The sequence below is a fragment of the Tetrao urogallus genome (genome assembly GCF_951394365.1).
Source record: "Tetrao urogallus genome assembly, chromosome: 2".
NCBI lineage: Eukaryota > Metazoa > Chordata > Aves > Galliformes > Phasianidae > Tetrao > Tetrao urogallus.
In genome coordinates this window covers 24290015-24362103 of record NC_136814.1, presented here as the reverse complement: position 1 = coordinate 24362103, position 72089 = coordinate 24290015, and positions in this window count along the sequence as shown.

The following is a 72089-nucleotide window of genomic DNA, read 5'->3' as shown; positions in this document are numbered from 1 at the left end:
AGGAAAAGATCTACTTGGATGAACTGGGCCTCCTTGTACAGACTTGCCATCTAAGCCTGTAAAATGATAGTTGAGGACCTTACAAGATGTAGTTCAAAACTTCAGACAGCTAAAAGAGATGTCATGTGAAGGTCCCTCTGCCCAAGTTTGATCAGCAAACGTATGGACCACACACCTTTGCTCTGGTCACAATTTAAGGGGTAGCCCTTAAACTTTAACAGTTAAACATGCTTTTTATTTATTTATTTATTTTCATTTTAATACACCAGCCCATCCTCACTACTCTTCCGACTTTGTTGTACTATTAATTGTTATGCTGAATAACTAGAGTGATAAGGATAGGGACATCAGATAGAGCCAGGTATTATACAGTTGTCCCAATATAGTCATTTGTGGCAAGTTTGACATTTGAGTGTCTGTGATTAGATACTGCCCTTGCTTTAGGAAGCCTTGCGCTTTACAGAAGTTGAAATGTGCCGCCAATTTGAAAAGTTTGTCAAGCTTTAGCATGTGTTCTGGTCTGACCTGAGCTGGATGCTAACTTTCATATATTATTGGTATGAGCACTGTGATCTCTTCTGTCTTCAAAAGAAGCAATAGCCTTTATTCACAGAGGATAGACTATGGAAATTATGACTCTCACTTCAGGTTTTTCTTCTTGTATTTATAAATGCTCTTTGAAATAAATCTGCAAATGCAGGATATAATTCAGATCAGCTGAAGCAATATATTCAGTGGGTCATGCACAGAAAATTGTAGGTGTTCTTCATGTGTTATCCAGATTTTTTTTAAATGTTCTTGGCAAAAGCATGATGTTTCTGTGTGGACAGCAGTACTGATGTCCTGTTGACTCCCTCACCCTGCCACTAACCAACTGGAATGAAGTTATTTTTATAACTGGCAGACTTTCTGTAAGCAAAATTGTTCAGATTTAGCAGCTGAATGGAAATGCCTGGCATGCTTCTTGTGGTCATCCTTGATTGCTGACGTTACAGGGTAAGGCAAAAGTGCCACAGAATTATGGTATGTTTGCATCTTTGCCAAGCAATTGATAATTAGCCTAGCTAAGATACACAGGCTCAGGCTACCTAGTCTCCATGCCTCTCCTGGGGTTGCTGTGCTTCTGTAAAATCTTGCTCCACTAGAAAATGCCTAAGTTCTTACCTTAAATAAATGTACATGATAGGAAAGACATTGATTTCCAAGAAGACAAAGCATGGAGATCCAGTCTTTTTCATTACTTGGGGTTTAGATCTGGGGCTTTGCAAATGTGAAATCTGCCTGATCTGACAACGTGTCAGTGTTTCCTTGATTTTACTTTTTTTTTTTTTTTTTTTTTACTTTTTTCTTTTCCTATGAGAGGAATTTAACTTGAGTTGTTTGAGGGGGAAAATTTTAACTGCTTGGAACAGACTCTGTAGTATGATAGCTTTCTGATCGATAGCTGTTGAGATATGATTGACAGTCAAACTCTGGTCCTCATGTCCCTGTGCTCAGAAAGGAGCCTTAGCCAAAGCTAGCTAGGGAATCTTCCCAGGATAAGCAACTTTGGCTGTTCATAATAACATACAACCAATGTAGATCAGTTTAAATTGAAAGTTATGTTAAGGTTTAAGGTAGGTACCCTGGAAAGCATCATCACAGTTGTTTGGCACTGACCTTGGTTGGTTTCCCATCTCCAGAGCACCCTGCTGAACCTTGCACTTTCTGCCTTGCATTGCTGGAAACTGCCCAAACTATCTGCAGCTAGGAGACAAGCCTCTTGTCTAGAGAAACTTATTTATTCCCTGTTGTTCTGACTGTGGGACTGCTTGCAAATGTTTTGGGCAGGTTTTCTCCTGAAATGCTAGTTAGACTCAGCTCTGTGTAAGAGAGGAATTACCTGTGCTTGAACCTTTCTTTAAACAGCTCTGAGTATTCTGGTAAATACGAATTGCAGCTCGCTATTACAGCTTTTCATTGCTCTCTACTCTTGATGGCTGTTTCTGTTAAGAGGTACATTTTGATAACCAAATGAATTTATGTATATCTTAAAAATGAAAAGCTTCTCTGAGAAGCCTTCCAATAAAATTATATTCAATTTTCTTTTGGGGCAGCTGGTGTTTAGGGCCACGTGAAGGCTTTGCAGGCAAAAGGGTTGTACTTGGAGCCTGATATAGCAGCAGTACTGCTGAAAATATCTGAGAGAAGTTGGTCTCCTGTAGTGTCTTGCTGGTCAGTTCTGTGTGCAACAGGAACCTCTGAGCAGCACAGCGACTCCTCCCAGCTGGCTCCTGCCCCTAGGTTCCTCCTGTGGGGGAACAGCACCTGAGACGAAGGGGTTGTCAGAGATCACTCAATTATGTTTAATTTTTAGGGGCTGAGCATAGGTGTTTGGAAGGAGTCCTCCTGCGTGTAGCAGTTTATTTCTGGCAGTTGCTCTTGCTTTATCATTGCCCGGGGGTTATCACTCTCTGCCAAACACATGCCTACTGGAGAACTTTGATCTTCCCTCTCTTCACAGCTTGGTTATGCATTTTTTTTTTCCTATGGATTTTTGCAGAGAACTTCAGATCAAGGCTGTGACTACCCTTTGGTTCATGATGGTCAAAGCTTTCCCTTTTAATCAAGCTTTCGGGCATATGCCATATCAGGTTATGCACCAATCTCATTCTTTCTCTGATCCCACATGAAGTAATATTATCCCTTCTTCTACACCAGCACCAGTGCTCACATGATTCTCCATTGCGCTGTTCCAGGGAGCTGATCCAGCCAGAAAGTAACCTGAAAAAGAAGTGCTGAGCTCTGTGAACCTTCTTCCTAGGAGATCAGATTAGTAAGTGTTAGTCCTGGCCATGTGAAAAGGTGGGAACATGTATCCTGGGGTTATGGAAGAGTGCTATAACTTACTGTCAGAGGTTTTTATACCACCATGCAACCTCAGTGATTTGAATGGGGAATATATAACTCCGAGAGCCTTATCTGAGTCAATGACTAATTGTTAATATCACTGTGTTTGCCCTGCAGAAATATCAGGAGGCTGCAATCATGATAGGAGCACTGCTGTGCCTAGCTCTGTGTACACACTAGAGGAAAATTACACTGTGTTTGCAGTCTCCATAGATGTGTCGACCAAACACAACTAATGACAATACAAATGTGCTTTGGTCAGAAAAACTGTAGTGTTCCTAACTGAAAATCCATCTCAACCCTCTTACCCTATATTCTATCTGATGGGATAGCAGATATAGAAAGAGTGCAGGAAGCGTGGTGTGCACAGCACTGCCTTATATGGACACCCTCACAGCTGCAGGGAAGCAGGACTTCTGTGCTGTAAGTTGCATCCAAGTGATAATAGTTACCAAGGGACTTATTCTACAAGGAGTTTTTCTGAACTGATGAAGACCTGTCTTGAATGTCTCTGCAAAAGCCCACTGTAGTAGGTTTCAGTCTTATCCAGTGTTTTATGGTATGTGCTCTTTTAAAAATTCTCTACATGTACCTTATTTTTTGTATCCAAGATAACAATTGCTTCTTACTTGCCTTCTCTGCAGTTTTGCTAAATTTGTGAACCAGAGTAAGTTAAAATGTATTAAATTTTCCCCAACTTTTTATAATCTGGGTTGTTAGTGGGGAAAAACTACATTTGTAAGGGTGGGAACTTCATGGTCTCCTTTGTAAAAGGGTTGAGCCCTCTTCACTCATATGGTATGAGCTGCTTTTGGCACCTCTGAGAGTTGAAATATGTTCACAGTTGCATGCTGTAAGCTGAAGGAAACATTCCTCTATATGCTACAGTGGGATTTGCTCTGTGACTGTGGAGGAATGCAGCATCATATGAGCAGGAAAAAGAAACAACCAGAAAAATCCAGGAATTGGCAAATTTGAAAGAGTTTCATCAGTTATGATCAGTTGGCTCCCAGGAACCATCTGAGGAACATTTCCTCAATATAGAGCAGAATTAAAAAGCAAACGTAACGTGTCCAAGTCTTGTTTCCAATGCAAGTACAAACAATTCAAAATCATAGGTTTGAGTTGGGAGGAAACCTCAAAGGCCATCTAGTCCAACTCTCCTTCACTGAAGAGAGGCACCTGCAGATACATCAGGTTGCTCAGAGCCCCATCCAGCCTGACCTTGAGTGTCTCCAGGGACAGGGTGTCCACTGCCTCTCATGGTAACCTGTTCCAGTGCTTTGCCACCCCTATTGTAAAAATGTTTCTTTCTTATATCTAGTCTAAATCACCACTCTTCTAGTTTGAAACCATTTCCCCTTGTCCTATCACAACAGACCCTGCTAAAGATCCTGTCCCATCTTTCCTGTAGTTCCCCTTTAGATACTGAAAGGCTGCTATCTGATGTCCCTGGTGCCTTCTCTTCCTCAAGTTAAACAGCCCTAGCTTTCTCAGCCTGTCCTCATAGGCAAAATGTTCCGTCCTTTGGATCATTTTTGTTGCCTTCCTCTGGATGCACTCTACACAGGTCCACATCTCTCCTGTGCTTAGGACTCCACATCTGGATGCAGTTCTCCAGGTGAGGCCTCACCAGTGTAAAACAGTGGGACAGGATTATCTCTCTCAACCTGCTGCCCATGCTGCTTTTGGTGCAGCCCAGGATACTGTTGGCTTTCTGGGTTGTGAGAGTACACTGCTGGCTCATGTCCTGCCTCCCATCTACTAGTAACCCCAGATTCTTGGCAGGGCTGTGCTCCATCCTTACATCCCCCAGCTCGTAATGATAGTGGAGGTCACTACAACACAGACACAAGACCTTGCACTTGGTTTTGTAGAACGTCATGGTGTTCGCTTGGGCAGCCCACTGCTCAAACCTGTCCAGGTCTCTCTGGATGGTGTCCCATCCCTCAAGTGTGTCTAGCCTTTTTTCTAGTTACCAGGGATTTCACCTGACTGCCATGACTCTACAAATATCACCGAAAGTGGCAGTAATAATTTAATAATATATACTATTATATATGCTATCTCAGCACAACACTTTATAGTGACTGGAAGGAAAACAGGGAATTGAAAAACCAGGCTACTGGCTTCAACTCCATCTCTGTGTATTTAATTCTTCATTTGTGCCACACTAGTAATGCCAGCATAGATTTTGGAAAGGATTATAGGCTCTGCAGGTGAGAGATACTATGTATAGATAAGATGATATTAGAAAGTAGATGGAAGCAGCTTCTTCTGAAGCTTACTCTGGTATAAGAAAGATAGAATGGCTTTAAGGACATCATGTTTTTTTTTCAGGCTATGCAGTTTCTGTCTGTAGTACAGTAAGGTTTTGCTGAAGATGCGAGATTATAATGCTGCGCAGTGGTCCCAGCCTCTGTTCCGTTAAGTACTGTACTGGCATTTGACCACCGCACCCGTGGAGGTGACCTCGGGGTTTTAAATGCAAGAGTTTTAAATGAAAAGTGTCTGCGTATTTTTGGATTGCATCCCGGTTCCCCCAAGCCTGCTTGGGACAGACTTGCTTCTCCGTAGGATCATGTAAATCCAGAATAACTGGAGATTTTGCCTTCTCTGGGCAAGCTGGTTACGATTGATATGTAAAACCTTAAATACTCCAAAGGTCAACCAATTAAGAGTGATGATTAGGAGCTGGTTCGTTGTGAACTCCTATTCACTTGCAGCATTCTCCAGTCTAAAGTTTCTTCAGAGGAGATGCAGGGATAACACTCCGGGGTGGGAACACTTCCTTTTTACATTACTAAGCGGCATTATTGTCTAAAATGTAAATTAAGTAATTAGTGAGGTCAAGAGACCACACAAAAGATTTTATTGGTTTGAATAAAATGCAGCCTGACATCAACCGGTATAGTAACAAACAGATTTTCTGCGTTAGCATGAATCAGCACGTTAGATGCAATTTCATCTGGTGTCTCACTCATGCACTACTGCATTTCCAATTTATTTTAGGGATGTAATTATTTAGGTATATATTTACTTGCTTTGGATACTGTGTGACCTACCCAATTTCTGCATAAGGCTTTAGTTTTCATTTCTACTCCATCTTCATTCTGTGGTTTATTTATTTTTCTCCTTATTGCTTTGTTTCTTCTTTTCTCATGGAAGTATGCTTAGAAGTTACATGCTGTTTATCTTGCTCCACAGCTACAGCTCTGAACAGTTTTTCTTGTATTCCCACAGTTATGTAGAATCTTTTAAATGATATAAAGACGTGAATTTAACAGATTGTAAATTAGGAAGCTTGAGCTGCCTTCTTGGCTATCACCCATGTATTTTGGCTTTTGCTATCTGTTTGCTATCTGTTTGGCATGCTTTACTTTTTCATTCAGATGTAAGCAGCACTACTGAAGTGAAAAAGGCCTTGGCTGTGTTTTAATAGTAATGGTCTAGGTGTTTGCTCACTATGTTCTTGTGCAAGGGGCCATAGATCCTCCCAGTAAAAAAAATTTGTCACTTCCCAGATTATCTTCTGAATAGCTAAGCCAAATGATGAGATAAAAGATGATCTGGGTAATTTGCCACCTGGATCATAGCGGTAGAATGAGAGAAAAGGGCCCCAAGTTGTGCTAGGGGAAGTTCAGGTTGGATATTAGGAAAAACTCCAGAAGAGTGGTTGGGCATTGAAACAGGCTGCCTAGGGAGGTGTGGTGGAGTCACTGTCCCTGGAGGTGTTTAAGAAAGATGTGGCAGTGAGGTACATAGTTTAGCAAACAATATTGGTGGTAGGTGGACAGTTGGACTAGATAATCTGAGAGATATTTAGAGGTATTTTCCAACCTCAGCGATTTTGTGATTATTTGTGCAAGGGGAGCAGGGGCAGTGGGAAGATAGGTGATAACATGCCAAGTTTATAGTCAGCTGAAAGCTGAACCCAACTCAGAATTACCTCCCATTGCCATGCAAGGTATGTTCCTCCATATTCTCCCATCCTACGTTTTGAATTGGCATGGCTGCTAGAGACTTATTTAAATAATAGCATGCAAATCTTTACATGAAGAGATCATGGAAATTTTAAAATAAATCCTTATTTTCTGGTTGTTGTGGTTAAAAGAAAAAAAAAATCATTGTCTTGCCTGTATTTACACATGAGAGACAGGAATTCTGCCAGTCAGCCATGGGAGCAGTACTTCTCACAGGGCATTTTGCTTGCGAGGTGTGTAAAGCAGCAGAGCTGGATGAGAGGGAGGGAGGACTGGCTCTGCCAGTTGGGGAGAGTCAGCTAAATGAATCGAGTGCTTTACACTGTGGCAGGGATTGAATCATGTGCCAGACAAAGCAAACAGTGGGCACAGAGCTCAGTTAGCACCCACTGGTTATTAAGAAATATCTGCCCAAAAATATAAGGATAAGAGATAGGATTTTAGTTCATCTTTCGCCTGTCTGTGAGGTTGCAGTCCCCTGCTTTTACTCAGACCATTCCCCTCTCAGGCTAGTTATGAGGTTGATGTGAAGCCTCAGTTCTGCTTTCTTGCCTTTCCAAAGCAAAGTAGCACCTAGCTTAGTGTGCAGGGTGTCCTGGTCATACTGGGCATTCGGTGCTCTCTGTGAGATAGGGAAATGTTATCTCTTATTGTGTAGACAGTGATTGCAGCACAAAGTAAACAAGCCTCAGACCCTCGGAGGTAGTTTGATGCCTGAATCTAGATGGTCTTAAGGTCATACAGGCTCTGTATATTTCTAAAGCTTGAGGCTGTTGTGATTTTGTGCCTGGATGCAGACTGTGTTGCAGGCAGAGATGGGATCTGTGTGTCCTAGGCTGGTGGCTTAGCTGCTGGACCAGACTGCCTTTCCTAATCTTCTGTTCAGATCTCTGCTTTCAACCTGTCTGTTCTGGATGATGAAAACCACTGTGGTTTTATGCTGAAGCGCTGCCTTGAAGCTTGAAAAGGCTGCTTGGGTATGGGAGGTCTGCTTTGTTGAACTTCTGCCTTGTGGGAACACAAAGCCCCTGTTACACTGTGAGGTGAGCAATGTTCAACATGCAGTCACCCCAAACCACTTCACTGCCTAAGTACTGCACTGTGGGATTATGGTGAAGTATTAGCACAGATAGAAGCCATTTTCAGTCTGTGTTTAGCAGGAAGTTCCTCAGGGGGGAATGGACACAGTAAGCAAACACCAAAGTAAAAAGGGAGATGTTTCTACCACCTATTGTGTCATGGATGGACATAGGTATTACATGTGTATGTATGTGTAAACCCAGAGTTTAATAAGGGCACAGAGGAATTCCTGGTAATTAGCATACTGGATTTTGCCTGGGTTAGAGACTTTTCTAAATATTCATACTAAATGTTCTGCTTTATGCCATCTGGCTGGCTTTTAAAAGTGAGAAAAGGCACTCATCTCTGGCTTTGAATCTGCCTGTGAGTTGTGGAGGACAGCCAGTAGATATTTTTGCTGGGGATTTTGGAGAAAAAAAAAAAAAAAGCCAACATGGCACAGAGTATCTCTGTTCCCTCCCACTGCAAGGTTTATTGATGCTGTCTGCAGATTTGTGTTTGTTTTACTGCTGGTAGTTAGAGCTGGTGATCAAAGGCGACTGTAGCCGAACCCATGAAGGGATGTAATTGGTTGGACTCTTTGAGTCCTCTGTAACAATACTCAGTTTTGTTGTGTTAGGCCAGGCTCCACAAAGTATAAAACACTGTATGATTGCCGGGGCAGTTGGTCAAATGTTTTCTTCTCGTCTCAATTCCTTTTATACAGGAAACCAATATAGCTGGGAGCCCAGGGATGAAAGCTTTAAACCTGGAGGGTGCCTGGTACTTCCTGAGAACCTCACAGGGAAAACGTTCAGTCCCCAAACAGCCTTGCTGACAGATACGTTTTTATAGTCTATTATTTTCTTTCTTCGTTCTTTGTTTCATTTGAATATAATAGGCTCTTTATTTTTAACTGCTCGTCTGTTCCTGCTGTTTATATCCTCATCCCAAAATCATAATTCTCTGGTTATTTTCTTTTTTCCTTTTTTGACATCATTTGGTTACTGTCTAACCATACTACAATGCCTGTATAGAAGGGACATGGTTTCTTTTTTTTACATTTTCCATTTTCCTCCCTGTCTTTTCAATAGAATCCCATATTTCAATTTGAACCAAAAAGTTGTAGCCTTATTTATAGGTCTTGAATTTTGGCAGTGATGTAAGTGTATTATATGCTTGTATGACTTCATGAGAGAAAAAGCTGGAGCTGCAGATGAATATGTAAAAATGTTATTTTCCTGTTTGTTTTTATAATGCGTGAGATGGAGAAAAGACTTTAGGCCTGTGATAGCATAGTTATTTTATTTCAAAATCATCTGTTTATTCATTTAGATAGATGGATGGAGAACTTCCTGGCATCACAGTCTTTAATTTGGACAAATATGCAACATAGGGTACTTGTGTTCATCTTATCCTGGCATTCATCTTATAAAATCCATTTCAGGGTAGTATCTGTGAGAGCCAGTTCCCCTCTCATGCTGCCTCTGCACAACCCCGTGTCCTCCAGCCATTGGGGGTGAAACAGTGGTGTTTGCTCAACTGCCCTGCACATACAAGTGGCTCTGCATGCTGCTGGGTCAGCATGACACAAATGTGCCACCTCTGATACTCTGCAGCAGACCTTGTTGTGAGTTCTTGCCCACTGGCAGCAAAACAGACTGGAGAGACGGAGTCAGGCTTTGCTCTCCATGCTGCCACTGCCTCCAAGTGACTTTTAGGCAAGTTTGTAAACCTGGTGCTTACTTTACCCTTCTCTAAGTTAGCAGTTGCAGTGCCTGCCTCCAAGAGTGTTTGAGAATAGAACTGGTGGGAAAAAAAAGTTTTTTGACTCAGAAAACCCGTTATACATACTTGCCTATAATTATTTAGCATAGAACATTACTTATTTACATGCATGTACAACATTAATTTAGCTTCCAATTTAATCATAACGAAAACCCAAATAATTAAAATCTTCATTACAGAATGTTTCCTCATCTCCAGGTCTGTCAAGGTTCAGTCATAATGCATCTTACTGTGAGATAGTTAAATGCTCCAGTTGGGGTTTGCTATTCTGTGGAAAAAAAGTATACTTTTTTTTAACTGAAATGGGATTTGCTGCTCAGAAGCTGTTTCAGGAATACCTTTCTGTTGCATAACTAAAAGAAGTACCTGGAAATGATTTTAAGCTGCTTGCAAAAGAACAGCCAGGCATCTATGACCTTATAATTATTAATTATAATGCAATTAATAATTATTATATGATTACTTAACTCTTTTAAGTGTATATGTTCTTTTTATGTGCCTTCTTGTTCTTTTTATGTGCTTTCTTTTTTGCAGATTGATCACCTTAATTATGGTATGTCTGTTTGCATGTACTTAGTGACTATTAAAATGAAACCTGAAGTGCATTCTCAAACAAATTAGGAACTGCTTTGTATGTTTTGAGGCTATCTCAGTGGAAATGGACTAGAGTTTTTCATCTCCCTGTGCTGATGTAGTTTGGACTTTGCATTATGTCATTTTCCCAGACCTTTGACAGAAAATGCTCCCTCTGTTCTCAGTATTTTGACCATTACTGGTAATTGTCTAATGATTAACTCTTAGAGCAATGGGGAAGAAAGCATATGCTGAAATGCTGAATTCTACCAGCTCCTGAAAGGAATAAATCTCTAGAAATTTACAGAACAACGCATTTTGTAGCTGATCATGTAATTTAATTTTCATGTTTCAGTCACTTTTCACAATTACCTGGGCAACTAGAAAATCCAGAAATCCCCACTGTATAGTCATCTGCTTGCAAGTCCCCACAGGAAACACCTGCAATACTGAATTAAATACAGATGCCATTTTATGATCTTTAAATAATAACTTGAAAGAATAAAATACCTATGGAATGGGTCTCAAAAATCCATTGAGATTAAGCCTAAACTTGAGCCCGACTTTGCTGAAGCCCTGCTTTGCACACAAGGTATGTCTACACAAGAAAGATGAGTCAAGTTTTGTGCTATTTTTCTCTTTTTGGGGTCACTCGAGGCAGTCACTGCTCATGCTCACCCAGATGAGCAGTGCAACCGTTGTGTCCTTTCCTACAGCATTTTTGGCAATGTTCATGTAGAAGTGGACCAGATCTGATGAGCTGTCCGGCCTGAGCCTGTTGGCAGAGTTGAGACTCTGAAATATTGTGCAGTTCTTCCTCTCCCTCGGATAAGGCAGGAGCCTTCTTACCTCTGTTTACACTGCTATCTCCTGGGCAGTTTTTCCATTCTGCTTCAGCTGCTTTCCTCAGCAGAGCCTATTATGGGTACATCGCAAAACATTTTCTTTTGTTCTTAGCTTGAGATCTCCATTACTGGGGAAGGATAGCTGAGGCTTTGGGATTAAGGAGACCTGAGTAGGTGTTTTTTTTTTTCTTTCTTGTCTTAGTTCTTCATTCTTCATCACCAAATTGAGCTATAAAGAGAAGTTATAACATTTGGCTGCCTCGCTGGCTCATGCATTGGTGTTTATAGCAGGTTTTGAGAATGTTCTTAGAAAATAAAGTGCTATCGGTGATGGTAGTGTAATACTATAGTTGTCTTAATTTTTGCATCATTTAAACAAGTTTTTAAGTTTTCTCCACCTCAGAAATTAAATCACTTCTAATGTCATAACTAGAACTTGTTGTACACCAGTTACACACCAATTATTTGTGCCTTTCTTAGGCTAAAAGGAAACAAAAGTAAAGAAGTGGATAAAGATTCTGAATCAGAATTGATGTTGAACAGGTATTTCTTTACTCCCTTCAGTTTGATAAGCTGTCCCAGTTTTCTTCAGTCTGGTTGCTTTTATGTGGCTGTATCTATCATTATATGGCTGTTGTTTTTTTGTTTTGTTGTTGGTTGGTTTTTTGGGTTTTTTTTATTGCTGATAGTAGCTACTGAGACTTCAGGAACTTTATTTGCTTAACCTTGGATCTCTGTGAGAGAAGCTGGTTACTTTGAAGCTTTTAGCCTCCTGCATTTAGAAATGTTGAAAGAAGCAACTCTAAATTAGGGGGTTTATTGCAATTTTAAACACACAAGTAGATGCCTTCATTCTTAACAACATCAAAAGGCTATAGAGTCTGGAGTATATCAACCGTATATTGGTCATTTACCATTAGTCAACTTACACGTGCCTATCTCTCCATCAAGATCTCTCTTCTTCAAATGCGTTCCCCTAAGACATTATGCTGGATAATTATGAAGCTGGGAGGAATCCCAATAATCTCCAGTTGTTACGTGCTGTAAGCAAGGACAAAATGGCCTCCTGACATTCTTTGGTCAGGACGTTGTGTTTTGTTACATGGGTGAGTCTCTGTGCTTATTTACATGCAATTGTCATTATACTTCAACCATGCAGTTTATATTTTTTGTTCCATGCTTCTCACAGATTGCTTAAAATAACAGATGCTAACTGTTGCGGACAGATTAGTTAATTTTATAACTAGTAAAACGGTAAAGTAATAAACATCAAAGTGGTTAGGTTCAAGGTCCAAGAATATGAAGAAGGAACAAATACTGTGTATATGCATTAATTGTATGCTATGACCATTCTCTTTGGTGTAGTACAGCCTGTGTGTCATCATCACTTAACTCTCCTATGCATGAGTTGTGCAGTTTCATTGGGCTTGCATCTCACTAGTCTATTTATTGGTTTTTGTTAGTGCTCTTGTTCCATAAAGTGAATTCTTTCTTTGGATGAGAAATACAGCAAAGGAACAAATGTGTTGCTTTAGAGGGGCAATATTCTTGTTCATATGTATAACGTATTATTTAACACTGGTTAGATACGTTGGTTTGCATGCCTTTTTTTTGTTTGTTTGTTTGCTAAAATATGTTTTGACTGCATGTGTAAAACATGAGAACTATTTTAGATGCATGTCTGTACATAAAGCAATTGAGTTAAACATACTTTTCTGTTCTTCTCATTTTGATGTTTCCTCTCTGGCCAACTATTAATACTTTTATGCGTTACCGATGAGCCCACTCCCCATATAAATCTAGTGTCAAGCAAAATCTGACTGAAAATCCTATGTTAATGTTTAGGAGTTCATATGCTCACTATATAAGACAATTATGCTAAAAAGAAAAAAAGGGTAGATCATGGAATCTGCAGTTGTACAGGGAGGTATGTATGAAATACAGAGATTAACCCTGATTTCCCTAATTTCAATCAGTATTTTAATCAAAGAACATCTTTCCTCTGTTCTGTCCTCTCTCTTTTGTTCTTTCTCATCTCAGATGCATGTTTTATGATGATAGTCCTAATAAAAATGTATGGCACTGAGACAATATATGGATTATCTGCGGGGAAAATAAAAACTTTCTTCTTTTTCTGTCAGCAGCCTGTATGGAGATAGAGATGCTTACAAGTGCCAAGACCAATTCAAGAAAAGCCTAGAGAATTTCCTTTCTGCAAACCTTTCAGATCCACTTTTTTTTTTTTTTTTTTTTTTTTTTTTTTTTTTTTTTGCCTTAATTTGTCTCTAGGAACAAATTGGGAGAAATCATTCCATGGTGATAAAAGTGGCACAAATGTTCTGTAATTTTACTCTTACTCTAGACAGAGATCACTATTTTTCTTTATCTCCTGAAGTTGTCTTTATATTGAGATTGTCTAATGACACAATCTTCAGAAGACAGAAACAATATTATTACGCACATGGAAGACTTCCATTGTTTCCCCTGCTGCTCCTTTGGCTTGATGCTGTATGCAAGGATTGATTATAGGAAATCAGTGCTCCTGAACATAAACTAGGCTGAACTGCATTCTTCCTGTCTGCTATTGTTAGTAAGAGCATTGGAAAACTGCATAGCAGGTTAGTCATGAAGGAGAAAAAGTAGGATGATTTCCTTTTTTTCTCAGCTGTGTGAATTTTCCCCTTCTGAAAGTAGGTTTATTTACACTGCAAATTACGTCAGCATTCATGAGAAGGATAATTTCATTATCTTCAATAAAATTCTATGGTGAAATAAAGCAAAAAAGTATAGGGTTTTTTTTTCAGTTTTATTTTTGTTTCCCTCTCAGCAATGGCATTCACTTTCAGTCTGGTGTGGGCTAAAAGAGGGAGCGTTTGAATGTTTGTTCAGTCAGCATGGTAAGAATTTTTTCAAACCTTTATAATCCTTTTAGCTAAGGTGACTATTTAAATGTCAGAGAACTGCAATCAAATTTAGAACCAGATGAGTGGCTGGTTTCTTGATGCTTCAGAAATTGTTGTTTCAGAAGAAGTGTGAATATGGAAGTCCTTAGTATGGATGAAATGATTGTGCTTGGGATTCAGTCTAAGCTTTTGTTGTAGTTTAGAAGATACTTCAAGGGCAATTTTCTGAGTAGTTTCCTGAGCAATATGTCAAGTTGCCAAATGATTTAGAAGTGAAAAATCTTCAAAACATTTATCTTGTAACATAGTAGTAGCATTTCTGAGTTTCAGATAAGGCTGGTTTGTGTCCAAGAGACTAGTCAATCCAATTAAAAATTTTTATTCCATTTTTTTTTCTTCTTATAAGGAAGAATATTCATAAGGCATCCTTATAGGGTGGAGGCATATACTGCAAAATAAAATGATTCAGAGAAGCATTTCATCGCTTTGATTAGGGTAAGAAAACTTTAACTCACTGTCTTGGTGCTTTAAAAAGTAACTATTCTAGAAGGATTTTTAGGTTAATGAGGCATGAATAAATGTAAGCTTTCCATGAAGAAATGAATAAAGTGATTGTATTTGCTGTGGCTAGACAGTGCGTTAATATCTATTACTGCTATTCAAAAATGATCTTTTAATAAGCTTGTTGTGCAGGTGACCTGAGGCTCATATGAATTTCAGTCAAAAGTAGAGTCCTTTTCTGCATAGATGTGCTCATTTTTAGAGCAAAATTTGAAACTGTAGGCCTTCTGCAAAAGAAATGGGGAAACAAGGATTCATTTGGTAGAAGCATGAAATAGTTCTTTAACTGTAAAATGTGAACTAAAGACTTGTGCTACAACAAATGTTATTGACCTGCATGCTTGGCAGAAAAGACTGGATGGATTTGGGATAGATGCTCATCTTAAGAATATGTTTTTTCGTGTCCTTATATTTTGTAGTTCTGGGCTGAAAATGACTCAAAAAATTAAAAGAAAAAGTGAAAATGGATTAAATTAACTAAGTGCTAATATCAGCAAGGCCTCATAAATTTTCTATCAAAGTAAAATTGGCAGGTTTTGTTCTAAAGAAATCAAGGCATCATTCAAAAAAGCATTTAAATTCACTGAAAATTGTTGGAAAAGAACATATCTAAAATGCTCTGGCCATCATCAGCGTTTTATAATTGTGCTTGCGAGTCCAGTTTTCAAGGAATCATTTGAAATGTTCTCATAGCAACACACCAATCTCTTATTACTACTTGTATTTTGGAGGTGTCATTTGGCTTTGCCTCTTTCAAAACCATTGAGTGTATTTAGGGCCTAAGATGAATATTTCAACAGTTCTGTAGGCTTTAAGGAGTAAAATCCCAAACAATCTTAAGTCAAACGTTTGAAGTCATATTTCTGGTCTAGATTTTTTTTGTTATAATTTTGGTGACTTGAAGCATTGCTGCATTACTTCCCAGGAGGCTGAAGTCTGATTTAGATGTGCTGGCCGAACTGCAGGAAACTGGAAGGGCAGCAAGAGCGCTGAAACATGCCACGAGAAGCTCTTTGAGGCCAGTGCGGTACTTCCCGTGGTGCTAAAGCAACACCAGTTTTACTGCTGGAATTACTTGTGAAATCGTTAGAAGGTTTCAACATTATGTAGGTCAAATTTGCATGAGAGCATGGTTTATGTATGATGCCTCTTGCTTTAAAGTGCGGTGTAATGACTCGCCCATTGCCCGGCGGAGGGCTCTTTTTTGATGTTAAACACCCATGGCACTGAGGTGGAAGAAGCCTCAGTTGGCCAGGTTGTTTTTTTTTCCCTTTTGAAAAGTGCATTACAGTAGCGCGTTAGTCATCCTTGCTTGATAAAAGCGGGAAGGATGAATGAGAAAGCAAAGCACAATGTTGAGCTCTCAAGGGCAGCTTACGTTGAAAGACTTTTAAAGTGTGTTGTAGGGAAGACGCTGCTGCTACTTGCGAGCTTTCTGACGAGCCCTTTGAAAGACCAAAGCAGACAAGGTCTGCCTGCTCTGTGCAAGCACTCGTGAGCATATAGCGTTCTCTGGATGAGCTGGGGTTTTGTACTGGGCCACTACATTCTCCTTTTTCCCCAGCAGCGCAGTTAGCTGCTGCCCTCCAGCATGTTGCACAGCACGGTCGCGCTGCATGCCAACAGTGCTCGGAACAAATGAAAGGCTCTTTAAGTAGTAATGACCATTGGCACTACATTGCATAAACGCTGCTAGTCTTTCTGTTTCAGGGTTCAGTAAATGACAGTTTGCACTATTTGATCAGGCCCGGAAATGCCAGATGTTAGGATCGGTTGGGGAAATAGCAGATTTGATGACTTATGGGAAGACTTATGCTCATGAAAGAAAAGCAGATGGTTTTGTAGTCTCATGTTGTTGCCAGGACAAATAGAAGAATCTCTTGGTGCAAAAGAATGATTTGAGCATCTGGTATGTTAGCTAGTTCCAGCAGGTTGAGAATGTTACACTCTTTTACTTCTAGAATCAGAAGTCACTCAGGTGTTAGCTAAGGTTGCAAGAAAGTAGCAAGGCTGTGGCAGTGAAGGCAAGACCCCAGTGTAGGGGTCTCAGCAGGAGATGCTGACAAAGCTGAAGGCACCAAGCTCACACCTGTAAGTTGACCGGCTTAATGCTTGATCCTTCTTTCCCACATTGTTCATACAGCCTCCTTGGTTCTGTGGGCAAAGTGTCATAGTGTCTTAGTGACTTAAAACTGCCTCATGAATTCATTGGGGTATCAGAAGTTCATTAAGAATATCAAGCATTTTTGCATGTACTGTGATTTATAGGTTTGCTTTTTTTTCTTTTTGTGTGACAATTTGATTATAATTTCAAGCTGTGATGTTTCACAAGAGGAAGAATTGCCCTTTGCTGTTTGAGTCCCCAGTTCTCTGCCTTTTATTTGCTCTCCCATTGAAACTTGGGAACAAATGCCCCGAGAAATGGTGCAACAGCCTTTCTATGGCTTTAGAGGCCTAGACAAAGCAATGGAGAGAACATGCAACAGGGAACTTATGCACTAGGGAAACATGAGGAAGACATTCAGTTATTGTTGTTGGGTTTTTTTTGTGTGTGTTTTCTGAGTAAAGCTGCTATTGTAATTATGTTAAACTGCAGGGCTCAGGCTTATGAGGTGTTCAGAACCCTCTGTTCCTTCTGAGGACAGTAGGTCTGAAGAGTGGCAGTTCAGATTTTTTTTTCCTTCCCTCACAGCTGTATACCACAGTGAAATTTATTCCAAGCCTGAGGTGGCTTTTTGATTAAACGTTTGGGATTTTAGCCCTCTAACTCTGCTTGCAAGACTAACTCCAAGAAAGATAATAAGGCATGAGAGTGAGTTCCTGCTTCAAGTGTGTGGAACTGTTGTTTTAAAGGCTTTTTTGTGTCTTAGACATTTGGGACTGGTTATGAAGCTTTTCTACTCCAGTTTTTCTGTTGCTGGCTTATCACTGTTTGTAGACTGTGTTTCTGTTACACTAAAATGTAATTGACTATGACTTGTGACACATCTTTCCTTTCAGGAGGTCACCTCTCTTTAAAGGAAAGGCATTATTTAATAAATTACAAGTGATGTGTTTCAAAACGTAAATTCCAGAATATGTATTAAACTTTGATATAGAATAATTAATATTATGTGCAAGGGAATAATCAATTAATTTAATATTAGGCATTAAATTAGAATTAAGATGTCTTAAAAAAAGAAAGAAAAGTCCTTGGACATAACTTTAGAGGGCAAGATTTTATACTCAGTGTATACTCTTTAAATATTTTGTTTTGAACTGAATGGCAGTGCCAAGAGCAGGTTTTGAGAATATCAAGCAGAACATCTCAAAATTCTGTTCTCTTAATTTTGAGCAGACACAAAACTAAGCACACTCAGTTGCATATGTTTACTATGGTGAAGATGAAATGCAAATGTCTCCGGAATGTGATTGACAACAAAGGGAGTAATTAGGCAGTATCAGTGAACTATTATTTATGCATCTCACCTTAAAAGCCCATAAGGAGCAATAATCTGGTCTGAGGCATTGACAAGGGAAGTTGTGCATGTGATTTCTGTTTCAGAGGAACTGAGGGCAATAGGAAGGCAGATGCTAATTGAACAAGTTCCATAGGTGTGTGTATCACAAGTTGTCTCTAAAGTTACTGGAGTGACTTCTTATCTCCTTTTTATGCCTCTAACACTGAAAATGGAGGAAAAACCCAAAGAACAGGGGGTGAAAAGTTTCATGTCACTGCTCTCAGTGATGTCTGTTCTATATTACCTTTCGATCCTGATGTTCTGAAAGTTGCAGAATGACACTGTTGCTCAAAACTGGTTTTGTTCTTGGATTCTTCTGCTACTTGGAAAGGGCTTTTCGGTGAAGAAGAGAACAAGTACTTCTTCCACTAAAAGTGAGTGGGATGGCATTAATTGGTGATGCAGGCTACTACAGAAATCTACTTAATGGAATGTATCTGAGTTTCTACATCCTGTTCAGAAATGAAAAAATGAGAAAGAAAAAAAAAATAGGTGTCAAACTAGAGTGATCTGAATGCAGGAAATTGATTTCAAAGGATGACTGGTGCTTTTTTTTATATGGGTGAGGATGGTTTTTGTTTTTTGTTTTAGTCTGTTTTTAGTCTGAATTGAAATATGAGCACGCTTGTAATCTTGCATGTAATAAAACAAAATGTGGAACCAAGATCTAGTACTCAGCAAAGAAAAAGCAACAATTTGTGACACAACTGCTTTCTATCAAAAGACATCATCGAAGCTGGATCCGGTCCTGTTTGAAAGCATGAAGTGTCATATGTCACTGTAAAGTGCTCTAAAATGGTCTCACAGGATTTCAGTACTTTGTCAAAGTCTTAAAAAGAGCTGAAAATGAGGGAAGTCCTTGCTGTAAACTTAAGCAACTGCGCAAGTCTGGGGATAGTTGGCATTAACATCAATTATCAGCTGACATCCTTGTTCAATATCTTTTTCACTGGCAAGATGCAAGACCTATTGTGACTGAAACTTTTGAAAGTAATAAATATTGAATAATAATAATAATAAAGAATAAAGTAATATTGAAGTCAAATGAATATTGAAATAGATGTGTTCTTTGGGAAACTGCAAATCATTTTTGTCTTTTTTTTTTTTTAGTTTATTAAGGCTCTTGAAAGGATGCTCTTTTCATTCAACAGAGATATATCTTTACAATAAGTACTTAGTGGTTTGCATGCTTCAGCTTTCTTCTTGGTGGTATCAGTGGTGGAATCTTTCCCTTAAATTTCTGCATTCTCCATCTATACTCTCAGGGAAAAAAAAGCATCATTAGACGTGTTTTGACTTGTGCTGAAGGTACGAATCATCCTTTTCATTGAAGTCTGTGAGACTGATCTGTTGTATCCAAGGACCTGAATTGGGAAGAAATAAGTACACAGTACTTATGGAAATGAAATGGAGAAAAATGCTAATGTTCTGGAGGGAAAACAATTAGCTGCTTGTTCAGGGAGATGTCATTAATCACTATCCTCTGCTTAGGACTTACAAAGAAAAGGGAAAGATCAAGAGGCGAGCTCTGAAGAGTTAACCATAGCACTGAGAGAAATTTGTCTTTTGTTTCTCTATTAATATCATTCACCAACTTACCACCCATCACCTTTTCCAAGTAGTCTCCCTATAGTAACAAATGGCGCCATAGATAAGCCAGATGCAATCTCATCTCTGCTTTCTTTTCATAAACGTTTGACAGTTAGTGAAATAGAAAAATAAAGCAGGAGAAAGACATGTATGTTGTAGAAGCTGCATTTAGAGAAGGGGTCTCTGTTTTTGCTGTAACCTCTCTCTGCTGTCTGTTGGCCTCCAAACTTATGAAGTATGATTTGATTTCCTTAAAGGAGTTATTCTGTGTTACTGTTTGCCTTCACAGCTATCTTGCTGATCCTGAGCTTGTATTGTGAATATTGAAAGCATGCTCTCAGAGCTGTAGGTCCACAGTTGGCCTCAGTTCCTTCCCACCTTTAGTTTGTGGCTGTTTTTCATTTTTTGTTTAATTCCTTAACAATTTTTCTCAGGGACATATCTGTACATACTTACTACATATATGACGTTTATCTGTCTGTGGCATGGTGGAATGAAGATGTGAACTGCTTGTTTTTTTCTGGAAATGTTGCTCCAAGTCTTTAAATTTAAATAATTCCTTTACTAGATAAAGTCACTATTTTTCCTTAAAATAAATCCATTGTTTTTCTCCTTTTTGCTCCAAGCTCCTTTCAGGTCAAGCTAACTTTAAAAGATGGAAAGCATTTATTTCTTTATATAGGAAACAACTGTATGCTTTATTTACAGGTAGCTTATTTCAGAAGGAGACTATTATCTGGTCTAACAATTACATCAAAGTATTTCCCATCTCATTTGAGAATTTAACTGTGTGAGTAGTCTCCTTGATTTACATAAATAGTAATGGCAAGACCTAAAAATTTGATGGCACAATGTGTGGCAATATCTCCAATATTTGTGGAGATACCATCACTTCTGACCAGTGGGAAGCTTTGCTGCTGATGTTAACGGATCGAGACTTTGCCCTGTGTCACTAGCCTCCAACACTGGAAATCTTCCTGAAAGGCAGCCTTGTTTCCTGGCTGAAGTGGCATTTGAGGTATCTGCGGCTCTTGGTGTTGCTTGGGTGGATGTTTCTGACTTTTGAAGAGCATCTTGTCTCCTTATCTGCTGCAGACTGTGCTGTGAATACTTTTTTAACTACTTCCAGAGCTTGCTTCCACAGGCACAACATTTGGCTGCTCCATCTGATTACCACCAAAACAGAGGAAAACAGCCTTCCACTGCCACTTTGTCACTGGCGTACGATCCAGCCAGTGTTTACAGAATGCGACAGTTAACACTGCCCAGATGCTCTATCTGTGGAAAAATTAGAAACCAGGCAGCACCAACTGCTCGTGTTTTCCAAACTCAGGCGTTTTATCCATGGTTAGTCTGCTCATGTGAGCCGGCATCGCCCCCACGGTGGGGGTGCTGGCAGTTAGGCCTGGCAGCCGATAGCTGGAGATGTTCACATTGTTTAGGTCACTTTTAAAGTCCCACGTGTCAGCCTTTTGTCAGCCTTTTTGAGCATGTGTCTGCTTCTGAGAAATATAGATAACTTTCTTGGGGTTGCTTGCTTTCGAGGATTGCGCAAAATAACATCACCTTGTGACAGTTTTCTGGGTGTGTATATCACACTCTCATACCCACTGGTCTGAAGAAGTAAAACCGTTTTCAGCCATGCTGAGGGAGTTTCTGAGGTAAAATACACAATCGTACTATGCATTATCATTATAGAATCATGTCAAAAAAATATATATTTTTAAAAGAATTAATATTCTTCAAGAAGTAAATGCTTCAGAAATGGTGACGTTCCACCAAGTGCACATCTGGAATGTGAGAAATACTAATAGTAGTACTTCCACTCATTTCCCATGGACTGTGTAAAAGGCACAGAAATCTCTAGCCTGGACAACTTTTTAACACTGTGTAATGTTTTTTTTCTAAGATGAAGGTTAAATGCATCTTTTTTTGAAAAAGTTTTTTAAAAACACTTTTCTTGGAATTCTCTATTTCTTTTTAAGAAAATTTTCATTTTCTAAGGAGTTGGTACTCTGGTGCCTGTATATTTTGACCTTCCCGTACAAGTAACTTTTGTGTACAACACACAAACAGCCCCAGTACCTGTGATACTCTTATGCTCTTAAAAGCATGAATAGGCGTTTCTTCTTTAAGGGCTGGAGGTGAGGTTCTTTTAACTATTTCATATCCACATTCCAAAACCTATTTAAAAACCTGAGCCCCAAGTCCAGCTGACAATGAACTCTATTTTCAGCTGAAACCCCCACCTCCTCCGCTTCATGAAACACTGTTTCTGCTGCTGGTCCTCTTGTGATAAAGACCAAAACTGTTGTTTGGCTGACATGCAGAAGGAGTTGTTTATCAAATGAAGGCTATTCTAGGACGATATGCTCTTTAAACACAACAATGGGGATTTTGAAGATAACCAAATCAGTACTACATAGGTGTTAGATCTGCTTTAAATTGTTTCAGTGTTGGAAAGTAGGAGGGGGCTGGGGATTTGGCTTTGAATCCCTGCCTTGTGAGTGTGAAATGGTTGACTCCAAATTACTTGCCAACTGTGCTTTGTGCAAGGATTTGTAAGGCATGAACTCAGTACCTGGGGGCGCAGCCCTGAGGTGTGGTGGAAAGGGGTCTCACAAAATCCAGTTTCACTTTATCATCCAGCTGTACCTTGTGCTTCACCTTGCTTTGTTTGTTTTTTGATCCATGCTTGATGCTAGTTTGCTTTTAGGAATTGTGGGGTGAGCTGATCAACAGTCATCTTTTACTTAGACAAGGTAATGATCTCACTCTGAAAGTGTCAATAGCTATTTGATAGGTGGGAGGAAAATTGAAAAAATCTTAAGGAAGAATTAATTCTGTAGAGGAAATTAGCAAATGTATGTGATGTGGTTTTGTTTTTTTTTTTTTTTTGTGCCTTCTGTAGAGGGAGAACCTCGCCAAGAATAAGGGTGACCTTCAAAGGATAGAGAGGAGCTTTATGTTTTGTGTCTAGCCCTTAGATGGTTGTTGTTCTTTTTTTCTGAGCTATGAATATGCCTTATTTTATGTAATGAAAGCTTTTTTTTTCGAAATGTTTTCTTATGTATTTTTGTTATTTTGCTGTAATGCCCTCATACCTGTTACTAGATACATCTGAAAATTTCACTTTCTTACTTATTGCAGTGACCTTTTAGTGATTTCATTTAAAAACCTCTTTTCAAAACTAGGAAGATGATGATTCCCTATAAATGGAAGTATGTAAACTCTCCACCCCCCCCTTTCTCCTGGCTAAAAGCCAATAGTTCAGCATCTTTTCATATAATGCCTTTATATGTGAAAAGAAAAGGAGCAGAAAACTTTTTTTCCTCTAGTGCTGATCACACGTAAGTGATTTGTTTAAGGCCACATAGCAAATTGTTTGCAAGAGCCGGGTGGTTCTACCAGCTGTATGGTAATGGTTTAGCCTGAACATGCTTGGATATTTGTACCATGTCTAGGAGAACACATTTGGAGGTTCTTTTCTTGGAATGCCTGTTCTGATTGATTACGGGAGGGGAGAGGTCTTTCCTATTCATCTGGTAGACATCTCCTGGCCTCAAAATTCAAGGGCAATCTATTTTCATCTATAAGATTTCTACCTTCTGGAAACATTTTCTATGTTTCAAAGCAAAGGCTTTGAAAGGCACACTTCTTCTGAGTGTGAAGGGAGCACCTCAGTGACCTATGCCTAATACCACAGTTTGGTATCCTCACCTGAAACTTGGATTTGTTCTCTTAAAAGACTCCCACTAGGTAGACCACATGGAAAAACTAATCCTTAATAGACAGCAGTAGCTGTCTCGACCATTGCCTTTTACAACCAAGCATGATGGTGTAGAGTTGAGGAGGGGCAGTTCTCTTGCTTGTGCTGGAGCCAGCCTCACTGCTTGACATTTTTTTTTTATCCAGTAGAGATGCATTTTTAAAAACGGTATCAGACAAGCAAGAAGAAAAAGCAACTCAATAGTTATTATTCAGACCAGTGTAGGGATCCACTTCATCAGCAAAGTAGGCAGAGTATGCTGATTATTGCAATAAGATTTGTTGGAGCCAGTGCTGGCATGATTGGCAAACAATGAACTCTTTTCTGTGCTTTCACAGAGGGATTCTTTTGCAAGGGGACCCAGGTATGTCTCAGCCAACAGCCTCATAGCTTGCTGTGGTGGGCAAGTCCTGGTGGAACTATGGGTTGTGCTCTGCTACTGGAAGCTAGCTAGCAGAACGCTTCAAGGCTACGTTACCAAGGCTATGATTTAAACAGTATATAGATTCCTAACAAAGGACTGGGCTTTAATTAGAATGTCCAAATACAGATTAAGCGGTCCTTTTGTTTGAAAATGTTTGCCTTTTTCTTTGAAAATGATGCTTTTTTTTTTTTTTTTTTTTTATTAAATCTTATCCAAGTCAAGAAACCATACTCACATTTGGCTGCGAATTTTCCATCTTTGTTCTAATAATGTTTGACCTGCCCATGTAATTTGACGGAGTGGATATAAGGGTTGTGCCTAGTCATCATGGTAACTCATGTGCAGTGACCAAGGTAACAGAAACCAGTTTTTGTGACAATGTAAGGGGTAGAAATCCTATGCAAGAGGAAATACATTTCCATACATCAAATACCATACAATTTAATGGAGGAAGCAATTATACCTTGCAGTGCTCTGTTTTGTGGGTACCCACATGCTGGCGTTTGCCGGCATATGAACTCAGCGCATTGATCGCTGCCGCTTGAACTCTGGACTTACGTTTCTCATTGGTTGTTTGCTTTAACCACAGGGCTGAATGGTGCCTTTGGAGACTATCACAGTGTAAATAAATACATGTGTGTTTGTTTCTAGCCTGTTTAAAAAAAGAAAAAAAAAAAAAAAAGTGTGTGTCAAAGAAGGGGGGAAACTGTTAAGCATGCATTTGCGTGCCTTTGAGATGCAGGAAGTACAGGAAGTTAAGGGGGCAGGGGGAGGGCTAGGAAAATCTTTCCTAGGGGTATAACAATAGGAAACACAGTGTGTTTAGGTGCTGTTAGATTAGATTAGTGCAGATTTATTTAGCAAGTGCTGTTCGTTTTGATATTAATTGTGTGGAGATACTTACAGCTTGCAAAAAGTCTTATTCTACAAATGAGCATGGTTAGTATTTTCTTTTATTATCTACAGAAAGAGACTACGATTTTTACTTTTTGTTTTTAATTTTGGTAAAGAGGCTGAACAGAAGCTAGAAAATGAAAGGTGGCAGTGAAGCAGGTCAGACATACTAAATTTCTCTGCTGCTGCAATCATCCCTAGGCTGGAGTTTTGTTCATCATTTGCATTAGCAATATTTTTCTTTGTGCTTTTGCTGTTGTTACAATTTTAAATGTGATGAAATATGCTGACTTTAGCAACTTTTGTTTCAGCAAAGGAGAGACTGCAAATAGAACAAATGAATTCACAGTTGGCTAGGGCTAATTTTGTGTAGTTACTAGCTTACATCATGGTTTTCTCTGCCAGTTAGCTGCTTGAAAGTAAAATAGGAGGCATGGCATGGCCTGAAACTGAGAGAAAGGTTGGAATTTCAGAGAGAGAGCCTCTTCACACCATTGCCAAATCGCCTTTTGTATACATTGCATTTGCAGGCATAAAATAGGGCACGAATCTGATGGCTGCAAACAATCCATCTCAATGCCTGCACTTTCCCTTCAAAAGTTTTACTTCCTGTAATCTTGAAATTTGCTGTGTGAGAGAAACCTGGTGTAAGATGCGGCTGTGGATCATCACAGAGCCTAACAGAATAGTCCATGATGAAACCTCCCTAATGTACCCATAACTGCTTGCAATGTTCCCCTGGGGGAGGCACAGCCCTGAACAGCTGTGCTGCAAGAACATGACAGTGCTGTAGTAGTGGGAACCTTTTCCACTGTGCTGGAGCAGGCAGTCCCTGCACCACACCAATGTGTCCCTTCCTATTCTTGCTTCTGGTATAGATCTTTTATTTTTTTTCTTGTTTTCTTCTAGGTTAGCTATTTTCTCCTCTCTGAACACTACAAAGATGCATTATTACATTCTTGCTTACAGCCTCTGTAGATCCAGCTGCTAGTGAGAGCTCCTGCTTTTTTTCTGCATTGTAGTGCAGCTAATGCCACTGTCATCAGCATCATCTGAAGGAAGGTGACAAGCCGCTCTTAGGCTTCAGTCCCCTTCCAGCCCTGCTCTCTGCCGGCACCTCTCTTTAACCTGCTCCTTTAGTGGACAAACAGAAAATGGTCTCCTGCATTTCTCAAAGCAGGTCTTCCCTGCTAGAAAGAGGCGTGTATGATCCTTGGTAAATACATTTTTTTTTTATCTCTCTGTGTTATATTATTAACCTAGCTTTTTCTCAAGTCCTAAATGGCCTATTTATCCACATTTGTTGATTGTTCAGTTTTCTGCATATCGATTTCTAAACCAAATCTGAGCTATCAAATAGTTATATAAACTATGTGTAGACTTGTACTTTCTGGCTTAAGTTAAACTGTAGGGTGGATTTGTATTTCCTAGCGTTTTCCTTGTCCCACTTTGCTGAATCAGTTTCCAATGTCCCTGAAAAAGAACGTCTTGTCTCCCTTCTGGCTTTGCTATTTCCTTTTGTTGGCTGAAATATTTAATAAAAATACCACTGCAAGCGAGAGCCATACATGAAAGTAAAAATGGAGTGAATTTCATTGGCTCAACAACTCAGGAAGTCAGATTTGGCAACCTGCATTTTAAAATGTGTTTTCAGATCTTCCTTAATTCTTAGATGTATACAACTGTCAAGATGTTTTTTTTTTCCCACCTTCATTTGACATACATTTGACATTCATTTGACTTAACAACTTTTAATGCTAGGCAAGCTGAAGGAAAATCCTTCTCTTGTTATTTCTTTACTTTCTTACTGGTTGTCATGATGTCATTGTGTTTGGTCTTTGGTCACCCTCTGCATTTTGTGGTAAAAACATTGTAAGGTAAGAAACCAGTGAACGCCCTCTCCCTGGACTGCTTTTCAAGAGCAGAAAAAGACAACTGACATCAACACTGCACACTGACTTGCTTTAAATATTGAAGAGGGAAAAATGAGACCAATGCTCTCATTGCATTTCTGCATCCATGTTTAGGCATGCACTGAGGGGCCTGCTGGTCCACTGGGGCTGCAACCAATGGCATCAAGCTGCTGCTCCTCTCCTGAGCTTGCTGTACTTCTGGGTCATTTGGGAGGGACAGTCCTGAAACTGTAGCATGGTCAGGTCTGTGCATCGTGTACTGGTCCTACTCTGCTAAAGAACTCACCCATATTGGCTGGATGGGGAGTGTGAGGACCACAGGAAGTGACTGTGTCAGTGTTTGGTTTCTCTGGGCTCATTGGAGAGATGTCAGCGTAAGCTGTGTGTAAGAGGACAGGGCAAATGTGGTGGAAACCACAACAGAGGATCCCTCTCCTCTGTCTCAGTGTGAGGCACCTCTACCAGGGCTTTGTGGTGTTGCCACTATGTGTGTGGGGTTCAACTCTATGAAGAAAAACTCTTTCAGATATTGCAGATCATCCTCCTTTTGTAAAACCTCCCCCACCTCCCAGCCTCCTCAGCATCATACTTGAGACTAAGTGTAACAAATCTTGTCCTTATTTCTTACCTTGTTGCACCCATATCCCACACTATGGAGGCAGTGGCACTCCTTCTTTACCATTTGCCTTTAGTCAAGGCATAGCCACAGTTTTGTACTCTCCTCATTCATACCATTACTTGAAGCTGACATCTTTCTTTATTGTGTATTTGACAATGTGTGAAATGCATGCATCAGAAACTTAACTGTAACCACCTGCTGTTTTCTTCCATAGTTATGTGTATGCAACCCTATTGTAAGTGTTGGTATCTCTACTTTGGGAGCTAAAGAGACCACCCTTTTTGAGCTGGCCATCTCTTACTCCAGCGTGAAAAACAGCCGTCTTGAGGTAGGATCCTTGTCCTCTTGTCTTTTTACTGCGTCAAGAATTCATACTGTAGCTACAATAATGTGGACTTCCCAGCATTATTGGGCCATACAGAGAGAGGTACTGAAATTTATCCTAGCTCCAGTTCTGGAAGGGCTTAATTTCATAGAGCTAGCAGCTGTAGCTATTTTTGAGAATGTTTGAAGTCTGCGCATACCTGGATAAACTTTAGAGGACCTTTTTTAGCCCTTCTTTTAGCTCTGCGTTTCAATGGTTATGCTGGTGACCTTTTTCATTATGAGAATTCATGTTAATTCATGGCAAGCCAGAACATTATTATAAACTTCTCAACTGTTTCATTTTTTAGGGCTTTGAAATGTAATCAGAGGTGGATTTATCTGATACTAAGAGATGAAACAGTTACCAATCTTAGGTTTCCTCCCTTTTATTTTTCTAGGAGGTTACTGCCAGAGTAAACTGAAATTGGAGGTGGTTTATGTTAATGCTGCAGCCTGCAGACTGCACTTGCTTGGGAGTTTATCCAGCGGGATCAGCTGATCCCACTGCAGGATGGTGACCTCTGGCAGAGGCACAGGACAGAGACAGCTGCTTCAGCTCTCCCAGCTAACCCTGCTTAAGGCAGTGAGTGGGAGTTGTTAATACCACAATTTGTTTAATTGTTGGGCTAATAGAATTTTGGTGTGCTTTATTACAATACAGTGCATGAAGTGGAAACAGAGGTAAGGTTGAGAGTTCCACTTGGGAGCTGGTTCCTAATTATTCTTTTTCTTACTAATAAGAGCTTAAAGTGAAAAATAACCATAAGCATATTCAGCTTTCAAACTTTGCAGCTGTATAAAAAGGCAGCCCACCCTGGGATGTTTGGAGCCACAGAGATGTGCAGTACTTTTAGGAATACAGGGCAAATGTGAGTTTTTAATTAGCTTGGTCTGCTGATTTTTCTCCAAATATAGATAGACACTTCTCAGCTTTAGTACTTGAGAACAGGAAGCCAAGCGTGCTCTAGAAACTATTTGCTAGGAAGTCTGGTAGAAAAGGGGAATCCAGAAATGATTTTTTCTTTAATAAAGAGAGGATAACGTTTTTAATGTTAGATTAATGAAAGTGGTGCCCCTTTCCTTCTCCCCCAGAATTCACTTTATAAACAGAACAGAAATAAACTATATTGCTGCTTCAGAAACTAACATGGATTGCACTGGTGGTGTGTGCTGTTTTGTGCAGTGCTGCATCCTTGTTTCAATGCTTGCAAGCTCTGAAACTCATAGGAGCAGACGCATGTGCTGAGGGGAGCTTCCTTCTGTGCTGAGGCCCAGGCAAATCTGCAAGTAATGGTCCTCTCAGTAGAGAAGCTGAGGGCACTTGGTGCTGTAAAAGTACCTTGCCCATACTGGAGATGGTGATAGAATTGGCAGTGAGGTGGTGACTAGTCATTCTGTGAGCCCTGGTCTGGGGCCAGTTTTCATTTTCGTCTTGTTCTCTTTCTGTTTTTCTTTCTCTCTCACTTTTGTTATTTATACCAATGAGCAAATGTTGCTTATTTTTAGCAGCCTTTCCATTCTGCTCAGGCACTGATCCTCAGTAATGGAATGCCTGTGGCTCTCCCCAGGGCACCATCCCATGTCTAATAAGAGCAGACACGCAAACTTTCGTGTAGAGAGTTATTGATTTGTTTCCAGGCACGTAGGTGTGTGTGATACATGTAAAAGGTGCCCATGCATACTGTATATTAGCACACTAACATCTTTGCAAATAGCTTGAATGATCTGCCTTGGGCTGTTGATGAGAAATTATTTCTTTATGTTGTATATTTCCATAAAGCAGGCAGACTTGCAACTTGCTTATTTTAGTGTGTATAAAACCAATAATAAAAAACCAAACACACCCATGTACACACACCCATATCCACAAACAGTGCAAAAGCGAACTTTCTTTAGGGCAGATAGTTTCAGTTTGAGGAGGAGCAAAAGAGGTGGACCAATTAATTGCAACAGATTTAAGAGTTACTTAAGGGTATGAAATGCAAGGCCCCCCTCCTTTCCTCTTCCAGAGCTCGCATTGCAGTGTTGCTAGCACAGAGGGCTATAGCCTTGAAAAAAGCGCTGAAGAAGGACTTCCTCTGAGGTCTGGGTGGCCTGGGAACCCTTCCTTCACAGATTAGCAGCTGACCGGCAGTATCTTCCAACTTCCACTGAATGGGCCAGCAGCTTATTTCTACTTTCCTACTTTGGGAGACAAGTGTATGACATTGGTCACTGCGTCTTTTGTGAACTTAAATAAAATGTGTGGGTATGTTCAACTTGAGACAACACATATTATCCTTGTCCTTTCCCAAAGTTTATCCAGAAGTACATCAGCACTAGGCAGGAGTGGTTATATATTTGAACTGCAAGGAAGGAGGTGCAGACAATTATTTCTTGCCTGTCCATGCTAGTCCTTCATCCCCTTGAGGTAAGAGGAATTCGCTGGAAGAACAAGTGCCCCAAATCACTGCTGCCCACTTTGCAGCAGCAGAGCTCTGCTGCTGACGCTAATGCTTTTATTGCTGTAGAGGATGTTACTGATGTGTGTTCTGGCTGGAGCCTGTTGCAGTTCTGGCTGGAAAGAAGCCAAGAGAAGAGGTTGTCCCATGCCCTCAGCGTCACTGGGATCCTACCCAGCCTGCAGGCGTGGCTGCGCAAGTGCTTGGATCTCTCAGCAGGGCTAATTTGAGAACTTCATATAGGGTTAGGGGCCTACTTCATGTATGTTGGCAGAGGAAACTAATTTACTGCATAGAGGAAGATGAGTCTGGGGGAAGTGTTACTCAGGTGCAGCCACATCAGTTGGATGGCTCAGTGCTTAAATTGTTAATGCTATGCCTACACAATTGCTCTCACTTTTGCCAATGCAAAGGAATTACCATTGATTGCAGCTGACACATAATGGAGACAGTGGGACTAAAGCAAAGCTTGTTTAGAGAACAAAGATATGCTGCCTTTGAGAGTGAACTAAATACCTCTTCTTCCTTAGATCTTTGTGATCCCTCCACCTTTTGCCTTGCTCCAGTTACTTCTGGTTTTAACCTTGTTTTGGTGGATCTCTGGGGTGAAGCAATCTGCTGTTTGCCAAGAACCTGTCTTGTTGCTGTCATTTGGAATCCAGCTCTTGTTACTTATCCTGAACCCGGTGGAAGGGGGAAGATATTTATTCTGATGTTTCTTTATTATTAATTTTTTTAAGTTCAGCCATATTTGTATAGTGAGATCTACGTGCCACTATGCTCCCAAATTACTAAAATTGCAGTGCTGTTGTCTAACGTTTATTTTAAAATAAATCTTATAACTGACATTCAGATTAACTACCATCTTAGTCTGAAATGCAGCAAGACGTTTAACATGTGTAGGATATGATACCCATCTCAAATAAATGCAACACCACATCAGGAGATGTTTTCATATTTTCAGGTAAGCAGGCTGGTGTGGGGAAAAAGGTTAGTCTATTAACACCTCTGCTCAAAGTGAGCCAACTTCCTTTCTACATGGAATAATTATTTTCTCACATAAGCCCTGTAGTGCCTCTGCTGTGTTTGCACTTGTAAGTCTCAAACATTGCAGTACAGATCGCCCTTTATGAGCCGAGTCTGAGGTCATGTGTCTGCATTTCAAATTCACTTTGCGTGGGCTATCATGTAATGGCTTGTGGATTCTGTAGGTGTAGGGCTACAGGAGCCATATTTCAGGTGTGAAGAAAGCAGAACACTTTTGAGTATTTAAAGCACCCGTGTGCGCAACTCAGGGCTACGAAAACCTTTGGCAAAGCTTTATGAATTCTGTTGATTCATAGCTGGCATCTCACCATCTGTAAGGGAAGGGTTACTTACAAATAAGTATGTCATGTGCATAACAGAACCATTTAGAACATCACTAGAGTGTAAGGGTAAGTGAGCTTGGGCACAGAAGTCATTATGCATCTGTGGAAGACTTGCTGGGAGGAATATTGAAAGGCTTTTTGTCTGCCATAGCCCAGGGTTCACAAGTGCTTTTAGGTGTCTGGCAGTCCATGCTTCTGTTTATTCTATTCCAGCGAGGATTATGGTGCTTTGCCCAAAGGCAGTTCAGAAATAGGTGATGGTGGGAGAAGTGGTTGTACCCAGTGTGCCAAAGAAATATCAGAGATAGGAAGACTTCTATCCTGGACTGTGAATTCTGGGGCTCTCACAGATAAGAAGTTACAGCCGGAGTTGGAGAGGGTGTAACAATACACAAATCTTTGGTCTAATCACCATCTAAAGTTTTGGCCAGGGCTGGATTAAAGAAGATGGAAAAAAAAAGCTAATGAATGCTGAGCAGAGCTGGTCTGCAGCTGTCCTCAGCAGCTCTCTTGAAGGAGGTCTTTTTTTCACTACATGTGTAATTGCTGCATGTCACTGTTTTGAGCAGCTGTGCATTGGCTGCTCCTATGCACTCATCTCTGAAACTATCTCCTGAAACTCTTTGCAGCACCTGGAAAAATATTATCCTTTAAGGTGACATTAGCATTTAGGTTCCAGTCACAATTTTGTGCTAGGCATGCTGTAGTTGAAATAGTATAGGCTGCCTATGCCCTTGAATGCATATTTTCTATCTACAGACACTACTGACGTTGGAAGAGGAAATGGGTAAATGTAATCCTGCTCTTTTCTCCCAGTAAGAGCTGGCTAGACCAGTGATTATTCTTAACAGGTGTGAAATCACAGTAAGATCAGAGCTGTCTGGCAGAGCTGCAGGAAAACTTGATTAAAAAAAAAAAAAAAAAAAGTTGGTCTACACATATTAGCCAGGCTAGGGGAAGGACTTCAGGAACTAAGGATGAGGATATATTTCAGCTTTTCTGGACTATCTTTGCTATCAGATTTTTGTGTATCTATATACAAAACATTTTACTGTTAACTTAGAGCCAGAATTTATACACTGAGCTGCGGTGTGCCATGATCTGCTAATCTTACACCAATAGCACAATCTAAAGGGGCAACCACAGGTGTAATAGTGACAGTACAGAGCTGGTGCAAGGAGTTCCTATGTAAGGTGAATTCTTCATCATGCAGAGTACAGTTCTGTAGGAGCAGGTCATAATGACAACCTGAAGGGAAGAAAAAAGGCAAATATATTGATGCAATGTACCCAGTGGGTACAGCACACTGCAGAAAGCGAACGGCTGTTCTGCAGTGAGGAAGGCAATCTTGCAGCTCCTGAAATATAAAAAGAGGTCTGAAAGCTGCCTGTCTTTGCTTGGAGGATTTTTTTTTTCCTTGGGTTCCGCAGCATTTTTCCAGCATTTTAAAATCAGGAATGTTTACTGTGGGAAACTATTAATGAAGCCCAGTGGAATGGTGACAGGAGGGGTAAGTGCATATAAATTCAGGAATTGAACGGGTATATTCACTAGGAAAAAAAGTGCATTACCAACATCTGTTAACTAAAATATGGTAACGAGCTGAAGGTAAGACTTTAAGGCTGTCCTCTGTGCTAACAGGCCCACGTGGGGAAACTAGGAGAGCCCTGGGGTAAAACTGGAAGCCGTCTGAAGGCAGTGCTCAATGCTAGGGCTGTTTTTAAATTGCTGTAAATAAGGTGCCTTTTTGTCCTAGCAAGGATAAGGCATTTAATAAGATGCTTTGCAAATGTTTAAGCGTGGGCTTTTGTTAATATGTCATTGGCCAGTTAATGTTTTGGATAAAATCATTCTTTGTGAAAACTTGAAAATGTAACTCTTTGCAACTGATCATTTAATCGTTATTAAAAAGACATGAAGGAAACCTGAAGCACTCCAAGAAACTGAAGGAGCTGTCTTCTGAAACACTTTCTGGTTGAAGAAAAGAGGCAGAGACTTTAATTTTAAGAAATTGCTTTTGGAAAAATGCTTTTGCAAGCCATTTCTTTTTTTATTATTATTCATGGAGTATCTAAAAGAGAAAAAAAATTAGAAGCAAAATTGTGACTCCCTTTAAAGGTGTAAATATGTAGCTACTGAGCCATAGCTGTTGTCTGGAGCAGCAGCTGGCAGTGCTACCTCCCATCCATGCCAAGTGGGATGTGCAGCAGAAGCCAGGGCTGCAAAGCCTTCCACCTGTTTTTGAAAAGTAAGCACACGCAACCTGAAGTTACTCAGCGTATTCGTTTGGTCTTCAGCAGTCGGGTGATGTTGTTACTGCGACTTTTCTGCTGTCTCATATCTCCTGCGACATGTGCCAGCTGATACGGGAGCTGTGACATACCACACCCCCGTGGCTGGGACGTGGCTCACATGGTCTGGTCTCATCCAGAGAACTTTAAAGAAACTGATAAGCTCTATCTTGTTTAACTTGGCCTTTGGAAGACGTTTGTGGAAATTTCTGCAAAGGAGGTGACATCAGTTGTTGTCACAGCTGCTGTGTAAGGCTGTGTCTGTTCAGTATCTGGCTGGGGTGCGTACGTGTGTGACAGTAGATATTGATAATAGATTGTGTTCCAATCAAAAGCCAGCTCATATCGAGTAGGTGAGGAGGTTCAATTGCTCAGAATAGGTGCGTTATCATCAAAGCTTGATGTGATGATGAAGAGCGTAAAATTAACAAAGCAGAAAGAGAACCAGCTCTGGAGAGCCCATACCGCATTTGAAACAAACCTTCTCCCAGGGGAATTCCAAGTGTTAGCATGTGGGACATGCTCCAGCTGCTCACTGCTCAGACTTAAAATAAACCAGGCAAAATCCCACGTACGAGCCCTACCAACTGAGGCGGGCTGCTGCAGCAAACTTTTCATCTTTTCTTCCAGTTGGGTCGGAGTTACAATAAATATTTTTGAAGGAGCATTTTAAATGCTAACGTTTTGCACAGTTTTGCTTGTGCTTCTCTGAAGTGACATGTTTCCCAGTGCGGTTATGAATTTAGCAAAAATTCTGCTCTGTATATGTTGAAACACTGTCCTGGGAAGGCTGGAGTTAATAAGGAGTTAGAAATAGTATTTTTTACCTTGTGTGATGCTGACATTGCTATCAGTACTGTTGCTTTCACAAGCTAGGTAGTTTTGAAATTGCAGCATGACTTAACTAGCAAAGAACTACTTTCCTTGGATATTCAGATTATTTCTAAAAGGGAAACACATTTGACTTTCTTAAGTTAAGAAAATAAATACACCTTAAAGCAATATTTAAGAGGAGAAGATGGCTGGGAGATGCACAGTTATTTGTTTGACAGTTATGGATGAACATCTTGGGGGAGCTCTAAAAAAAGACTGTAACACTGTTTGCTTTGTCTTGGTTTGAGATTGATTTCAGTTTTTTAATTCTTTTTAATTCTTATTTTTAGATTTTAATAACCTTCTGACTATTTGTTTCTAAGGTACTGAGGTGCTTGGGAGGGGTGGGAAACAAGCAATTTAGTGCAATCTATGCAAATAATGTCTAAATTTTTTCTTTTAACATTTTCCTATGTGAAACTCCATTCATCAAGACTGCTCCATTTTTCACTGATAAAACCTGTTGAGCAACGTAGCACAGCATTTAGGAATTTAACACTCCTGTTACTGTCAAAGCACGGATATCAAGCTACACTAGTCAGCTTGAAAAGTGTGCAGGTGACTGACACGATCCACCTTCCTGCTGCTTCTCTTCTTCCTTTAGATGCACACATGCTAATTTTTTGTTCACATCAGCAAGCTTATCCAGAACATATTTATAAGAATGAACTCTGCCACACTATGGTTAATCACATACTGTGCTAGGGATATCTTTTGAAGGTATCCTGAACACTGTGACAGAAGTATTTGTCACTCAAACTATTTATAATTCTAGGAGCTTACAGGGCAGATGTGTTTATTTTTTTATACAAAATGCTAGTACTTCCTTTGCACAAAAACAATATTGTCTGTCTGTATTGATGTGTGAGGCAGATCCTGAGGATGCTGTTTTCAGATAGTGCTGTATGTGGACCCCAGCTGAACTGCTATTTGCCTGGTTAGCCCTTCTGACTCACAAATGGCTTTGGGGCTATGGTGCTCAGTCTGCTGTACACTGAACCTATCTGTGGACTGTTGGAAGAGGTCAGTGTAGGGTGACTTTAAAAAGTGTAAAGCTGTTGTCCATATACTTCAGTTTTCCGTGTAGCACCTCCATAGAAAACTTTTTATGAGTTTCCAAATTGAAACAAGCTGTTCGCTCTTGCTCTGCTGTTAACCACATTGCCCCTTTCCCCCAAAAGCTGTGTAAAAACGATACAAAGCCCAATCAGTGTTGGAGAAATAGGGGAGAAATAAAGCTGTGGTTATCAATCATGCTTTCCTAACCATCTCAAGGAATTGGTTCTGTAGACGTTTTCACAGTTTATATCCAACTCATCCTTCCCTCCTATTGCTTGTTCCACATCTTGAATTATTCTTACCTCTGTATTTCTGGAAATTGCAGACAATGTATAGATACTGTGCTTTCAGCAGGCATGCAAGGAATGTTATGAGGGTAGCAAGCTTCCCTTTCCCCTTGCCACTCAGAAGATTTATGTACCAGTATAATGAGAATGAATGATGAGCTGCTGTTCACTAACAGAGACCTTGTGGGTCAGGGTGTGCCAAAAAGGTTGATAACCTTTGTGCATCAGGTTTTGTTCTGAAGAGACAGAAAAGGAGAAAAAAGTAGATGTAAAACTGGATGGACAAAGTAAAGGGTATTAGCTAAGCTCTGGCAGTAAAGCTGAAAATCTGAGCTATTTATACAGTTGGAAAGAGTTGGTGTATTTTCATTAGTTTGGCACACTGTATTGACATTTATAGAGCTAGGAGATGATCCTGCCTAGAATTTCAGTCTCTTCTATTTTTTAGGTCCGTGAGACAACGTGATATATTGCAGCTTTGGTCTGAGCATTGGCCAAGCATAACTGGAGGGGCAGATTTCAACCTCTGAAATGGAGAAGTCTCTAGGTCACTTTAAATTTGCCTGGAGACAAAGCGTGTTAAAGTTTTTTTTTCTTTTTTTTTTCTTTTTTTTTCTTTTTAGTTGAAGAGCAATGTCCATTGACAGAATTACTATTACTACTATATATGTTATTCACTTCAACACCTTTCCTATATCATATCAAGTTAATGACCATTTTGTGCATCTGGTATACATCCAAAATCCATGTTGCAAAGTCAAGGTTGTGTAAGATATCCCAGTTTGCATTAGTAAATGCTATAGCACACTTTTCTTTTGACAAGTATCATAAAGCTCAATAAACAGAAACCGTACTTTTTTTTTTCCTAGAAGATATGAAGTAAAGATTAAGTAGTGAATATTTTCAGTGACTTTACCCCCTACCCCTTTACCAAACTCCATCTCCTACATAGTGAATTCTTGGGAAATGAAATGCTAATGAAGCCTGAAATGTTTTGCTTCTATATACCTATATTGTAGTCATCTTGAACAGAAGCCTAAGTTTTATGCCTACTGGAACTATGTCAGTTCCAGAAGGAATCTCTCTTTTAGTATTTATCTTATTCTAAAAATTTGGGTTGTTTCGAACGTTACAGCAGCTCCATGAGCTCTTGAAACTGATCTAACATTTCACCATCCATTTTTTTGTAGTGTGATAGAAAACTTAAGGCAGGACTTGGGTCCTTTTGAGAGGTTACCCAGTTGCAAAGCATTTTTCTGAAAAGTAAGGCAGGGAACTGGGTGCTCCTATGCATACACCTGGAAGATAATTGGAAATCACTGTGCTACATTTTTCATTTTTAAGTGCCATAAAAAAATTCCCCCCTGGAATGACATGAAGCACACACATTTTCCCTTTGAAAGGTGTTAGCAGAGTGTTTTTATATGTACTTATGATGTGGTGTTTGGGATGGAATTTGGAAGTGCTCCTCTGCAGTGGGCTCATCACTTGTCCTCAGGCCTGTGCTGGCTGCAGAGAAGGGCTGTTGTTTAGCTATGCATCACCATATTGCAGCCCAGGGAAGTCAGAAGTGTCACTGCCTTTGGAGCTTTGCATTGATGACTGGTCCAGGCCACATAACGGCAACAATGGGGAGAGCCTTTTGTACTCTGTGCACAGCAGTCACCTGTGGCAGAGGCAGGAGGACTCGGCATAGCTGTCCTGTGTGGAGCAACCAGGGGAGAAGAAACGGGACGAAGATGCTTACTTGGGAGCTCCATCCATTCTAGGTGTTGCCTGTGCCTAAGTGATTTCATTCAGCCCTGAGCTTGTAATGGAAAATCTTGCTCGATTACAGCTTAATATACCATGGTTTATATTTATGACTGAGTTGGCTTGAGTTAACAGTACCTGTAGAGATACGCTGCTTGCAAAATATGCCTCACTAGCCAAAGCATGCAGTTTATCAAGATGGATTAGGAAGATCCAGTGCTTCCCTGCAGGCATGTTGCTACTTGTAGCTGTATTTAATAAGATGTATATTGCTGGATTATTGCAGAGTGGTTTATACTGGCTTTTTTCTTCCTACTTTTGAATCCATTGATGGTTGTTTTTTTTTTTGCCATCACGAATATGAACACTTGCAAAGGCAGGGTCAGATAGTGAGACTGGATTGAAAGAGGATATTTAGATTCTTAGGACGATGCTCAAAAAATCCTGTGGCCTCAGTAGTGCTACACAGCCACACACACTGGAGGTCTCTGAGTTAACACCATGATCGGAAGCTCTGTAAAGTGTTTTGTGTTCTCCCTTAGCTAATTAACAGGGGTGCCTCTCAGCATACCTAATTAGCCCTGTTTCTGCAGCATCCTTAGGGGCACTGCTAATCAGCGTGGGTGCCTTGCTATACAGACACAGCTATATTGCCTCTGGGTTCCAAGCTAGCATCCGTGCAAGGCACTGCGATGTGCTGTGTAGGCAAGCCTGTTTCCTCAAAGCTGTCTCAGGTTCTCTAACAGCCCTTTGCTGTATAGACTTGCCCCGTGCATTAATGAGACCCCAAAAGTTTATGCAGGGAGAAGGATAACGACTTGGGATATGAGCCAGAGCATAACATTTCAGGAGACAGATGTTTTAGGGTGAGTCCAGAATTTATTTGCATTTACTTTACCTCTGCATCTACTTGTTACCTTTGGATTAAAGGATGGTATTAAAAGTAAGCATGAGCTACAGTGAGGCAAAAAGTAAGCCTGTACTGAGGTGTATGAAGTCTGAACCTGCTTTTTTGCAGTTTGCTGGTTTTTACTTTTAGGTTCTCAGCTGAACTTTTAGCTGCTAAAAGGTAGCCATGAACCAAAGCATTTTTAAAGGATGTTTTCCCATTGCTGTGGTCAAATAATAATGGTAATGAATCAGCGTTTATGGTTTTACAGACCCTTCCGTCTCTGACCTTGAAGCCCTTTTTAAGCATGTGTAAGCGCAGCTCACATAAGCCCTGCGATGAGGCTACACAGCAATTCCCATAGCGTGAGTGATAAATCTGAGATGCAAAGATCTGCCAAAAGTCTCTTGCATTTATTAGAAAGAACATGTCTTCTCTGGTTTAACTTATTCTTGCACTGTACTCCTCAGAATTTTCTTGTACGTACATTTTCTTATCAGTGCTATTTTAACTCACTGATACCAGGTTAATGCAGTTTCATTTCAGCTAAGCTGATCTGAAAACGTTGCATCACACTATACAAGAGCTGCAGAAAGGTGGCTTATTATTCACAAAGGGATTGTACTCTGCAGGGAGCTGATAAACAAAAGGTCCACTGTTTCTGTCTTCTCTTACAGTATCAGTGGCAACAGGACTGCACTGATACCTTCCCTGATAGCTCAGCCTAGCACAAGAAAACAGCACCATTTGTGGTTGCAAATGGCAGCCTCTGCATGGAGTCCCCAGGGCCCAGCAGCTCAGTGGGAATCTCCTCCTGCGGAGCAGAAAAGGTGGAGGAGATCCAAGGTGGCCCAAGATGCCTCTTAATCTTGTTTCACTTCATTGTCGTCTTTCTAGCAGTCCCACATACCCATGACATGGAGCTATCTAGTTTTCTCTCCTTCCCACAAGGAAAGCCTATGGCTACACCTGTGTCGTATCTGAACTGATCTTGGAAGTGGTCTGAAGCCTGCAGTGCTTGTTGTGGCTTTGCTGCACTGAATTCAGGTTGTCTGTGAATTCTCCATCTTCCTGCATGTGACAGCAGCAGCTGTTTATGAAAGACCCTTCCTCTGCTGGGAGGAGAGGCTGGATACAGGGAAATGCCCAGGTCAGGTGATGGGTGTGCCCTGATGTGTGCAGGTCACACCAGAGCCAGTGTGGTATGCAAAACAGCAGGTGAAAAAGTCTGGATGGTCCCTCAGGGGGGACATGGTTTAGTGGGCAATATTGGTATTAGGTGGATGGTTGGACTAGATGATTGCAGAGGTCTTTTCCAACCTTAATGATTCTATGATTCAGTATACCATTAAGGATGAATGCTACCTGAAACAGAGAGCAGAGGTATTTTTCTGCTTCAGTCCCTGTTGGAGATGAGGGCACTTTGAGCACTGCTGAGTCTTTGTAGCACAGATGGGAGAGGAGACTCTCACAGCCAAGTCACTCTGTGGTTGGTTCAACGTCCACCTGCCAAAAGCAGCAACTTATTGAATCATGCTGTGGTGTGAAAAGGGCCCATCTTCCTACCCTACTGCTTAAATTAGTTATACTTAGGCACAGCAGGTGAGCTACCAAACAAGAGGTAAAGCCTTCTGGTTAGAGGTCTTAACAATACTTTCTTCATACAACAGTCTTCTGGATTTAACAGATGATTGTCTGTAGTGGGAAAATAGCACTGTTTGCTCCATCCTTGCTGGAGCTGTGTGCAAAAAAATTCTGGGATTAAAAAAGGCTTCAAGGGCAAAGAGGAGCAGGAGACAGTGAAAGATGTGTGTCTCAGCATGACTTTCACAGAGAAGCCTCAACATGTGTGCAAGGTGAGAAGAATAACAGGATGACTTCAGTGTTGGCTTGCGATGGGCAAGGGAGGGCCCTCTTCATCAGGGGCTGGCAGAGAAACTCATAGCCTGCAAAGAGAGAGGAAGTACAGACCTTGCATCAGAAACAGGTAATTTTCTAATAAATGATGGGACGTGTAGGAGTTCCTGAAGAAAGACAGCTTTCCTGATCCTCGTATCTTTAACTGTTTTTCTACCTGATGAAATGTGGCAGTGGTTCTCCTGCTTTACTCAACCTTCTGTGCATTTGGGGGAGGGATTGAGCAACATTACCTCACACAAAAAAGTATCTAAAAGGCCAAAAATCAATACCAAAATCTGCACCAGGAAGAGAAGAAAGCCAGGACTGCTGCAGAGTTTTCTGTTGCTGCATGATCTTGGTCTGAGATATCAATGTGGTAGGGCTACTGGTGTTAAAGGAAAAGGCATGTATGTTTTTACTGACGGTGATTTTTTTTCTCTGAGGCTTGGTTCCAGTAACAGATGCATCTTGAGCAGTGCATCTAGTCACCTACACCCTGCTTATAGTCAGTGGGGATAAATAAGTGTGTCCACAGGGCAATTTGTCCCACCTGTGTTAATTTGGGGGGAAGAGCTGTGTTTGGAGGTGGTGGGAAGAAATGCCCCTGGGAAGGGCCTGCCCACTGCAGCTGACCACACAGGGAGCCCAGGCAACTTTCTGGGGCTGCTTTTTGTTCACAGGAGAGTCTGAGTGTGCTGCAGTACTGCCCATGTTTTTGATTAGGCTGGAACAAGGAAGTACTGGGGAAAAAAAAAACAACACAGAAAATAACCATGAAAGATGGTGATGCCTTATTGTTCTCAGGCTGAGGCCCTGAACATTAACCAGGTATTGCAAAAGTGTAATAAGGGTCTACACCTTTAAATGAGGGAGGCAGATAAAAAGAAAAATGCTTGTAGCTTAGTTGTGCTCATAGCTGAGTGCTTGCTAGCAGGATCAGAACACAAAGCATGAAGTCAGTGATGGCTTACTGGTTTTTCTCTGGTACTGATGAAGCTGTGATCAGATTTAGAAACTACAGTAGTTTTCAGAAACTACGGCACTCTTGAAAATAATTTTGCAGCATAGGTAAATATAATGAATTGTAGTACCATAATGCAAAATTTTCCACTCCCCTCCTTATGTTAGATTCTGTTATCTGCAACCCACTAGTTTAAACAAAACAAGTGGGTTTTAATTTACTTTGCTACAAAAGTCAAGACTAATTTTCACAGAAATATTTAACTTTAATATTAAGATAGAAGTGACCAACCCAGGTTCTGACAGACAATTTATCAGTCTAGTCTAACATCTAACTTTTGTTGCAGCAATGCCCGTCTTGAATAAAAGCAGGTAAGCTAGTGGGGATGAGCTCTTTCCCAGCCTAATGCATCCCAGATGATTCTTGCCTGGGCATATTGCATATCTCTATAATCTGAGCCAGGCTGGCAACTGTGCTTTGCTCTCCTCTGCTTTTGTCAAAGCCAAATATCAGCTGAGGTGCTCAGCACCCGATGGGTCTGGCTCTAGGGTGGTGCAGAATATGACTGAGAAAGAAAAACCCCATGAGAGTCACTTGGTTTTGCCCTTATTCATAAGGGGATTGCTCTCTTGGTTTAGCAGAACCATCCTTAGCAGGTATGTGTGGGAAGGCAGTCAGGCAGAGTCTTTAAGTGACCCTATTTTGTGTAAAGCCACATCCAGAGCAGCAATTTCTCTCTCCCTTCCTCCTTTTCACGTGTCTGCTGCCTGACAGAGGAAAAACTCCTACTTAAAGAAGTCCGTGGCTTATGCAAAAGAGAACATTTAAATAGGAAGCAGGTTAGCAGAAAATTTCTTGCTGAAACTTGAAATATTAGATTTAATATCCTAGAGTTGTTGTGTTGTTGTTCTCTTCATGAGCTGATTTATTTACATTAAACCTCTGACTAGGGACATGCATTTTGGTTCAGACTGTAAATTGTTCCATGTGCCCTCTCCCCCCCTCTTTCAATCCCCATGGCCCAGAAAAATTAGGACGTGTTTGTAAAGGTGCTGTTTTCTTCCTTGGCCCATGTGCTGGCTGGATGACTCATAAACCAAACATTGATAATATCAGTTGGCAGTTATTTAAACCTGAGGTTTCAGGTTAAGGAGTAACAATGAATGCAAATCTAGCTGGTGAGAGACTTGGTTTGTAATGGCTGCACGTGCGTTAGCACTTAAAGCTTTTGAAGGACTGTACCCACAAACCCTGTGGCACAAACTCTTAAGATGCAGTATAGGGTATCCATTCTAGGCTGTCTGTGCTGATGATGTGGGGGTGCATCTCCTTCTCAGGTATCTCCCTGCTAAACTGCAGCCCCTTCCTGGGTTCCACAGAGAGGATTCCCGTGGTTCTCTGTGCAAACCACTTGCTGATAGCCAAGGATTGCTGGTCACTTGTGATGGAGTGGGTTATCCCTCAGAGAGTAAAGTATTTGTAGAATAGTATAAAAGGATTTGTGTTGCTTCTGTACCTTGAGTTAGTTAAACTGTGCCTGAGAATGTTCCCATGTGCTGGGACATGGCCCTCTTGGCCCATGGGCTGCTGGAGCACTTGGAGGAGACAGGCCATCTGCAGTAAACAGATTGCTTGCAGCCACCCAATTTCACAGGCCAAGAGATGTTACTACCATGGAGCATTTTGAGGGCAGTTATACACAGTTCTTAGAAACATGCACTGACGGATTTCATTCACTGATATAGACATAGTCTAAGAACTGGTCTCATTATTTCAACACAACAATAGCAACTGTGACATCATAAATGTTTGCATTTAGAAAATGCCCGACTTTGTCAGGGGCAGAATGACTACTGGCTCCTCTCACTGACTTTCTCACTGTGAATGGGCAGGTGTCTTGAGAGCCTGTTGCTCCCAGTTCTTTCCCATGGTTTTTCCCATGTACTGCCCAAAGAACTGCCTTGCTGCTGCTTTTCTCTCTTTGTGGTGTGGATAATAACTGGTACCGACTGGAGAGCGAGAAAGATCTCAGTAAGCCTTACTCTGGGGTAGTGAAACAGCAGTGAATGTGCAAAGTAAGCCAGCAGCAGAAGGGTGATAGCTCATTTCTTATCCAGTCGTGTAGTGGTGACAGGAGATGGAAGAGTTTCTGGGATACATCCTTTTATACTTACAGAAAAGTCTCCGTTTCTATATCCAACACTTATCCCCACGCTCTGACCCCAGGAGTTTAGAAATACTTTGGTGTTTTTTTGTTTTATTTTGTTTTGTTTTTGTCCCCAGAGAAACCTGAAAAAACACTTAAATTTATAGCAAGACAACTTGAATAGTGAAGTACTTTGACACTTTCTAGTGAGTAATTTATCCTAGCAGATCAATGTATATTGCTAATATTGCTACTGTGGACAACAACAACAGCATATAAAAATCACATTTAAAATGAAGTGATATTCTGCCTGTTGATATGTTGATAAGATATGTTGATGTTAAATGGACGACCTCCTATAATGATTTTTAAATAATTTTTTTGTTGGTCAAAGCAGGGATTGCGGGCATTTTATTTTTTTGGCTTTGGACATTCTGTTCAGAAGTGTGGGATGATATTGAGAAGAATGGGTCATCTACCTGTGGACCTTCTCCTGCATTTGTGGCTTGTTAGCCTACATCACTTGCTAGAGCTGATTTCATTGTATTAGCTACCTTGCACTGAGTAGTATGTTCTTTCAGGAGGAAAAGACTTTATCATGTCAACATGTATTGCCTTTGGGCTTAGTCTTTACTGGGGATATGAAACTACTTAAAATTCTGGAAACATTTGTGAACAAGGCATATAAACACATTAAAACATCCTTGAACAATTTACAAATAGTTTAATTAGTGTTTGGAATAGCTTACCTTTAGCAAATTTAATAGCCAGCTAAAACTTTGGTGTTTGAAACTCAGTTCAGTGCCAAACTGGAAATTAATTTTGATCATCAAATCTCCCTTTGTGTGCTCACAGCTCATCAGAAGCTTCATGAAAGATTCATAATTCCCAGGAATAGGAAATTCTCAGAAAAGACTGCAGATGAATATTGGAAGTAATAGGACAAAACTTAAATTTCAGCATGTCATGTTTATACAAGGCTAGTTCAGCTGATTCAGTTACAAACCATTCATTCCTGTTGTGTAAGCACGGCCCAACTCAGATATGAAAGTGGAGTTGTTTTTCTGAAACCCCATCCCACCGAACCTCACAGCTGCATCTTTTTATCTTCCAGTGTGGTTTTGGACAGCCATAAATAGAAAGCATACAGACCTCCATCTCTATTTGCTAGTTGTAACCTAGCAATGGCTGTAAAAGACCACAGAACCTGTGTATAGCTGAATCTCATGAGTTCCTCCATATTATCTACTTTGCATTGTGTATTCATGGTGCTTTCAGTTTTTTTTCCTGAAACTGATCTTGCCAGTGTCACCTTGCAGGAAAAAAAAAGCCACATCACCTGAAAGCAGGGAGACAAAGTCTCTCATCAAAGTTCCCTGCATCTATTTGGAAAGTGAAATACTTTGTATGTTTTTATAACTTGTGAGGAAAAGCAATTCTTCTTCAGGACTTCATAAAACTCTGCAGTCCTCTGACTGCGTAACAATCAGTAAAAGAGGGATAAGCCTTATTGACCTGGGAGGTGATCAAAGTTACTTATCTAATTAAAGATCAACTGGCTGAGTTCTGTTACGTGGAATAAACAATAAGAACGTGTTCAACCCAATGCTTTGAACAAATGATATTGTGTTTTCTCCCCACTACAGCATCAAAAAGTTATGTTGTAACCTCCGCTTTCCCTTCCAAAGTGTTTTGCTCTGATTTTGTGTGCTATGCATTTAATTAGTAGGGCATCCTACATATGTGGTGGGAAGAAAGTTTTTGTATGACCCATATTTAACTTATGGAAGTTAGAGCTGTATGCAGTTAGTCTCTATTCTGTGTGACTGTGGCAACAACACTGAGTCAGTACAGTACGTAGTGTATTTCAGTGATACTGTGTACAGGTGTTTGGATAGCAAAGGATTTACTCGAACTGGGAGAGGTTATTTTCCCCAAGATTTGTACTTTTTTTTTTTTAGTAGTTTTCCATTCATGTACATCCCAATACTCAAGCATAGGAAAATAGGAGAGGGAGTCAAGTTATGGAGAGAGAGTTCAGTGCTTATGTTTGGCTTGACAGATACTATGTTCTTATAAGCCTAATTTCTAAACAAAAGGAGGCTGGAGACGTTTGGATAAACAACTGATGATGTCTGAAGTTTAATTAATCCTGTCCGTTAATCTGTTTCTGTACCTCTGATGCAACTACCTCTGTATGTTCTTCCAAAACATTTCTACTGTCTCCTTTTCAAGAGCTATTTTATTAGAAATGTCCTTAAGCAGTGAGTCAGTGTTTACCAAAACACTTCTAAATAGCCATCATCTTGTGGTGTGTAAATATCACTGCTCAATTTACATGTGCTGCTGCTGCTGATAACTTGCTTTATTTTGCTATTTCAGACATTTTTCTTGATTTTCTATTGCTCTTTCTTGGGGAGCAGATTATGAAACCTTCCTTGCAATATCCACATGCTAGTTACCTGGGTATTCAGAAATTAATGGTGATAATACCTGAAATAAGGCTTTCAAATTCTTTAGTGTTTTCAAGTTGTATTTATAACTAGATTTTAAAGTTGCTTTTTCCTTCAAATGACACACTGCCATTTCTTTCTGCATTTACTACTAAATGTCAGGAGTTGCACAGAGCTTGGATCTGTTCACAGGCAAATAATATTCCTGCAAGGACTGTTCTTCATTGTAATTCCAGATCTTGGATGGGAAGAGTCTTTCTTCATGGCTTTGAGCCCCTTAAGTCGCTTTTGTTTCCTTTGTTGAAAGCCACTTCTGGAAAGCTGTCTGTTTGTTCTCCTGGCCTGGCTAGCAGTGAAGCTGAATCAGGGTGCAGCTGTTCACACGTTTAAATAGGCAAAAAAATCATTTTATTTTTAATAAAAATAAATCTCAAAGACTGCTGCTCCTCTGCCTAGCTACTGTGTTATACGAGCAGTAGATGTTGCCTGGAAGTGGTAGGACTTCTGAGTCAATGGATGGGGTTATTGTGATAATGTCGAACTGGCTTCAGAGCAGCCTTTGGACAGAATCTCCCTGGCCCAGATCATTTTTTTCTGCTTGGGGAGGCACAGAGGAGAAGGAAAGGGCATGGGATCAAGGACAAACAGGTGGAGTCAAGTAGCACGTAACAGAATTTTGTTTGGCCCAGTAACAAAAATGTAAACCAGAAGACTCTCCTGAACACTCTGTCAATGCTATTTTTGCCTGCAAGAGGTCAGGTACTGGAGCAGCATCCAGTCTGTACAAGCAGCTAAAATACATTTCCTATGACAATTGAAGTAAAAAGAGAAGTGGAGCTTGCCCAAATAAGTGCTAAAATCTACAATCAGGGAGTGAGGTGGGCAAAGAGGACCAGAATGAAAAATGAGCTGGTTGATGATTGAGATGTATGTACTGGGACCACAGTAAACCAGAATGCCATTAAACACAGAAGAATGAACAGTTTTAACAGCAGAATACACCAGTGTTGTGTTTAGCAGATGTCTACTCAGCATTTATACTACCACCTGCAAATTTACCACCGATGTAAAATTTGAGAGGAGATGAAAGGATGGTGCCACTAAGTGCCCTTTTTAGGAAAATAAGACTAAAATTGAGTTATTTGCGTCTATTTAATGTAGTTTCCAAAATGTATTGGATGTCTTGGATGACAATCTGAGACAAAAGATTAAATCCAACTTTTAAGCCTGAGAGATGATAATTCTGTTTCTTCTGAACTTTTCTAGCTCCTCATTGTACCTGTTTTTACATCTCTGAACACCATGACTTGACTGAACTCTGCGTCAGTGGGGTGACTTCTGTTGACTTGAGTGAGGTTTCTGTAGGAGCGTGCCAAATTGTCTCAGTATCTTTCTAATGTTAATTTTAAGGTCAGCTTCAGTAAGATTGCTTGACAAGAACCAAGACCTTATCCAACAATTTTTAAACAGACATCAACTTAGATTTTGATCAGTTTCTATCCTCTCATATTACCTAGAGTAATCCTGAGTGAGTTTTCTACTCCATATCTGTGAGTGCTGTGACTTGTACTTAAAGATTCTTTTACTCTGTGAAATAATTTATTGAGATATCATCCATATTGGAGAGATCACAGATAAGAAGTAGTCTGACAAAAATGTTTGGCAAGCCATGTTTGTTTGAAGATATGTCAAGATACTAAGAGAATGATTAAAAAAAACTCTTATTGTAAGGACTAAAACAGTTGTTCTTCTGAAGTTTCTAAGTAGTTTCTGTAGGTTATTCATTTAATGTCTTCAAAGGTTTAAGGAATTACATATATTCCTAAGTATAGCAAATCTCGTAATACTGCTAAATGAATTCCAAACAAATCCTTCCTATATTTCCACATTTCAATATGTTAAGATGATAGCTAACATACAATGATGTATAGTTAGTTTTCTGGTTAGTTTACCCCTAAGAGACATGCTGGCATGAAATTTAAACAGTAGCAAATGCTAATAGCCTAGATGCAAAGTTTTACTGTTGAAAAATTATGGATGATCCTGGTAACTCAGTCTGTATTTGTATGCACCTGAATTTAGGTGTCACCTGAAATTATAAAGGGCTCTGAGTTATCTCAAGATAATTACCCAAGTGCTACTAAACTTGCGTTGCCTAGATTCAGTGCAACAAACCTTGATGTGTGTGGTCACACTTAAAAAGACTTCTGCAGTTCATCAAGAAGCCAAGGCTTTGGTCATGTGTCCTCAGATGACTGATTAGGTAATATTTGTACAGCTCTACAAGAAAAAAAGAGTTTGCATGGAGAACTACATGAATATTAGGTTTTATGGTTATTAATAATCTTTTCCTGATGAAAGTAGCCTGTTATATTGTTACATTTACCGTTGATTGTATCCTGATCTACTATTGAGAGGTTCTCTCCTCACAGTGTCTGAGGGCCTCCTGTTTCTTTAGAGATCCTGAAAAGTGGGAACAAAGTGGTCCTCCTTTTAATGGGAGGAACTGACACTAGGTGCTGTGTTGAGTCTAGTCTCTTCACCCTGTGCTGAGAGGGGCAGAGCGTCTGCTGGCCATGTGTCTGCTGGTGGCTTTCTAGGGAGCAACATTTATGCCAGGGCCACTCTGTCACCTGCCTTGCCTTGGAACCAGGCGTTTTTCTCCTGTTTCAATAGGCCTCAGTTTAATTCGGGTGGCAAGTGTTTACAGATTATATCCTCTACTTAATAAGGCTTCTGTGACAGCTGTTTTGTCCAACTTATCATCCTGATGTAAATGTTTTCACCCAATGGTCCTTGGATACCTACTAATATACTACACTTTCTCATGGATTTGCTGATTGTTGTTTATTTTCCTGAGATGTTTGCTGGATTCATAAAGCACAATTTTTTCCACTCTACTTCTGTTTCAGGGTAATGTTTAATCCATGACCCAAAACAGCTTTTTAATTCTCTTGATTATAATAAATTGCTAAATGGAAAGTAATGGAACTAAGCTCCTGAGCTCGATGAGCTTTTGTTTTGAGGTTGAACAGTGAATCTTAGAAAGCTTGTTTTTCACTTGCCCTGAAACCTTCCCCTCCTGCCTCCCTTCTTTCATGCCAATAAAAGGTAACCAGAGACAGATGGGGGTTCACTTTCTGCCTCCTTTCAATGGGAGCGTCCTCTGAATGCCTCTTTCATGTACCTGCAGAGTTCCTGCTCTGCTCCCTGCCGCGGCCGAGGTTCTCAGAGGTTCAATAGGTTTTCATTGCCCGCATTTCTGGTCTGAAACAGACTGAGAGAAATGAGCTCTAAGTAAACGTGCTGGCAGCCGTGCCAGCATCAGCATTCCTGCCTGCTGTGCTTGTGCTGGCTGTGGAGCTCTGCAGCAGGGGTACTATGGCCCCAGCTCCTGCATACCCAGCTGTGGGGTGTTGGATGTAGTGGCTAAGGATGGAGGTGAGGCGAAGCAAGGAGTGGAGAGTCTGATTTTTATGAGGCCGTTTATTCTTTCTATAACAAGTGTGTAGTGCCTTATTGATGCTGAATGGGAATTTAACACAGTGATAAAGTAAAACTGCAAACTTACCAAGTCTGTTTTCAGCTGCCTTTGTTCTGTACTTCTAAACATCTGCAAAAAATGTGTTCTGTGACACTTAGACACTTCTGTGAATGCGCACGTGGTCATATTCAGCACCTTCTGCAGAGGGCTGATTGGCCTGCTGCAGCTGATTGAAGTCAGTAGAAAATAAATGTGTTATTCTCTCCCTACCAGGCCTTGTGCATGTGAGGTTGGTGTTTGCAGGCTTTTGGGTGAAAACAGAAGTTTCTTTTCATTTTTCTATCATAAACATTCTACCAACATTCTGTTGTGGTTTACAGAATGAGATTTAGAAAACACTAACATTTGATAACACAGAATTTTGCATCTGGTGTTTTTATTAGCTAAGACAAACTCCAACCCCCCCTAAATGCACAGCTTGCAGTGGAAGTTACATGTGAAAGGATTGTGCATTCATAACTTGTTAATAACAGGATCAGAGCATTGTCTGTTGAAGTAAGTGAAAGAACCTGAACTGCATGAATTAGGGCTTTGTTTCTACAAACACCTAGGCATTGTGTAGACAGGAAAGTTTTCCCTCTACCAGAATAACCCTACTCCATACCACACGTAGGCATTCTTACAGACTTAAGACCTTACCAAGTAAAGACATCTTTATTCAAGAATGAGAATGTGCGATCAAGGATGTATCTTGCTGTAAATATAGGTTATGCTAATCCTTCCACCTCCCTTCTACTTGTCTAGCTCTTCCTGAGCTGCAGACATTACTTTTATCCCAGCTGCTTATTCAAGATCTTTTGATGATTATTGTGTTCCTTTATGCTATGGGGGATGCTTTTCTCTTATCTCTGCTATGCAACTAACTTGAGTGATATTCCCCTTCCTGTCTCAGTCCAGCTGAGCTGCTGGCCCGTGTTCAGGACTTCTTGATGCATCTCAGCATTAGTTAAGTAAATGCTAGCATGGATGGCCAGAATAGAACTGTGGTGATGGTGTTGATTTCTCAGCCTAACATGTGTGATGTTAGGAAGCAAATGACAACAGGTAAAAAGACTTGTGACTGGATCATCAGTGTCGAATTATGGTGATCTTGGAAAGCCTTCTCCAGCCTGTAAGATTCTAAATCCAACCATCAACTTGGCCTACCAAGTGCTGTCACTAAACCATGTCCCTTAGTGCCAGTATGACTTTGCTGCTCCATGGAGAAGTAAATGAAGGAGGAGTTGGGAAGAGTTGCAAGGCCTTTTGATAGACCATTTACTGCTTGTGCAGCAAGCAGCTGAGGACTCTGCAGCAGTCCTGTGCTACTCACAGGCTGGCACACCTTAAAATTAGGTTGACAGCAGCCACAAGTTCTGGTAAATGAGGACTTTCTCTTCCCCCCTTTTTATTGTTGCAAATACTTATTACCACTGTCTTTTTCTTTTCTTTATTTATTTTTACTCCCGGATGATGCTGCTATTCTAATTTTTAGAAATTATTTTCAGGAGTTTTGGAAGTAGCAGTTTGTCAGCTTATTGAAATGAAGGGCCATCCATACACCCTGATCAAAGCAAGAAGCATGAAATCTCATGTGTTGCACTTTGGAGAACATCAACAATGAAGCTAACCTTTCACCCTTTACTTTCTTTTAACCCTAATTTTGAAAGACAGTAGCAAACCATTCAGCTAACTTCTTAAGTGCAAGAATATTCAGGCTAGCTCGATTGTGATGCCTTTTCAACTTCTTTTCAAATGAGTGGGAGAGCTGGCGGTAATGCATACAAATACAGAGGCTGGTAAGTTCATTACTTTGAGTTTCTGGTGTAGTGGCAGTAGTGAACTGGTTAAAAGGTTGGCTTTAAAGTGGTCACAAATAGGCTTCAAAGTTAACACCCCACCCCACTGAGATGAATGGGAGCAGTTGACGTTTCTTAGTGCTATTGTTTCAGTCTGGCTTGTTACAGCTTCTAAAATAAGACAACAGTACATCTGTTTACATTCTGCTTCCGCAAACCCAGATGGGCTAGAAACTTCATTGTTTTTCAAGTGGAAGCTCAGATTCGGGAGAATACAGCAATATCCACAGGGTATCTGTAGGAAGAAGAGCTGAAAGCCTTCTTAATCACAGACATCTCTCCCTTCCCTGTAAATTTCTATTGTCCAGGACAAATCTGTAAACCACTGGGGGGAAAAGTAAAGCCATGTATATTTGAAGTACTTTTTACTTACTACATGACAGACACACAATAGCTTCTCAACAAGTCGCTAACATGCCGATTTTCTGAAATGGGTGCAGGGTTTTGAACTTTTTCTGTCAGTGGTAAAGGTCCTGGGCTCACTGAATGTGGTAGCTTCACTTAACCTCTCCTAATAAAAAAAACTTGTTTTGTCTTCAGAGAACTGAAGAATTGAGGGTTTCAGTCACGAGCTGTTGAGACCAGGTGATACTTTCTGTGTTCACGTGGGCAGACAGCAAGTGAAAAAATGAAAAAAAAATGAAAGATATGTTTTATGTATTCCTGATTCATTAAAAAGACAGTTACATTAGCTTAAGAAAGACCTTAGGAGCTGAGATGGATGAACAAAGGTGCAAGCAGGGCTGGGATTTGGTGCAGATGGTCTATTACTGCATGCCTCAGTTCATGTTGGGAGTACACTCTGTCCTCTCTGACTCTTGTTGCAGGGTCTGCAGGTGGCAAACTGCCCTCGGTGGCAGCCAGAACCCTATGAGAGCTTCTCTGATAAAGGCAGACCATTAGATATGCTTAGGCTGTAGATTGAAACCAGCTGTGAATCTGTCGGAAAGATATTCCTCATTGTGCCTTCATCAGGGTGGAAAGTTTGTTGCTCCTTCTGCGTAGATATATTTTGGGCTTCGTTGCTCTAACTGTGCAAATCCCAGAGCCTGCCAGAGATAAGGGCTGTTCAGCATGCAGTCTCCTGTTGTACCCTGGCACTGAGACCCTGCCTGCCTTTTGCCTGTGGACAATGCAGCTTGTGCTTCAGAAGGGACACTGTGGGCTCTTCCAAATGGCCTCCCAGATTTCAACCGTGTTGTGCAGTTAAGCATGCCATCTGTGGTTGGGCTCATGGAGCTCCCTGCCTGTCATGCAGGAAGATGGAGGATTTCCAGTTATTAGGAGGACCAAGTACAGAAGGAAACAAGTTTTCCTGGTACATGTTCCATGTGCAAGTTGAACAAAAAAACGGCCTTTTCTGATATTTGTAGTAGAGGAGTGTGCAGTCTGCAAACACTGAGGAACAGTGTTGAATAAAAGCAAGGGCTTTTCCGCTGTTGTAATGATGATCATTTTGGTGGTGTTGGAGGAAAGGGTGACAAAAGACAAGAGGATTATTTATTTCGAAAGGTTCTCTCATGAGTTTTTATCTTTCTATCTAAAAACATTGCTTCATAACTAAGATAACATTAAAACATGCTGGAGAAATCCTAGTCCAGTGTGATGGAAAAGCTACAATGTGGAGCAAGAGTCACTCCATATAGTTACAGAAGGTAAGGTGCACTATTCAGACAAATGGCACAGAAAAAAGGGAATCAAATACATATTTGGTATAAATTTCCACTTTCCAATTCTCTCGGTCATTTCTTATTCTAAAGAGGATCATTAAGGTGTTATCTAGACATGAGTTACACATCTTGTTGAAGAGAGTAGATATGCTATTTTACCTTTCAAATGCAATCAGAAATCACTTCTATAAAGTTACATTGGCAGAACTTGGGGAAGTTAGACTCATTGACCAGTTCTGTACACTAATTGGCCTATTTCCCTGCATCACAGCAGTGTTGTGTGATACCTGTGTGTCCAGAAGCTCAAACTGTCCTTTATTTATTTTTTTTTAACATTGTGCTTTTTTTTTTTCCTTCTTCTTCCGTTAGGCCTTCGATTTGGTGATTTTTTTTTTTTTTTTTTTTTTTTTTTTTTTGAGTAAATTCTGTATTTCCAGTTTGTGCTGTTTCGTTCGTCAATTTATAGCTGGTGTTTCTGCTACTGCTAATCTCTTTGCTGGTCAGAGCTAGTTCACAGACTGGTAATTACCACTGAGCAGTGGAATCCTAGTTCTCTTTGAGCAGCTTGGTGTGTTGTGGCTATCGCTGAACCCTAGAAAAGAAGGAAAGATACAAGCCAGTCCCTTGTGTAATTCTTGTGAAAAATGGCCTGCAGAAGGCAGTGAACTGAAACAAAATTTTTCAATTAATAGACAGTAAATAATGAATTTGCTTCCCAAAATACTCTCAAAGATTTGTTTTTATTTATTAGAATTTCTTCTAAAAGAAATCTGAAAGAAAAAGTATCACTTATTACTTACAGCTTATGAAAAAAGTTGTTGAATACCCAAGTGTTACATAGGATTAAATTCTTGTCATTTTTTTTTCTGAAGTTCTAATTATGACAATGGTGCAGAAAAATTATTATTATTATTATTATTATTATTGTTTTCCTTCTTTCTCTCCTTCCTTTTTTCATAGTAGACAGTGAAAATAGATTAATCTAACAGCTTTTACATTGTGATCTGTGGACCAGAGCTGGATTATAAGACTTTTTATTTCAGCAGTTTTGTTGTTAAAGAACTGACATTTCCTGCTACTTCTGGCCACACTTTTTCATTTTCTGAATGAGTACACTTAAAGTAGAGAATACTAATCAAGTGTATCCATTTTTATGTCTAGCTTAACATTTACCTTAAAGCAAAAATGACAACAGAACTGCAGAGGTAACAATTCCACTGAAAGATGGAGTCATCTGAGGAAGACAAAAGTGGCAATAGTCAGGAAAAGAAATCTGGGACATCCGTGCTTTGGGCATTCAGTAAGGATGAGGAAGCAGCACAGGTAAATCGTAACAGAGTATTGGCTCTGAATGTATGAATTTTGATCTCAGTGGAACTGTTTTGGCTTACAGTTCAAATCACAGGTTCTGGTTCATGGCAGGGGCTAACAAACCAAGTAATGAACAATTATGATTGAAGTAGATAAGTGAACGCTACATGATCTGAGCTGCTGCAACACACCAAGTTTTTTGTTTCCGTATTGTGTGTCATGGTCTTACTATTTTAATGCTTCATTTTTGTGTAGTTTGGAGGTGGTTGTGTACGTGACCAGATTCACTCCCCACTGGGATATAGGCCAAGATTTTCAAAGCAATTGTTTATTTTGAGTGCCTCTATTTTTTTAAAGGTCCCAAACTGACAAGTTTCAGAGAAGGCTGTAAAGAAAGGCAGAACACAAATCTAAATCATCTTGGTTTTCTGTGATGCATCAATATAGGAAGGAAAAATGAAAGTAAAAAAGAATGTAGTCAAAATCCTTGTTCTCTTTCCATAATTTGAGTGTCTGATCCCTTGCTTGGTGAACTGGGAGCAGCAGATTTGGGCAAAGTGGTACTGGTGCTCAGAGCATGTACCCTGCTGCAGAGCCAGCAGCCCCAGCTCTGTGCTTCTGCTGTTACTTTCCCACTACTCCGGGGCTTTATCTGAGTTTTCATTGTAATCTTAAGATGGTGGCGAGGTCAGGGCTCACTGCACCCTATGGGGAATAGAAGTAACAGATACATAACCTGTGCTATAGTAAGTATATAACCAGTGCATTCCAATTTTCTGGAGCTGGCCAAGGCAAGAGGACAGGCTTTTAAATGGTGCCATGAGCACAGGTATTGCTATTTGTCTTAGTCTCACCTTTTCCCTCATGTTCCTGTTTCCGATACAGAGCAGGACTATTTGTGTTGCAGAATAAAGTTCATTTGAAAGAAATATTGGTGCTGAATTTAACAACAACAGAAAGATCCTGGAAGCACGCTTATAGGTTCTAGCTTTTGAATGCCTATTTTTAGGATTAGAGGTCAGCTGACATAACTCCTTTAAAAATGCATGTTGAATTCAAGAGAAGAAAATAAAGAAGTGTAAGCTGTGAAGACTTAATTGTTAAAAGTGCAACAATAGCTTACAAACAGGCTGCAAAGCCTGATCTCACAGCTGGAGGAAGGGATACTTATTAATAGTTGCAAGGAGCAGGAGGATAGGGCCTGAAACAGGCAGCTGGCAATATAAAAGGAAGCCTTGTAACAGAAAACCTTTGCCAAAACGCCCTTACTGAACAATTTGTTGCAGAGCCAGCATCACAGGAGCACCATGATAATTCAGTGTGAACGTGATGTAATCACCAGGCTTCAGTATTTTACAATCTGATGTGTCCTCTGAACCTGCTGAGGATGAATACCTGTTATGCTGGGAGATGGCAGGGGGTTGTTTCTGTGCAGATTTCATGCGGGCTCTAATTCCTTCACACCTCAATTTAAGCACAAATCTATGTGTTGTAAGTCCAGGGGGTTACTGTATGGGAGATAAAGGTCTGGAGCACAAGTCTTATGAGAAGAAATTGAGGAAATTGGGATTGTTCAGTCTGGAGGAGAGGAGACTCAAAGAAGTCTCTACAACTGCCTGAAAGGAGGTTGTAGTAAGGTGGGGATTGGCCTCCTTTCCCATGTAACAGTGACAGGACAAGAGGAAACGGCCTCAAGTTGCACCAGGGAAGGTTCAGGTTGGGTACTGAGAAACATTTCTTCTCCAAAAGAGTGGTAAGGTATTGGAACAGGCTGCCCATGAACGTGATGGAGTCATTGCCCTTGGAGGTGTTCAAGAACTATATGGATGTGGCACTGAGGGACATGGTTTAGTGGGGATGGTTTGATGGTTGGACCTAGATGATGTTAGAGATCTTTTCCAGCCTTAATGATTTTATAATTCTATATAACAGAGGATCCCTCCCTGTCACTCCATCTCCCAGCGTAGCTGTGCCCAGTGTTTTGCAGGGACCAGTGGATTATGGCAGATCCAGACTGAGATATCCCTTAAAAGAAGTCCTTAGGTAACTGCAACAAATATGAGAATCTAGGAAAGCCTTGGGACCCTCAGAAGTGCTTCAGTGCTGGGGAAGTTTTGATTTCATTTAAAAAAATGTATCCATAAAATTGCTTTAGTGCTGACTCCCCTTCTTGTGCCGTGCTAGCTCTGTGTGAGATCTGACATTGTTCTCCTCCATTTAGTAACAAGAATTCTGCTGGAAGGGGGAGAGGAAATCTAAACAAAAATTGGAGCCTGATTTTCTTTTTTTCTTTTAAACATCATGCAGGCTTAATCTAGGTTGCCTGTGCCAGTCATAATCCCTCCTTTCAGGTTTGTCCTTTCCATGTGGGTCAATGGCAACTCAATGCCTGATGCATCAAATCCAGAAACTTGCTGAGGCTGACAGTATCCCTGGCGGCATCACAGAGTGCAGATGGCACTTACTTTGACTGTGATAGCATGTACTCTCAGGGTCAGCCTTTGCTGTAGATATGATATTTGTGTGTCTCTGCTGTAGGGGTTGCACTGATAAAAAGCATGTTTGCCTTCACCTTAGTTTTAACCATCTTATCAGGTGGGTTTGTTTGTTTGCTGTTTTTGTTTTCTTAAGGAGGATGTTTTTCACACACACACCCTTTAATGAGGTAAGTATTTCCTTGCAGCTTTTCCTGTGCATAACTGTTTTCTCCATCATTATTGCCCTCTCTGAGCGGCACTGGTAAAATAGGAGTGGCATGTGAAGTGTGAGGTCAGGCAGGTTGCTCTGTTCAGATCTACTTTGGGCAATATAAGCTGTTAGCTGGTGGGATTTTGTCTCTGGCGTTCTTAACTTTTCCTGCACCATGCAGGAGAAATGTTTAAGGGGTTACCCTTTCACATACTCTGTAGGAATTCATCAATTCTAGCCGTATAAAGGGAATGATTGCAACTGCAACCATTAATAATTTCCAGGTTAATAATCCTTTGTAATGGATTTTGTAGAAAATTATCAGAAGGAAAAGCAAGGGCAAATGTTCTTTGTTGCAACCCACAATAAGGTGAACATGTATGGTTTTCTTATCTAAGCCAAACTGGCATGTAGCAGAAAGATAGAGAATCCCACATCTCATCCTATCCATTACGTATTTGTTTTTTCTGTTGGTGCAGCCTAAAGTGTGGTAACATTGGCTCCTTCTGCTCAGATGTGCTCTTAGAAAGAAAGGGCTCCTTTACTTTCTTACCTCCCACCCATTAAAGCTAACTCACTACTTAATTCTGTGTTTAGAAGAGGTACTTCATAATCAGATATGTCCATCAGAGCTTCCAATTTGGTTCCAAGAAAGATCTTCTAGATTTCTAGGTGATTGAAAATTGGTGTTAGAAATGCTGTTAGTCATGCATCTGATCCACAGAAAACGTCACTTACAATAGAGGAAATATTCTAACTTCTTTGTTCTTTTTGCTCTGTTCAGACTTTGAGCATCAATTACTGTTATATCTCAGAAGAAATGCTTCCCTTCAGGACTTCCTCCTTATTTATTAGACTGTCTTGAGAAAAATGTGAATGGGGCTGAAATTGTGGCCCAACTGTTGGGAGTGCTCTTGCTGTGATGGGAGACGTGAGGTGATGCTGTGCTTCTTGAAACAGCAAGTCTGCTGCTTCCAGTGGCTGAGGCACGTTCCAAGCGTGCTGAGGTCCAGATCCCTTTTCTGAGTTGGGCAGCTCTGAAATTAGCATTATCTCTCTGCCTTTCCTTTACTGGAATTTTTACTCCATTTTAGGCATTAGTTTCCTTCATGTATTTTTTTGTCATTACAATTACTAAAAAATGTAACTAGTTTGGGTTATCCACCTAAATACCTTAACAGACATCCTGTGATACTTGCCTTTTTCTTTCTTCTGTGAAGCCAGACTATGATTAATGAAAAGTTGCAAGAGATTTGTTTAATACTCTACTATTCAGATAACTTTTTCTTTTCTACTTTTCAGCACGTGCAACCTGTACAGCTTCCTCATGCTTTTGTTTTTTTTTTAGATATTCTTCAGAATAGAAAATAACTTTTCTCCTGACTCGGACTTTGAATCCTTTGAAACAAAATCAGGATAGTTTGTCTGTGTTTAGCTTGTTGTGCCATGGTTGATTAAAAGAGATTTTTTTTGTGTGTGTGTGGTCTAGTTTTTTAGATCAACAACCTAATTTTGATTTCCAATCTACAGCAGTATCACAAAATTGTAAGGTTGCAGCTCAGTCTGACCCTATCACAAAAGAAACTGTAATTACATTGGGTTTAGTGGTGTTTTATAAATCATAGTGATTCATATAAGATATTTCTGAAATTAGGGTCTGTGAATGCAGCTATTGACTCTCCTGAGTTCTACAGAAACAGAGAAGACAGAAAAACACAGCATGATGATTCAGTCACTGATTCCAAAACCGTGATTGAACACGATCACACACATACATGACGATATATATGTCACATATAGGTGCATTTGTGCTATTCTGTACTTGTTCTATTTCCTGTATTAATATGCATACCATATATTGCACATCTATATACATATCTATTTAACATATAATAGAAATTAGACATCAAAATGCCTTGTGTAATTTGTGCTCTGACCTACAAGATTATGCCATATGAATGTTCACAGTGCAATTATTGAAGTTTCGCTGTTCCTCTGCTGTGCTACTAAGGGATAGCTGCTCAAGAAAGCACTCTGAGCTTTCCCAATCCAGACATGCCATCCGTAACCTTTCCAAAATGTGATGTCAATGAAACTGCAGCTGGTTAAAGGGCTATGTAGGGCAAAAAGTGGTATTAGTGGCTAATAAAGGCTAATTCTTTTGCAAGCAAAATTAGCTCGCTTCACTAGCTTGTTATGACTTGAAGTGTCTGGCCATTGAACTATGCATCTGGCTCATTTGTTGATCTCAAAGAGATCACACCCTGACTGACAGCTGTAGTGGACTGGAAGAAAGTAGCCCAAATGAGTAAGAACAAGAGGACTTCAGTTTGTGTGACTTTGGGACAGTAGCAATCCTTGCAAACAGCCTTAATAAGCAGAAGAGAAGAACCTGACAAAGAATGTATGTGATATGAATCCTGGCTCAGGACAGTAATTTTTCCTAAATGACTGGTTCCTAATGCTCAGCTTTGTTGCCTGGAGATGCTGCCTCCCAATCCCAGTATACACAACTACTGAAGAGACACAAATGTCCAGTAGCTGATTACAACAATCCCAAATAATCTCAAGGGGACTGATTTTGATTAAGTCCCAGAAATTCCTGTGATACTCTGTAGTAATTCAAATTGCACCAGAGTAGCCTAAGCTCTGTGGATGTGTATTTATTTTTAACTTGAGTTGTTTTGGGGTAAACACCACATCAGAGTGCATTTATTATCAAGTTCCTGTTCCTGCACAATGTGTCTGTACAGATTCTAAACCCCTTTATCAAAAAGGCTCATTTCCTTTTTTTTTTCTTCTTAATCTCACATTGGTTTATCCAGAGCTGTTGTCCCTGACTTCCTTTAACTTGCTCTGCATCAAAGATCTTTTAGTGTCTTCTCTGCATCCTTTCTTTCCTTAGCACATACTTAGAAATGTCTGTGTATACACAAATACATGCGCATGTTCATGCATATTTTAATCCATTTCTGCTTCAGTCCTGCAGCCTTCTGCCCGGTCAGATCAACCAAGGGTTCTTGGGAAAGGTTAGTGCTAGGGAGCACCAAAGCACATGTTCCTTTTGTACTTTGAGCGCTTCAGAAAAGTTTTAATGCCTCCTTTATTTGTGCAAAAATTGCTCAAACGTTCCCAACCCTCTGATAATGTCACAAAGACAAATGTTCATTAAGATCAGGACTGATTACTTTTTCACCATGGTATTTGCAGGTGATTTGAGACTCAGTGTTAATACACGTCATTGAGATGGAAAGGTTGGTGGTGCTGCCTTTTGTGCTGTTAAACCCTCAAACGTTGTTCCTGGATTACAAGTTTATAGAGACCATATTTTCATACTGGTTTACGTTCTTAAGTAAATTCTAGATCTCAAACTTCTCTTCATTATCAAATATTACTTGAGATAAAAGGAGACCTTGGACTAATGAATGAGTTTGGCTTCTGCAGTGTGCCTAGGACACTTTTTTCTCTGGACCATAGACTCCTGTGAAGAGCTGCCACTGACATTCTGGCAGAGGCTGGAACAAGAAAAGGAAATCTCTCCAGTGGAGACCTGTAGGGTCGAACTCATCAGCCCCCAAGTAAGAGAAACCTACTCACCCATAAACATGATGGCTGCAATTGGGCCTTTGCATCTGCATTGTTTTGTTCTGTGTTACATTTTTAGGATTGTGCCGTGGTTGGCAGCTTTGTTGCCCTGAGAGGCTAAGACATGATGAGAGTGGTATGAATGCTCTTTGCTTACTGAGGATTTCAGGAAACTGTACAAGACGGAACTCCCAGGATTTTCTCACATCAGAAGAGACTTGTCTTGCAGAGAGAATGTAAAGTCTCTGATCCAGCCCTAGACAGAGACTTAAGCAATGTGTGGAGAGGAGAGAGGAGTTGAACGTATGGTGTTTAAGAAATGATAACTTTGCGTGTTTAAAAGATAATGAGAATTATAGAAGTGAGATCTTGTGGCAACCCATTTGGCAGAAACAAGAACTGAAGCTAATGGATCCTGAACAAAACATGACAAGCAGTAAAGCATTTGCTGAGATAAGTTTATATCTAGGTTACAATAGAAGTTGGTGCTGCAAAACCCTGTTTGTTTACAGTTATAGTGGCAGAAGTACATCAACACTGTGACCACACTGAGGCTGCAGATGGCAATCACATCTGCTCTGATATCGAGTATGGAAGGATTAGTACCTGGTTAACTGAAAAGGCTAATAGAGAACTTATGAAGACATTTTGACTTAACTAAGAAGTCATAATAGTCTGTTTCTTGTTGGATCGGGAGTCAAAAAAAATAGTAAATTAATGTAGGTTGTTGCCTGTTGCTGTTCCTGTTAGCTTTTACCATTTATTCTTCCCCTCGGTTTGTATCCTGTAACACAACAGATCTCCTGTATGGAGTGCTGTAGATTACAATCTCTTTAATCTTTTTCTTTTTACAGGCTATACTGAAGCCAGTGTTACTACATTTTCCTCTTCTTTTCCTGCTGAAGAAATTCAGCTCTCTTCAAATATTCTTGAGTTTTATTATTACTTCTATTCTTCACTCTTTTTGGTTCTTCTTCAGTACCTCCTTATCAAAAGCCATGCTCAGACCTTTATTTCTTGTACAGTATCCTTGCTTTGTCCTGCTGTAGATCTACATCTCAACTGTTTGTCACCAGCTTTTCTGTCTGTGGTATGGGAAGCTGTTTTGGTGTAATAGAAACAAACAACACCCAAACAACAAACCACTGTGCTACACCAGCAGCCTGTAGTGGTGTAGTTGTCCCACTGTTGAACTGATAAAGCCAACAATGCTGAAGCATTCCTAGTTTTGTGCTTTGGACTCCTTCTCTGAGTTGGTTTCCTGATTTGTCTGATCAGCTTTGTGCTCTGAGAGCAACTGTTCTGCTGGTGAGAGTTACAGCAACTAGATCTCCATCTTTCCCTAGCATAGTCAAAGCAATAATGATGACCACCTCTGCCTGCATTTCCTTGGCAAGCTTCCAAGAAATATGTGTACTTAATTATAATTTGCTCTCTGCGATCAGCAGGAATATCTTAGCTTTCAGTGTTTCAGCAGTATCTCTACAACTGTTTTTAAGTCTTCACCTGTTCTCTTACAGAACAAGGTTACAATTGGGTTGAATATATGCAGCATTGATGATTGCATTTATTGTACATGCAGTGAATTCTCCTTTCATTTGCTGCTTCATCTGTCTGTTTTGACTTAAAAAGTGGAAAAAACAAAACAAAACACTTCTACCACTTTCTTTTGGAAAAATAGTATCCACTTCCTGTGGAAATCTTTCACTCCTTCCTTGCCTGCGCATCTAGTGTGTCACATTAAAGCTGTTACTGAGTTTTAGGCAGAGAAGCAGTTGTCTGTCAAATTGCTTCAAAAGAAATCACAAAATGAGCAGGTCATAAATCCAGAAGGAGCACAAGAGTGGGAATATGAGACCTGCAATATGTAATGTGACTCTTTCAGGCCAACCTCTCCTATTGCCACCCTGGTGCTAAATATACTGCTGGTGTCCTTGCAAGAAACCAAATGCACAGAGCTGGGAAAGGCAGTGGGCAGCATTAGTTTAGGGATTATTTCATTTCTGTAAATTTCCTTGATGATACACTAAAAAGAGAGTAGCTAAATTCTCCTAATTGTTTATTTGCGACTACGGTGGTGAGGTTTCACAAATATCAGATCATCTTAATCAAATGTCTAATTTTCAATCTAACATTTTAATTTTTAAAGAGATTTTTGTTAAGAATTGTCTTTGTAAAAAAATCCAGATACTTATCTTGCTCTCCAGGAATTCCTTTTTTTAGATTAAGATAAGTGAAATCTGCATTTGCAGTTCATGAATAAGTGTTGTAAGGTAGGAAGGTTATTTCAAAGAGTTTAGCTTGCCTGTGGCATTTGTATTAGATAAGTGATAAGTCAACTCTATGTTGTATTGCATTTTACACAGCATGCAGATAAGCAACCTAGTGAGTCCTGGAATGAACCTTTCCCTACTGTTGGTGAGGTGGTGTTTTGAACTTTCTAACTTCAGGAGATGTAAGGAAAAGAAATATTGAAAAACACAGATTTAGATTAACTTGAAATTAATTTTAAAAATCCATATGAATTCTTATTGTATATATAAAATTGTATATAAAATTAGTAGGTGAACTTTGAAGCGCAGTTAGCAGCTTTTCCAGATTTCATGTTTTTCACTCATCTCTATTTTTTCTGTCCAGTTTAATAATTATGCTTTGTTGTTTCCAAACTGAACTTTTAGGAAAATGTGTAATTTTTATGATTTTCTAGTTTGTACCTTTAGTGCTACTGATGCCATACAGGAAGGCCATCCAGGGTTGTGATCAGCACCTCTTTAGAATCTTAAGCTTCCTTTTCACTGATGACAAAGACTCGCTTTGAGCTTTCACATCTAACTCTCCTTTGAACTTGCAACAAATTCCCTCAAATACTTTGATATGGCATTGCAGCACACTTTTCATGATCTCTCTCTATCTTGCTGTTCAGCAAATAGTTCAAGTGTCTTCTTTCAGCTTTTTTTTTTTTTTTTTTCCACAGAATTTTCTGGTTACTCCATTGGTAAATGAAGTATTTAATGGCTTCTAAAAATTAAATGTTGGATACAAGTTGATTGCGAAATTGGGTAGATTTTATTAATGTGACTTATTTCAGTGTTTTGAACATACAGTAAGTTTCACTAAGTTATCGTGAGTAACAGTTTTTATATCTTGTTTTTAAAAGACTTGTAGCCCCATCCCAATGCATGTGGATTCCTCATGTCTGAATTTGATGCTGATCCCAGGGCAAGGACCTGCAGGTGGTGCCACGCTGTGGGTTATGGCTTGCATGTGGGAGCACTCATGTCAGGTTGTGCCTCATGTGCCCCATCCTCTCCAGAACCACAGCGTCGAGGGACAGTGAAAGGACCAGTGGAGCATCCCTCTCCCCTGCCACTGCAGGGGACAAGACTTGTTTATGAAACTAGAGAGGCTCTGTGAAATTTAAGCCATTCAGCTTTTTGCCTATTTTCCATTCTAGGCCTTACAATGAAATTACTGCTGGATGAACCCAGAGAATCACCTTGTGGTTTTGAATTAGAGTTTCTCCAACTACAAAGTTGAGAGGTAAGAGTTAAATTATTTTGAGATATTGAGATGGAAAGAACCATGATTATTACAGCTGTACAGCTTTCTGTTAATGTCAGAAAGGGACATGCTATGGTCTTGCATTCAGAAAGAATCAAATGCTGTGAAACTAGTGGGAGTGTAACAATAGCATGAGGAATGCTGGTAAAATACCAGCATGACATGGCTTGAATTAGAAATATTGTATATTTGCCACATGTTAGAAGCCACTAACTGCAGTGGCTACTGTAACTGATTAAGAATTGTATGGGAATCTGCTTTCAATATTTGTGCTTTAAAAATATCTTGGAATGTAATACTGGAAAATATATTTCCTGAAGTCTGCCTCAACACCATTTTGTCACTGAATGATTTCTGGTTTTGTTCTTTTTTCTTTTTTTTTTTTTTTTTTTAATTATTATTATTATTATTTTTACTGCAGATTCTTCATTTTCTTTTCCAAAGAGCTAACATTATCAGAGATTACATGCTGAAGATCAGCTGATAAAACATTAGGGTTTTTTTTTTTGTTTGTTTGTTTGTTTGTTTTTTTAATATATCTCCTGGGTCTGTACTTGAAGTGCCTTGAAACTTAAACTCAGCTTGAGTAAAGCTTAGTGAATGCTTTAAATTATTATCCTCTACTTAGTACTAAGGAAAGGAATACTGTAGTTCCAAAAGTATAATCATGGTTACTTTTCTTTGGTAGGGACTTGACCAGCATTAACTCACTGATACTGTCATTTCTGCCCTGTGGGTTTGAAAGGTCAATGAGAAGATTCCTGTGTACCACAGAGAAGAGTAAGATAGCAACAGGTCTGTGAATATAAGTTACATCTCTGACACAGATTTCTTCCATAGTGTAGAACAAATTTATTTCCCTTATTTTTTAGCCTACTCATCAGCTATATAAAACCTCTGAGGTGTATATGCTCGCAAAATACTCTAAAGCAGCAAGGTGAAAGTTTAAAAATCCTTTAAAAATTTTTTGGTGAGGCCTCAGCCTCCCTCTGGAGTTGTCTGTATTTTTACCATAGGCTTAAATCATTCAGAGTTAGGTTTAGACCATAGGACATAGCTTGTTGCACCTTTATCTGCATTCAGGACACCTCCTTCCTCCTGGGATACTCAACAATGGATAGCTGTTGAGTGACACTGCTTTGTGTAACATGGTTAACATAATCTTCTGTAACTTTGCAATGTAAAACTTGTCCCCAAAATTCTTCAGCCAGTTTCCAGACCCTTTTTTAGCTTCCCAAAATGTCTCCTTTTCAGTAGCTTTTCATCATGCTAATTCATAGCCCACTGCTCCTTTTCTCACATTGTCTTTATTCCCCCTAAAATAAATCTCTCCTTCCCTGGCCTTACTTAACTGTCTTGTAGAGCTTACAGACAGGCTATCCTCTGAATTCAATGGCGTTAACACTTACTGACCTACTGTGTCATTTCTTGAGAATCATGAGAGTTAGTCTGACTGTTGACTCAACTATGAGCGTTGTTATTTTTGCAGCATTGATATTTTTCAGCTCTAGGAGCTTTTATGTTTTCTGTATGAGTCTACAGAATCATCAAGTCTAGCATTGTATACAACATAATCCACGCAAATAAATATAATAGGCAGAAAAAATGTCAGTTACTTATGGTCATTTATGGCCGTCAGTCGAAATACACTGTAAACTAGTTTTAGATATTTTGTTGAAAAAAAACTGATCTTAAATCTTGAGCAGTGTCAGAACGTTGATAGCAAGCTTGCAAAGTAAGACCTACAGTATGATGTCAAGAGAATTAATCATGTTAATTCCAGGAAATTTAAAGTGACACCTCTCTTTGTCCACAATAGAAGGGAAACTAAAAAGAGGCAACGTTTGATTATACTCATTAGTTAACAACAAAGACAAAAAGAAAGGAAAGTGGCCCTAAGCATTGTGAGAGGAAAATTAGGATTATATATCAGGGAACTACTAGCCAAGGAAAGCAGCTGCCAACTGAAGCTTTGGAATCAGCAGCACTGAAGATATTCAGAGCTAGGCTAGACGTCCATCTATGAAAATGGGATAAAGAAATCAGTCCAAACACAATGTAGGGATAATCCAACAGAGTGCTCTGCCAAATTTCTACCCCAAATAGTGTATGATTTAGTTGCAATAGAAAAGGAAGGCATTTCTGCTTGCTAAATCTTTCACTGTTTTAATCTTAAAAGCAAAAATTCTTTTTTTTTTTTAAAAAACAAAAAACAAAAAACAAACAAACAAAAAAAAACAACCCAGAACTTACTGTTAATAACTTTTTTTATTTTTTACTTCAGGAGCGTTTAGGCTTTGCTGTGGTTTCCAGACACACTGATCCTAGCTTAGACTGTTGTTACATTTTTTCAAAATTAATATGTGTGTATATATACACACACACACATATATATACACACACACACATATAATAAAAAATAGGTCTTAGAATGAAAAATTGTTTCACAATGTCTTTTCATAGGAGTTTTCTGGAGATTGTCAAATCATTCATACCAAGCCTGAGGAAAGACTGTCAGAAGGATATTTATTTGTTAGAGGTATGTAGGATAGTAAGACTGGAGGGCTAGGATGGTTATAATGGTGTGGTTAGGTGTTTAGCCTATGTCACAAGTTCAAATAGAGGCCAAGAGGGATATTCGTCATTCATTACTACTGAGTTATTATTGAAATGGGTGGTGACCTACTCCTAGTGGCCAGGCAGACAGCAGTGCAGTATTCAATACCAAAGTAAGCTGGCAGGCTAGCACTCAGCAAGAGCTGGGGTCCAGGTTTTTAAGGGTGTCTATCCCTTTAATATACAGGAAGTTGCCTACTGCAGTTTTGGACAGTTTGAAGGTGCTCACCCGAGACTGCAGTTAAGTGGAGTTTCACGTACCTAAGATCTTTACAGAGACTAGGTAGACATTTGTCTGGAGCATTGAGCACCTTTAAAATTACAGCCTAGAATCCTCAGGATGTTTTCAATGAAACTGATTCACCATTTTTCAATACAACCTTAATAAGCCTCTTTTTTCCTCATTGTTTAACACAGCACATACTGTGAATGAAGAGGGATGACAGTTTACTTGTTTTCAAGTATTTTTCAAGTATGCTGCTGCAGGCATAGTCTCCTTTCACAGCAATGTCTTCCAGTACAGGAGTCATATCACAGATAACAGACTAGTACAGAGATGGAGCAGATAACAGTTTTAAAGAAGCTATTTCAGACACAGAATTAGTTTTTAAATAACAAATTGATCTTCAGATTGAGTAGCAATTTTCTGTAGATATGTGACATACAGAATTTAACCACTGTAACCACAGTACTGTCTGTACCTTGCATTTCCTTATTTATACTGTAAATATTAGTGCTAGCTTCTAAGAAATGCCAGAATAGATCAAGGATGACTCTTTGCAAAAGTAAGCCTGCCCACATTGTCACTGTGTTCTGAAGACATATCACGTGGTGGGAGGGAAGTATGAATATCTGCTATCTGATGTATACAATTGAAAAGGGAAAACACAGAATGAAATCATCAAGCCACATTAGCCAAAGTTAACAGATAAGAGAGGGTATAACACTGGAATTGTAAACAATCAAGCCAAGATTACATTTCCATGTATAACAGTGTGCACCTTTAGATGTAGAAACGAAAATGTTAATACTAGTGGCTTATCACTGGAAACGTTCAAAATGCTTCAAGGATGGGCCTATAATAGTTATGTGTATAACCCTCCCTCCCCTGCTATTTTGTGTACTGTTTGAGATTGTTCTCTAAGTAACTCAGGCTGGAAAGTGAAACTCAACTGACCTCCACTCAGACTCATGCCCATGTGTTTGCTCTCTGTCCCCACACCCTGCTTCCTCTGCTGTGCCATAAGCACTTTGTATCACCACTGGTTAGCTCCAGCTTTCCCTTTCTTTCTCCTGCCCACCTTGGATCCCAGCACCCTTCACAGCCGCAGCACAAAGAGTCGCATACACGTGCTGCTCACAGTCTCTGTCTTCCTCCTATTGGTGAAACCACATGTGCTCAAAGTTGTAAATAAAGGTGTCAGATAAAATGCGAGAAATGTGGCAGAAGCTCTATTTCCCTCATTCCTTCCCCCTCTACCACCAAGAGAGGAAACCACAATGACAGGAAGAGCACAGTGTTTCTTCCCAAGGACACTCATTTCTGCAGTCAGTAGCTCACGTTTACCCAGATTTTGCTTTCTGTGTTGATACACATTGAGCTTAGCAAAATATGAGGCCTACTTGGACATTTAAAGTCAGTCAAGTAGGACATTTTGGTGGAGAAAACAGTCAAGTCGGCTACCACATAATGGGAGCTTTTATAGTCTACCATTCAGGCAGGGCTGCTGAGCCAGCTCACAGTAAGAATGTGCCAGTTGTGCTGTTTTTACTTGCTACTGGTCTAGCATTGACCTGTTTGGAATAACTCATTCATTCTTGCATACACATGTATACACCTCTCAACAAGATTTTGGGTGGATTTTCTGAAGCTGATGGTTTTCTCAGAAGACTTTGCCTGTGGTGAGCACACTTCATTACCCTTGTTGTGCCACTTCATAACTTCTTGTTAACTTTTTATATTTTACCCACTATTCCAGTGCAGTGTTTTTTATTCCCTGGTTTTCAGCCACCACCCTTGTCCATTTTTCACTCTTTCTAGCTTGCATGCAGACACCATCTGGCATTACCCCCAGGGTTTCCTAGACAAGGGCAATCTAGTTAGCCTTGTGAAATTCAAACCCCAGGCAAAACAAAAACTGCATAAAACACCATAAGATACTTTTTCTTACTTCTGTGTGAGGAGCAACTACATTACTCAGGGCAACTGTAAGAACAGAAATTTCATCTCAAAATGAGTTATCCTCTCAACCAACCTATTCTTTTCCCCAAAGTTTTCATTTCAATTTAATTGAGTTACTACAACTCTTTTCCAGTCAAGCGAAAGTTTGACCAGCTTGTGTGTAATTACAGGGCTTCAGAGTAAAATATCATGTAAGGAACTGTCTGTAACAATGCCTGAAATAAAGTAGATTGGGAACAGATTTAGTAAAGAAATTAGGAAGTCATTCCAGCTCTCTTTTCTTTTAGAAATAACATATTGCAAATAAAATCTCTGAGGCAAGATTCTGGACAAAGACATTCTTTTGAAAAGAGACCACAAGATTCCTGGTTTTCTTAATGGATAAAGCAGAAAGAATTGGTCTCAGTCTGGGACACTCAAAATGCTGATCCTTTTGAACAATGTGGACAAGTACAGAATATTGTCCAATGTATTCATCCTTGAGGAGAAATAAACAAAATTTGTGTGCTCTGACTGTCTCATAGGAGTTGAAAAAGAGCCCCTCCCTTTCTTTTTTATGTTTGCATGTTTTCAGAGTTTCCAAAGGAATTCACTTGGGCCAAGCATTTTGAGCAGTATATCTGATTTTCTCTGAAAAATGATGATCTAGTTGCACAGTTGTGAGGTTTGGGGCCAGAGATTCTATTATTTATAGCTTTAAGAATTTGAAGTCAGTGTGGAGCTGTGTACCTACACTGGTGAAATTCCCTATTGCTGGCCTCAGAGTAAAGACTGAGGTGAATTCTCTATGACAAAGTAGGCTTCTGAACTATAAATACTTGTTTCTGACTTTTCAAGTTTGTTATATTTTGCTCTCTCTTCTGACTTCACAGTTACTTTACTGTTGTGTGTTTTCACAGGAAAAATTCATATTGTGGCCTTGCTCTGACAGCATTGGGGCAGTGATATGATGAAGACAAGCAAATTTTCCATTGCTGTATACCATGGAAAGGTAAAATGTAGCTGGCCACTTCCTCAGTTTGGCAGTCACAAGTATGTGAAAAGAAGGTATGTGCAGCAATATTTGGGGAACATTGATACAAGACATCAATTTTCAACCTCGTTATATGTCCTGTGACAAGCAACATATGCTGTGGCCTGTTGTCAGTTTGATTGAAAATGCATGACATTTAGATGATCCTATAAGATGCAGGTGACAGATATCAACTGTATATGATATCAATCATATGTCAACTTTTGCTTTGCAGTGATCCTCGGTGAAAACTTCATTTTGTTTTCGTAAGCCTGCCTTGATGGTATATGGTAGGTTTATATTTTGCCAAGATCAAAAGACCAGAAGTAGACGGGCTAATGTTAGCAGGGGAGGCGGTGTCTGAAATTAATTACACAGCTAGAATTTTGCAGCCTGGAACTGAGTTTTTGTTGCTCTGTAAACTTCTAAAATGGTTCCCTTTTCTATGGTGTATGGAAAAATATCTAGCTGGTTGAAAATGTTGCGTCAGTCAAAAGACACAGTTATTTATCAACAGTCTCAGAATGGTTAACTTTTTTAAAGCATGTGAGATGTAAATCACCAATCTCTGCTTTTAATGCGTGGATTCCTTTTCAGTCCTAAGGAGTTTGGAGCAGGAGACCACAACAAGTTTGAAGTAATTTTGATGTCCCTTTTGCATATTCCCAAGGTATCTAAGATGTGGCTAATAATAATAGCAGGTGTTGTCTTCTTCTCTCAGCATGTGGCATGACAGTAGTGTGGCCACAGAGCTATGCATTACTTACATGGTGTCAACATGTCAGCAAGTGGGATGGCAGAGAGCCAGGTTAAATCACTTCAGATTTTAAACACAGGACACCGAATAATAACAGTGTCACACTCGAGGACACAAGAATCTGGCAAATCAGCAGTAGAACAGTGTGCCAAGTTCATTTGAATGGCTTTTTTTTTTTTTTTTTTTTCCTTTCTTTTTTCCCCCCACTGAATGATGAAGGAATCAAAATTGAGAGCCAAGAAAATGTAATTGGCTTTTTTTTTTTCTTTCTTTCTTTTTTTCCTTCTTTTTAATTTTTTTTTTTTCCCCAAAGTAGAAAATTGTATTCAGAAAAGAACTTTCTTTGATTACTTAATATGAAGATGCATGGATTTCTGCCTTTCATCCAGGGGTGTCTACTCCTGACAATGCACAACCACACTGTGGTGCATCTGTCAGCCCTTTGTCTGTGTTTCCATAAGTGGTAATTTTATTTGATCTTTTTACGTTCTTCCATTAGCTTTTTGTAGAAGGTAATGCAACAGGTCTGCAATCAACCAATGGGCCCTATAAATGTATTTGTAAAAGGCAGTTACGTTATTTAGAATGGGTGCTTTAAGGGTTTGAGGCTTCAAGTGAATGTGAAGTGAATGGAGCACATTTAGGAAGGCTGCTCTCAGCCATTACTACTTTTGCAGCATCTCTGATATCTGTATCACCCCTACGACTTGTTCACCTTACCAGCTTGCAGAAAGCTAGCTCAGCATAAGTAAAAAATGGATGGTGTTCTATTGGTTTAGTAATCCAACCAGGCTCACTCGAGGGCCACATAAAAGTCAGAGAGGATGGAATAGAGGCCTGCATGCCAGAGGATGTGGGGAAAAGTGAAGGCAGGAGGGCTGCTGGCTGAATTCAGCCATACTGTGAAGCTTCACTCTAGAATGCTTAATGCACAAGGAGGGGCTGATGGAAGATTAAAAGAAGCATCCAAAATACTGGGATTCATTTATCTCATCACAGTAATACCCTTTTTATGAAACTAGAGCTGTTTATTCTCATAAAACCCTTTTGCTTTTCTAATTTTAAGGGACAATGCAACCATTGGAATCCATGCACAGTTCTTTCATGTTAAATGCTTAGTTCAACATTCTACTTCCATTTCCTGGTAGAAAATGTTTTATGTGAAAGCAACTTTAACCTTTCAAAAGGGTTCATTTACTGTTACGTTTAGTATCAACTTTCCAAAAAA